Source organism: Carcharhinus amblyrhynchos, chromosome 6 (genome assembly GCF_965287045.1).
Source record: "Carcharhinus amblyrhynchos chromosome 6, sCarAmb.v2.hapA, whole genome shotgun sequence".
Classification (NCBI taxonomy): Eukaryota; Metazoa; Chordata; class Chondrichthyes; order Carcharhiniformes; family Carcharhinidae; genus Carcharhinus; species Carcharhinus amblyrhynchos.
The window spans coordinates 101,946,900-102,018,988 of NC_137329.1; the positions used below are offsets into that span (position 1 = coordinate 101,946,900).

The 72,089-nt window shown below is 42.7% G+C and overlaps 1 protein-coding gene across 1 annotated transcript; it reads left to right on the top strand.

Moving 5' to 3' along the window:
• The first annotated feature begins 13,229 nt into the window (after positions 1–13,229).
• On the top strand, positions 13,230–58,969 carry tes (testis derived transcript (3 LIM domains)). The gene is made up of 7 exons (XM_080191082.1): positions 13,230–13,377; positions 25,051–25,136; positions 30,782–31,034; positions 31,631–31,954; positions 50,589–50,804; positions 57,206–57,364; positions 58,373–58,969. Exons 1-7 carry the CDS (start codon positions 13,351–13,353, stop codon positions 58,562–58,564), a joined length of 1,257 nt encoding a protein of 418 aa, XP_080047208.1. The 5' UTR covers positions 13,230–13,350; the 3' UTR covers positions 58,565–58,969.
• Positions 58,970–72,089: the final 13,120 nt, after the last annotated feature.

The following is a 72,089-nucleotide window of genomic DNA, read 5'->3' on the forward strand; positions in this document are numbered from 1 at the left end:
TTATGTCACTTAATCATAACTTTACAATTACATTTGTATTTCTGTTAATAAGTCCACTAATTCCATGTATTCTATAATAGCACTCAGTCCAAGGAATACTTGGTAGAGATGAAATGTACCCTTTGTGGAAAGGAAGTTCATCCTACCTGAATATAAATGTTAGAGGTGGTTCCACTTTAAGCGCAGTCAGGGCATCGATTACTGAAGACACCCACAGTCTCCTTTCAAGTTAGCACTGCAGATTTGCAAGTGAGATTGCCATATAAATACTGCTAAATTCAGCTTCCTCTTTTTAACGCCAACAAAGTTTCCGACTGTCTGCGTCCTGAAAATAAAATCTTTTATATCAGTTTGAACTATTTTTAAGAGACTGTCTTTCATATTAATGTCTGTATAATTCTTTGTTAGATGTAACATATCAGAAACCAAACTCAATGACAGAGCATTCCAAAAAAAAAATTTTGTAATAGGGAATTTCTTTCAGAAATTTTTACGTTGTTTCCCCATACTACGACTGAGGCTGAATTTAAAGATTTTTAAAAATCATGTGAAATAAAGACATGATATTGTTATGAATCTAAATAACAAGTCCGAATTTTAAGTTCTGTTGAAAGTTTAATAAGTTTTAATAATGCTTGAAAATTGCCCAGTCATCTAGTCAGCTGACTCGCTACATCAACACGATGACACATGATCAAAAACAGGTCTTAACTATGGTAGAATATTATGATGAGACGTTACATTGTAACAAACCAAACTAACTTAAAGAGTGCTGAAAATAAATAAAACACTCAGAAAATGCCACAGGGCAGCTGTGCCCCTCATCACCTTTCGAATGTACGGGCCGGGATTTTACTGGCTCGCCCTGTCCATCAATGGGAGGAACGAGCCTGTAAAATTGCTCCCATTGAAGGGCGAGGAGCTGAATAATTTATTCAAATTTATTTAAATGAAGATTTGCAGCTGTTTAGTGAGCACGGCACTGAATCATCCAGGCTCACTTGCCTTTATGGCCTCATCAGGAAGGATTCTCTCCTGCAAGGAAAACACCGTGAACGTGGAACAGTCGTGTTGGCCTTGCCAGTGGAATCGGGGGCTTTGAGGCCCCCTGGGGTGGCCAAGGGTAAGGCAGTGCCTTGGGGCAGTGCCAGACTGGCAGTGTCACCATGGCATCTTGGCAGTGCCAACCTGGAACCTGGGCAATGCTCAGTGGAAACTTTGGCACTGCCCACTGGGGTGGGGCCTTGGGTGAGGTGCTAGGGCAGGGCCTGAAGTGGCATGGTCAGAAGGAGCAAGGCCTGAAGGGGCGAGGCCCGAAGTGGGGGTGGGGGTGGGGGTGTCACTGCGGACTCTGCAGATTGGATCAGATTGGGGGAGGGGCACACGCTGGGTGACAGGGGACAACAGGGTTGGCACGGGCTGGAAGTCCATGAATTGTGCAGCTCACGATCAGCTGCAGGCCCCCACAATTGCGGGGTGGGGGAGAGTTTGCTGAGGCTGCCTGCAGCAGCAGGGGCCTGACAGTTTGCTCTCTGTCTGTCAGATCCCTGCTGCTGCAATGGCGCATATGCAGCTTCAGAGGTCTGCACATGCACAGTAACTCCCTCAACAGGCTGGTTGGTAAATTAAGCTCAGCCCACTGCCTACAGCAGCTAGAAACAGTCTACACCATTTTTTCAATGAATAATTGTATTAGATTGGGCAAAAAAGCATGCCCAAAAAACAGATCAGGAACTTTCCCATTTTCATGCTAGCTGGACACTTAAAATCATTCTCATAAAGTTCCATCCATGGGGTGGCATTTTCTCAAAATGTTTTTGTTATAACAATGTGAAAACAGGTATCCTCCATGCCGGTCTTTTGGACGGGCTCCCCACTTCAATCTTCTGACACTCTGTCAATTTCTTTGACAGCCGGGAGCTTTGTGCCGGTACAGTGGGATGGAACCTAAGCATTCCGGTGAAGTTGGCTCCAGAGAATTCAGGCACTATTGCGCAGGGTGCCCTGACCTAACAATGAACTGGGAGACATTCTCTCACCCCTCCCACACCAACAGGCAACACAGGTATCAAGACATCAGCACCCTCCTTATGAGATCCTGGCTGGCCACTGAAATGCACCCCCCATCATGATCCCCTCCCTGACACATCCCAGCTCAGCACCCTCTTTCATGACCATCCCGTTGCATAGACCCCTGTCTTACGCAACCACTCCACTTGCGTAGGCCCCCCTTGCATAAACCCCTCTCATTGTGCATAGCCCCCATAATAGCCCCCCACCACCACTCAGACTGCACCTCCACTTCATTCCCACGCCATGGCACTTTCAGGGTGCCAACTGAGCAATGTCAGAGTGGCAGGTGGGCACTGCCTGGCCATGCCTCCGACCATGATGTGGATATGCTGGCGTTGGACTGGGGTAAACACAGTAAAAAGTCTGACAACACCAGGTTTCAGTCCAACCGATTTATTTGATCAAATAAATTGGTTGGACTGAAACCTGGTATTGTCAGACTTTTTACAATGCCTCTGACCACCCAAGGGCTTCACTGGCATCCGATCACCCTAGCATGGCCATAATGCCTATTCCCCACTACTGCAATACAGACATCACACCGGCGAGGCAGGAAGCATCTGGGAAGGGGGAAACAGCCATATTGAACCTGGTAAGTACTTTAAAATGTAGGCAATCTGATGTAAATCAGCTTTGCGCCCTTTCATTTGCCCAACACGAGTCAAATTTTTGGCTTTTCACACTATCTTCCTGGCTCGCCACACTGATAGATCAGCGAGCTCGTAGGATAGTGCCCATAAAGTTTCCCCGTATAGAAAACCTTCCGACAGAGATTCACCATAACTTTATGCATGTGAATCTTTGCTGTGTGATCATGATTAAGCAATAAGGTTTTAACTGCATTGAAATACTTTTTGTCAAAATTCAACCCACATGAATAGTCTTGGTCAGGCCTTTACTGAAATATTGATTCATAAACAAATTTTCACCACTGGAAAAGTGGAAAAACCAATTCATGATAACTTTCCCCTGGAGGAGTACTTCACGTTTTGCAATGTCCAAGTCATAGTTGCCATGTGAGGAAGCTCCAACCCACTGGTTCAAGCTACAATTGGTACATAGGTGAACTGCATTATTAACTAATGGGTGACACAGTGGTTAGCACTGCTGCCTCATAGCACCAAGGATGCCGGTTCGATTCCTGGCTTGGCTCACTGCCTGTGTGGAGTTTGCATGTACTGCCCGTGTCTGCGTGGGTTTCCTCAAGGTGCTCTTGCTTTCCTCCCACACTCCAAAGATGTGCATGTTAGGTGCATTGGCCATGCTAAATTGTCACTCAGTGTACCCGAACAGGTGCCGGATAAAAGCAAACTACAGGCGCAGGATAAAAGAAAATGCTGGAGTCTGAAACTGAAAAAGAAAATGCTGGAAAATCTCAGCAGGTCTGGCAGCATCTGTAAGGAGAGAAAAGAGCTGATGTTTCGAGTCCAGATGGCACCGGAGTGTGGCGACTGGGATGGCTCAGGGATTGGTGTGGGAGGAGTGGGTTTGAATTTATGGGGCATTGGCACCAGTATTGGGGCAGATGGGACCTGTTCAGATGGGATGGTCTTAGTCTGAACCGTGCCGGGACCAGAGTGCTGGCGAATTGTGTAACTAGGACTGTAGATAGGGCTTTAAACTAATTAGCGGGGGAAGGGTGCAGGGGTGGGAGAAATTACAAAATCTAAAGTAAAGGAGAGGGTACGGGCGCGGGAAAATGTTGAGGATGTCCCAATAATAAAAGGAGTAGAGGGCATGAGAGAGGTTAGTAGCGTTCCTTCAAATAAGGTCCAGATAAAGGCTGGTATAAAGACACTTTACCTGAATGCACAAAGCATTCGGAACAAAGTGAATGAACTGATGGCGCAGATCAGCACAAATGGATCTGATCTAGTGGCCATTACGGAAACGTGGTTGCAAGGTGACAGGGACTGGGAGCTGAATGTCCAGGGGTATCAAGTGTTTAGGAAGGATAGACGGGTGGAAAAAGGGGGTGGGGTAGCTCTGTTAATTAAGGATAATATCAGGGCGGTAGTAAGGGAAGATATAGGCTCCAAAGAGCAAAACGTGGAATCGTTGTGGGTGGAGATAAGGAGTAGTAAGGGGAGGAAGATGCTGGTGGGTGTGGTCTATAGGCCCCCAAATAATAACTTAGAGCTGGGGCGGGCTATAAACAAGCAAATAAATGATGCATGCAGAAACAGAACGGTGATAATTTTAGGGGATTTTAATCTGCATATTGATTGGATGACCCAAGTCGGACGCGATGGGTTTGAGGAAGAGTTCTTGGAATGCTGTCAGGATAGTTTCCTTGAACAGTATGTGACAGAACCTACGAGGGAGCGAGCTATCTTAGATCTGGTGTTGTGTAACGAGGCAGGTAGAATTAGGGATCTTCTTGTGAGGGATCCGCTTGGGACGAGTGATCATTGTATGGTTGAATTTTTGATGCAGATGGAGGATGCGAAAGTAGGGTCCCGAACCTGTGTCCTCTGTTTGAACAGCACTAAATATATAAAAGGACAGTAAAAGTTTTTACAAATATATAAAGAAGAGGAGGCTGGCTAGAGTGAGTGTTGGACCCTTAGAGGATGAGAGGGGGGATTTAGCAGTGGGAGATGAGGAAATGGCTGAGGCTTTAAATAAGTTTTTTGCCTCTGTCTTCACAGAGGAGGACACGAATAGTTTGCCGGATCTTAAAGGTAGAAAGGTGGTAGGAGTTGAGGGCCTGAATGCGATTACTGTCACTAGAGAGGTAGTGCTTGATAGACTAATGGGACCGAAGGTGGACAAGTCCCCAGGACCGGATGGAATGCATCCCAGGGTTCTGAAAGAAATGGCAGATGTGATAGTGGATGCCTTAGTAATTATTTACCAAAATTCGCTGGATTCCGGGGAAGTGCCAGAAGATTGGAAAACGGCTAATGTTACACCGCTGTTTAAAAAAGGTAGCAGACAAAAGGCAGGGAATTATAGGCTGGTTAGTTTAACATCCGTAGTTGGAAAAATGCTTGAATCCGTCATCAAAGAAGAAATAGCGAAGCACCTAGAAGAGAATGGTTTGATCGAGCAGACGCAGCACAGATTCGTTAAGGGGAAGTCGTGTTTGACGAATTTGTTGGATTTCTATGAGGATGTGACTAGTGCGGTAGACAGAGGGGAACTGGTGGATGTGGTGTTTTTAGATTTCCAAAAGGCGTTTGATGAGGTGCCTCATAAAAGGTTGCTACAGAAGGTTAGGGTGCACAGAGTTGGGGGTAAGGTGTTAGCGTGGATAGAGGATTGGCTGTCTAATAGGAAGCAGAGAGTTGGCATCAATGGGTGCTATTCTGGTTGGTGGTTGGTGACTGGTGGAGTGCCGCAGGGATTGGTGCTGGGGCCTCAACTGTTTACCATTTATATAGCTGATCTGGAGGAGGGGGCTAAGTGTAGGGTGACGAAATTTGCTGATAACACGAAGATGAGTGGAAAAGCAAATTGCGTGGAGAGTGTGGAAAGTCTGCAGAGGGTTCTGGATGGGCTGAGCGAGTGGGCGAGGGCCTGGAAGATAGAGTATAATGTTGGCAAGTGTGAGGTTATCCACTTTGGCAGAAAAAGCAGTAGGAGGGATTATTATTTAAAAGGCGAAAAGCTGCAGCATGCTACGGTGCAGAAGGACCTGGGGGACCTTGTGCATGAGCCGCAAAAACCCAGTCTGCAGGTGCAGCAGGTGATCAAAAAGGCGAATGGGATGTTGGCCTTTATAGCGTGGGGGATAGAATATAACAGTAGGGAAGTCTTGCTGCAACTGTACAGGGCACTGGTGAGGCCGCAGTTGGAGTACTGTGTGCAGTTTTGGTCACCGCACTTGCGGAAGGATATATTGGCCTTGGAGGGAGTGCAGAGGAGGTTCACTAGGCTGATACCGGACATGAGGGGGTTGGACTATGAAGAGAGACTAAATAAACTGGGTCTGTACTCGTTGGAGTTTAGAAGGATGAGGGGGGATCTTATAGAGACGTATAAGGTAACGAAGGGGATGGATAGGGTAGAGGTAGAGAGATTCTTCCCGCTTAGATAGGATAGCAGGACTAGAGGGCACAGCCTCAAGGGGTGGGGGGGGGCCATTTAGATCGGAGTTGAGGAGGAACGTCTTCACTCAAAGGGTGGTGAATCTCTGGAATTCTCTGCCTGTTGAAGTGGTGGAGGCTACCTCGCTAAATATATTTAAGTCACGGGTAGATAGGTTTTTGGTAGGCAAGGGAATTAAGGGTTATGGGGAGCAGGCGGGAAAGTGGAACTGATCCACTTCAGATCAGCCGTGATCTTATTGAATGGCGGGGCAGGCTTGAAGGGCTAGATGGCCTACTCCTGCTCCTACTTCTTATGTTCTTATGTTTCACAGTAACTTTGTTGCATTGTTAATGTAAGCCTACTTGTGACACTAATAAACAAACTTTAAAAACTTAAAAAATTAAGAGCATGGGATCGATTCTGAGCCTGCACTCTCTGTCAGTGGGAACGGAGCCATGTACTCACAATCCAGAAAGTGCAGTTCACGCTGGTGCATTTCCAAGTTCCAATCCTCCATGTCCCTCAGTGGTGGGGTGGGGTGAAACATACCGTGACACCCAGAAAGCTCACTTGAATACATAGTCATTAACAAGAACTCTCTCAGGGACATCCCACCAATGCCCCCCCACCCCCCACCTCCCCCCCACACCTCCCCCCACTCGATATCCAGTGGACGCAGCAATGCGCCAGCACCATTTACAACAGGTTTACCTGAACGTGAATCTGTTGTGGGGAGGTCTCCCTTGGGGGTGTAAAAGTGGATATAGCCCCCAGGGGAGAGGGACATGTCCACCCTGTGTCCACCCTTGACACAGGGTGGCACTGCCAGGTTGGCATCATGCCCAGGAGGCTAATGTCCCCTGGAATTTGGAGCTCTTGGATCCTCAAAGATTGCCCCGCCAGGATCAGACTCAGTCCTCCGGATGAGAGGCAGCATATGGGGCACTGACTGAGGGAAGATGGGTGAGAAGTTGAAGTTCTTTGAACAGAATCCCCTCTTTTGATGTGGCATGGCAACACAGTGGTTAGCTCTGCTGCCTCACAGCACCAGGGATCCGGGTTTGATTCCTGACTTGAGTCACTGTCTGTGTGAAGTCTGCACATTCTCCCCATATCTGCATGGGTTTCCTCCCACAGTCCAAAAGATGTGCTGGTTAGGTGCATTGGCCATGCTAAATTCTCCCTTAGTGTAACCGAACAGATGCTGGAGTGTGGTGATTAGAGGATTTCCACAGTAACTTCACTGCAGTGTTAATGCGAGCCTACATGTGACACTAATAAGTAAACGTTAAAAACTTGTTAAATTTAACTTTTACGTCTTCTTACTCCATCTCTCTCTGACTGCCTACATCTCTGATAGCAATGAGCAGGAATGCACTTTATTGCACATCAGTGGAGTAAATAAGGACCAAGGCTAGATTTTTCATCACCGCTGTTTAACTTGGTATCAGAGCAGGCAGGCTATTTGTGAGAGCCAACGTACACACAGTTGACAGCCCCGTTTGTTATTCCATAGAGGTAGTGACTTTTCCATGGACAGAGCACCTCTGTCCAGCTGAGCAGAGATTAGAACATCCTCTGAAGAGGACTTCCCACTACTATCTCTCCGTTTCCCCTGCCTGTTCTTGCTCATTTGAGATGTGTGAGGCACCAGGTGAAAACCCAAATACATTCCTACAGGTCCCACCAGGGCATGATTATCTGAAATTCTGCACAGTCTAAATGATTCCTATGACGGTGAGTGGTCACCCTGAGACGTTTGACTTTCTCCTGCACCACCACCACCTGTGAGATACTTGATGGGCCTATGGAAAATGAAAGATATGAATTGGAACTCTTGCATGGTAAGAAGGTATTAAATCAGGTAAGTTTACAGCGTCAAGTTAACATGAGTGAGTGTTGTACGCCAGGTGACTGTGATATTTAATTCAATCACCAGGTAGCTGGGAGTCCCCTATCAGGGCGGCCTTGTGGCACGATGGTTAGCACTGATGCCTCACAGTGCTAGGGATCCAGATTTGATTCCCAGCTTGGGTTGCTGTCTGTACAGAGTTTGCACATTCTCCCCGTGTCTGTGTGGGTTTTCCTCGGTTACTCTGGTTTCCTCACATTATCCGAAAGATGTGCTAGTTAATTGCAGTGGCCATGATAAATTCTCCCTCAGTGTACCCCAATAGCTGCTGAAGTGTGGCAACTAGGGGATTTTCACACTAACTTAACTGCGGTGTTAATGTAAGCCTACTTGTGACATTAATAAATAAACTTTTAAAACTTTAACCTCCATCACCAGTGGCCAGATAAGCTGGACTTGACTTATCTTCATTGCTGATCCCTCCACAGCTGTCACTATGAACGAAGAGTCACCTCTGGGTCTCTTATTCTCATTATACTGAGCCCACTTCCGCTGCAAGGAACAAAATAAGAGACTTATGAGTGAGAGAAATGGAACGTTTGGGTAGGTGAATGGACCAACATTTGTTTCATAGAATCCCTGCAGTGCAGAAGGAGGCCATTTGGCCCATCGAGCCTCACGACATTCCAGAACAGCACTCTACCTAGGCCCACTCCCCAAGACCCCGAACATCGAACATGTGCCAATCCACCTAACCTATATATACATCTTGGGACACCAAGAGGCAATTTACTGTAGTCAGTCCACCTATCCCACACATCTTTGGAATGTGAGGGGAAAGCGGCGCCCCCGGAGGAAACCCACACATATACAGGGAAAACATGCAAATTCCACGCAGACAGTTAGTCATCCTAGGCAGGAATTGAACCTTGTGAGACAGCAGTGCTAACCACTGTGCCACGTGCTGCTTGTTGAGGCATTATATTAAGATGAGTTTGAATGTCAGTAGTGGATGGTCAGATAGTGATGGCAGGAGAATGAATAAAGAAACTTTAGTTTCCGATGTGACCATGAGACATCCCAAAGCAATTTAGAGCTAGAAAGTATTTTTGAAATGGTGGGGGGGCAGTGGAATTTTGCTGTCCCGCTCCCCACAGGAATCATGGCAGGTATGACATGGACCATGCAAAGGTCCATTGATCTCGGGTGGGATTTTCCAACCTTGGGGCAAGCAAGGCCAGAAAATCCCGCCAGTAGTCACTATTGCAGTCGGGAATGTGTGCACAGCAAGCTCCCACAAGCTGCAGTGTGACAACCTGCTGAGTATTTCTAGAATTTTAAGTTTTTTTAAGTGTCTTGGTTAATTTTCAAAATCTGAGAGATACCCTCACTGCACTTTGGATCTCTGCCACTAAGGCAAGTGCCATCTTTGGGCACTTACAGCTCTGGAGCTCCTGTTACTTGCTCCAGTTTGGGTTGCCAATGTACACTGTGGTGCGTAGGCACACAATGTACTGACAATTGAACAACAAGGAACACTACAGACAGTTACCTGCAGATCCCACTAAAGAACACACCCGTCAACTCAACAGACTGATCGAGACCTTTGATCCAGACCTTCAAAGCATCCTCTGTGCTCTCATCCCACGTACTCACTGCGTTGGAGACCTCTACTGCCTCCCGAAGATACGCAAGGCAAACACACCCAGCCGTTGCATTGTATCGGGCAATGGGACCCTGTGCGAGAGCCTCTCCTGCTACATCGAGGACATCCTGAAACCCATTGTACAAAGAATCCCCAGCTTTTGACACAACACTACGGACTTCTTACGGAAACTCAGCACACATGGAGCAGTTGAACTAGGAGCACTCCTCGTCACAATGGATGTCTCGGCACTCTACACCAGCATCCCCCATGATACAAGTGCCTCAGTACTCAACGCCAACAACTGCCAATCTCCAGATGTAATTTTACAACTCATCTGCTTCATCCTGGATCACATTGGCTTCACCTTCAACAACCAGTTCTTCATCCAGACACACAGAGCCGCCATGAGGACTAAATTCGCACCTCAATATGCCAACATCTTCATGCACAGGTTCGAACAAGATCTCTTCACTGCACAGGACCTTCAACTGATGCTATACACTAGATACGTTGATGACATTTTCTTCCTTTGGACTCATGCTGAACAATCACTGAAACAGCTATATGATGACATTAACAAGTTCCATCCCACCATCAGACTCACCATGGACCATTCTCTGGGGGGGGGTTCTTTCGGGTACCATGGACCATTCTCCGGAATCGGTTGCATTCTTGGACGCACACATCTCCATCAAGGACGGTCACCTCAGTACTTCAGTGTACTGTACTGTGGGGTATAGAGTATAAGAGCTGCCGTCTAATGCTTCAGTTGTACAGAACGTTGGTTAGACCACATTTGGAGTACTGCGTCTAGTTCTGGTCTCCTTACTACCGGAAGGACGTGGAGACCCTGGAGAGGGTGCAGAGGAGGTTTACCAGGATGTTGCCTGGCATGGAAGGACTGAGTTACGAGGAAAGGTTGGAGAAACTGGGGCTCTTCTCCTTAGAAAGATAGAGATTAAGGGGGGATATGATAGAGGTGTATAAAATACTGAAGGGAATAGATAGAGTCAACAGTGGTAGGCTTTTCCCTAGATTGGGGACAATTACGAGGGGTCATGATCTAAGGGTGAGGGGGGAGAAGTATAATTTGGATACGAGAGGAAGGTTTTTCACGCAGAGGGTCGTGGGGGTATGGAACGCGCTATCGAGTAGGGTGGTGGAGGCAGGCACGTTGGACTTGTTTAAGGTTTACTTAGATAGACACATGAGCGTAACAAGGATGGAGGGTTATAGTAGAGGGTATTAAATAGGGTCAGAGCCTCGGGACGACACCGGAAATGTAGTATTACATGTTAATGTTTTGTCTTTTTATTCCACTGGCGTCGGTCCACCTTGTTGTCAAACGAGGGGCATGCACATGGTGGGTCGTGCGTGGGCTGCTCTTGGAGGTTCCGGGAGTGGCCTAGTACTTCGTGTCGTTGTGTGTGCTTAATCCTGGACCAGCAGTCGGGCACCGCAACAGCTTAGTGACTATCACTGCTAGCTGTGCAGATACATGGATTTGGGCCTGTGTCTGTGGGAGTTTGCGCATTCTCCCTGTGGTTGCGTGGGTTTCCTCCGGGCGCTCCGGTTTCCTCCCACACCCCAAAGATGTGCTCTTAGGCTGATTGGTGTACCAAATTGACACTATTCTCCCCTGAATCTGGCTACATTAGGGGTTCCACTCACATACACACAGGGCAGGGTAGGTGTAGGAAGATGCAGCGGCGCGGGCTCGTTGGGCCGAAGGGCCTGTTTCCCATGCTGGGTTGTTCTTTGCTCTTTGTTGTTCTTTGTACTGCAAGCCCACAGATAACCTCACAATGCTCCACTTCTCCAGCTTCCACCCTAAACACGTTAAAGAAGCCATCCCCTACGGATAAGGATCTGCTCAAATGAGGAGGATCGCAACAGAGACCTGCAGACACTGAAAGATGCCCTCATAAGAACAGAATATGGTGCTCAATTTGTCAATCGACAATTCTGACATGCCACAGCGAAAAACTGCACCAATCTCCTCAGAAGACAAACATAGGACACACTGGACAGAGTACCCTTCGTTGTCCAGTATTTCACCGGAGCAGAGAAGACATGACATCTTCTCCGGTGCCTTCAACATGTCATTGATGAAGACGAACATCTCGTCAAGACCATCCCCACACCCCCACTTCCTGCCTTCAAACAACCGCACAACCTCAAACAGACCACTGTCTGCTGCAAACTACCCAGCCTTCAGGAGAACAGTGACCACGACACCACACAACCCTGCCACAGCAACCTCTGCAAGACATGCTGGATCATCGATACAGATGCCAATATCTCACATGTGAACACCATCCATCAGGTACACGGTACAAACATTTGCAGCTTGGCCAATGTTGTCTACCTGATATGCTGCAGGAAAGGATGTCCCGAGGCATGATACATTGAGGAGACCATGCAGACGCTAAAACAGCAGATGAACGAACACCGCTTGACAATCACCAGGCAAGAGTGTTCTCTTCCTGTTGGGGAACACTTCAGCGGTCACGGGCATTCAGCCTCTGATCTTTGGGTAGGCATTCTCCAAGGCAGCCTTCACGACACACGACAACCCAAAGTTGCTGAGCAGAGACTGATAGCCAACTTCCGCACACGAGGACAGCCTCAACCGCGATCTTGTGTTCATGTCACACTACCTGTAACCCCACTACTTGCCTGGGCTTGCAAAATCTCACTAACTGTCCTGTCTGGAGACAATACACATCTCTTTAACCAGTGCTTAACCCTCTCTCCACTCACATTGTCTGTACCTTTAAGACTTGATTACCTGTAAAGATTTGCATTCCAATCATTATTTTGTAAATTGAGTTTGTGTCTTTATATGCCTTGTTTGTGAATAGAACTCCCACTCACCTAATGAGGGGGCAGCACTCCGAAAGCTAGTGGCTTGTGCTACCAAATAAATTTGTTGGACTTTAACCTGGTGTTGTGAGACTTCTTATTGTGTTTCCCCAGTCCAAGGCTGTCATCTCCACACACTGTGGTGTTGTCAGAGTTAAGGGAGCAACGGGGGCATGGAGCTCAACAATAATAAATTGGTGGGAGGCTGAGAACAGTGCTCAATTCTGATAGGCAAAAATGCAAGGAACTTTTTGAACAGTTGTTCTGCTTTGAAAGCAATATTGCAAGCACCAGGTTCAAAAAAAAGGCTTAACATTTTCTTTGGAGGTAATTAATACGCCCAAATAGAGAGTTACTTCAATATCAACCTTTATCTTGCTCACTCTGGATCAGAGGCTGGGCAGCACAAGTTTCATTTCTATAGCGCCTTTAACATAGTAAAACACCTCAAGAATCCTCGCAGGAGGAACATAAAAAGACATTGATAACCATTGGGCTCAAAAAGCAGAAGAATGAACACTTCCCCCTGCCTACGCATAAACACGAGCACTATCTTGTTGTATCAGGTAACCCAATGCGGTCAGATCAAAAAGTGGGTACATTTCTGTGTCTGCACACAAAGGGATTGGCGTTTTAACCATAGAACTCATTGGCCGGGGGGAAGGAGAATTTGTCGGAGGTTTATTGGCCCAATATTTGTCCGGGTCGGCTGCGATTGGCGAGAGTATTATATTGCTTGCCTTCCGATTTGTTCATGTTAACGATAGGGGAATGCAATGGGGCGGAAGTGCTTTGAAACATTTTCAGAGGAGTAAAGTCATTGATCGTGTTAATACTGTGAGCAGAGACCAGTTCCCCGGACAGCCAGGCTGGAGACATGGATTTAGAAAACAAAGTGAAAAAGGTAAGAGCTTTGAGCATTTTGAGTTCTCCCGTCAGTATATAAAAAGAAACGCCCTTGATTTTCTGTCTGCCTTATCTGATCAAGGAAGGGGCTGCACCCAGTTGATTGCTATGTATGACTTTACCTCTTTAATAAAACATGCACCTACCCTCGGTTAAAGATTCATATGCTCTCAACACTGACTAGAAAACATATATTGACAGAGGCTGCTGATTAATGGAATGGTGGTCAGGATGTTGGGGAAGACCTGCAGAACAATGAAAGGAATGTTGTAGCTTTAAGCCCATTTTTCTACACATGGTATGCAAGAGATATGTTGTAAAACGGAAGAAATGAATAGGCAACGGCAATTGGCCTCAACAGGACTGCATCCGCTTCTGGCTTGCTTTTTCTTGTTGATGACTAGCTTTTATTTTCTATTTACTAGTCACTCAGTTTTCTATTTGCCAATCACTTATTCCACCTTTTGAGTCTTGCTGGTTCGTGGTCCATCTCAGGATCTGAACATTTCAGCTGGGCTGATGTTTTAATGCTGCACCAAGGAGTGCTGCATTGTCAGAGGTGCAACAGCTCCAATGAGACATCAATGGTCAGCACTGCTGCCTCACAACGTCAGGGACACGGGTTCAATTCTGGTGACTGTGTGGAGTTTGCATGTTCTCCCTGTGTCTGTGTGGGTTTCCTCCCGAGTGTTCTGATTTCCTCTGAAAGTCCGAATACATGCCGGTTAGGTTGACTGGCTATGCTAAATTGCCCCTGCGCATCAGGAGGAGTAGTAGGGTAAATATGGGGGTTAAGGGGAAAGGGTCTGAGTGGGATTGTTTTTGGTGCAGATTCAATTGCCTAAATGGCAGCCTCCTGATTCTTAAAACAAACAGCACCTCAGGTGGAGATAGAACTTGGATTCCTGGCCACAGGATGTCCCAAAGCACTTGTATAGTCAATTACCAGTAAGCACTTTTGAAGTGTAGTCACAGTTGTAAAATGGGAACTATTGCAGTTAATCAGTGCGTAACACCAACTCATTGGCAGCATTTTGATACTGTTCAGATAAAGATGTTTGTTGAGGGAGAAGTATGAGTCAGGACACCAGGCAGAATTCCACTGCTCTTTATGTCCACCCAAACAGCCAGACAATGTCTCATTTGAAAATAACAGCATTTCCGACAGTGCTGCAGAGTGTTAGCTCTGACCCTCAGCTGGCACCTCCGGCAGGGTGTGAAGTTTCCTGACATTTCTAGCTGTGTCTTAGCCGATGTTTATCTGTCAAGCCGCACTAACAGAAGAGATTCGTTGATTGTTTATCTCATTGCTGTTATGTAGCAATGGGGAGATATCAAAATGAATTTGTTGGCAGTGCACAAAAACACAAAATAAAAGCAAGTTATTTTTCTGCCAAATAAATCAACTTCCTATCAGATAGTGAAGGAAATCATGTTATTAACTACTTTTGCTGATGGTTTGGAGAAAATGAGGGTAACAGGAAACATGAGAGTGGCACAATGATTAGCGCTGCTGCCTCACAGCGCCTTGGACCTAGGTTTGATTCCTGCTTGGGTCACTGTCAGTTCTCTCCATTTCTGCGCGTGAGTTTCTTCCCACAGTCTGAAAGACGTGCTGATTAGGTGCATTGGCCATGCGAAATTCTCCCTGAGTGTACCTGAACAGACACTGGAGTGTGCCGACTAGAGGATTTTCATAGTAGCTTTGCAGTGTGAAGGTAAGCCTACTTAAGATCAAGTGTAGTATCGACATGCTGTGCTTGGTTGAAGTCATTAAGTTACATTTTAGCTTCATTTGAAGTAATTTTTAAAAGCGGCACCTTGGCCTTTTGGCTAAGATGCAAATGAGATCAAGCCTTGGTGGAGGAGCTATGCCTACTCCAATCAGCTTGGATCACGTAGATCATGCCCAAGACAGGAGGGAGAGTCCTGTCTTGTCAGCTTGGATCAGGAATGTCTCAACTTGTTGAAACTCTGAAGTGGACTTGATTTGAATTGAAATAAAACACAAAGTCTGTTGGACTTGGAAAAAATTACCTATACTCAACTTTGGATATTTTGATAAGCTAAGATTCCAGTTTCCTGGATGCTGAGAATCTCTATTTTTAATGTAATATCAGAAAAATAAATTGGAGCATTTTAAAAAATAGTGCTTGGATCCATATTTCAGAGAAGTTATTTAAGTGTGAACACACTTGTAACTAATGTATATTATGATCAATTTTCTATGTAGCGCGTTGGGGTACTGTTATATTTCTTACAACCTCACCTTGAATGACTTCAAACATTCAGTAAAAGCAAAAAATGAAATTCTGCTTTATTCGTCTCAATTCTTTACATTTGTACCTTTGTTTCTGTTATAGAATCATAATGTACAGTGCACAGGGAGGCCTTTTGGCCCATTGAGCCTGCACTGACATCAATCCCACCTAGGTCCTATCCCCGTTACCCTCCGATATACTTACACTCCGAATTCCCCTGGTACTTATGGGTCAATTTAGCATGGCCAACCAATCTAACCTGCACATCTTTGGACTTTGGGAGGAAACCGGAACACCCAAAAGAAACCCCACATAGACAAGGGGAGAATGTGCAAACTCCGCACAGTAAACTGAGGCCGGAATTGAACCTGGGTCCCTGGTGCTGTATGACAGCTGTGCTTGCCACTGTGCCACCCTCATGCATGTGTCTTCAAAACATATGAAACTATCTTGGCTCTTGGGAGGTGTTTAAAGCATAATGAAGTGTCTCATTACCTCATGTTGTTGAATATAAAAGATAAGTGCATTACTAAATTTGGATATGAGAACATAAGTTCACCATTGCAGTTGTGTGGTTTGATAGATATGTAGCTACGGAAGCTCTTGCCAGCAAAGATAGAACTATCTTCCCTTCCCCTAAATAATAGCCTGATTTACTTGGAGGAACTAAGAGAAGAAACTGGAGTCGATGGATGCCATTTTGATAGCCCAAACAATGTGCTAATGTGTGTGCACCCACCTGCTGTGAAATACCTAGGTACCATCTCAGTGCAGCTAACATTCACCAGAAGTATGCAGAACAGCCAGATAGTGCTATCAGTTGGCATGCAAAGTTGACGTGGTACCATACTTGAAACACAATGCTCCAGCCAGTACTCTATCTTGACCTCTCACAGCTTGAACATGTTGTTGAACAATAGGCAGAACCTCTCTTCCAATGTTATTTAAAGGGATCATCATCTCCTTTTACAAGTTGGTTGCTGTTACTACAACTTTACATAAAGGTGTCATGGTGAGGGAGCCCAGAACTAGGGTCATAGTTTGAGAGTAAGGAGTAAACCTTTTTAGGGCAGAGGTGAGGAGAAATTTCTTCACCTAAAGGGTGGCGAGTGTGTGGAATTCACTACCACAGGAAATAGTTGAGGCCAAAACATTGTCTGATTTCAAAAAGAAATTAGATTTAGCTTTTGGATCCCCCCCGCCCTTCCAAGATATTGAATTTCAATTATCAAAATGAATGGCCTACTCCTGCTTCTAGTTTCTAAAAGTGCATGATGCATTCTGGAGTTCTGTAAAGCTGCCAAAACCACAAAGTTACACGGCAGCTACTGAGGGAGTTTTTGCTGTGCAAACTAGTTGTTCCATAACTCGGAATGAGCAGAGACCACACAGAACAGGATAAAGTACTAAAGAAAGAGGAAGAGGAGCAGTGTTTTCAGTAGGTTGCTGCATCCAACCAGGATGTTCAGGAGACAATTCTCCAACCTGATCCTCATCAGTGAACAATGCACAAGACATCCGCACTTCAGTAAGGATGCTGTCATTGAAACTTTCCGCCTGCCTCAGCCGTAACTGCGACCTCCAAGCAGGGCAAAGCGCACATTGCTACTCCTGTGACGATGGACTTGTAAGTATCAGACTTCTTTCAGGGACGCTGGATATATTTGCAACATCTCGGTTTGCCATTTCTTTTTGTGTAAGTGGGACCATTGAAGTTGTCTACAGAAGAGTCGAATGTCATTTTCTCATGTCAGGAATTAGCAGTTGGAGCCAGCACAAGCTTCAATAAAATTGCAGGCTTCCCCATGATGCCACTGATTATACTGCACCTGCAAAAATGTGTGTATGTCAAGTGTACTTTACATCAGAAAGACAAAAAGGAATCTCACTCCATCAATGTCCAGCTGGTGCACAACCACAGGCAGAAAATTAACTGGTATCCTGACAGCAGGCATGGTACCTTCATTCTGCTGTGCCAGCTACAGTTGAGCCATCACTTCAAACTGAGAGTGGGCCACTTAGTTATATGGGCATTCTGCTGACAGCACAGCCAATGGCTCCAGTGCATGATCCATTCACTTGCACATTCAATGAAGGCCATTCTGCGACAAAAATGTGATACAGCAAACCATTTGCTGAAACAATGCATCCACTAGTTGGGTTGCCGTGAAGAAGCCTTGCAGTACTCAACAAAGTGGGTATCAAAATTCCCAGGTGAGCTGCCGCATGCTGTACAAGTGTGCTGCCACAGTGGGACAGCCTTTCCCACCAAATATATAGCACACACCTGAGGAAAAGGATGGGAGGCACAACTGTTGACAGCCCATTTCCTGGCCATGCAGTCAGTGAACAGTTTATCTGACTACTACAACATTAACTGTAACTTCCATAAGTCTCTTACCTTCCCTTTTTCTCTTACTTTCCCTTCTCTCTCTCTCTCTAACTGTCACAGCAATCACTTAGCCACAATACAAAAATAGAAGTCCCCACAGTAGCTGTGGCATGCTGATGGTCGTCTGCCAACTTTCAGTGAGAGACTGTAATTGGCTTGCAGGATGATCTCAAAAGCTCTAGGCATCTGCACTATGAGTAGTTGCTAGCAGTTTGGACTGGCCAGGTGACGGGCAAACAGCAAGGATGTTGGTGGAGTGGCAGCTTAGGAGGATGAATGCTATCATTTAAGTATGACTGGCAGGTATACACTCCATGGAGGTACTGCTCTGCTCACCAGACAACTCCACCCCTACCCACCTCAGTGGTATCAGACCTAGTGATCTGTTAAATAGCAGATTATTAAATTGCTATGACAAACTGCAAGTCCTTTTGAACACTCTAATCCACAGTCATGCTGCCAGCTGCCTAAACTAAGGACAGCAAGGTGGCACAGTGTTAGCATTGCTGCCTCACAGCACCAGGGAGCCGGGTTCGATTCTGGCCTTGGGTCACTGCCTGTTTGGAGTTTGCACACTCTTCCCATGTCTGTGTGGGTTTCCTACGGGTGCTCTGGTTTCCCCTCAGTCCAAAGGTATGCAGGTTAGGTAGATTGGCCATGCTAAAATGCCCTTTATTGTCTGAGGATGTGAAGGATAGATGGATTATCCATGGTATATGTGTGGGGTTATGGGGCGAGGGCCTGGATAAGATACTCTGTCAGAGAGCTGGTGATGACTTGATGGGCTGAATGGCCACCTTCCACAATGTTGTAGTGATTCTAACTTACATGGCAGCAAACTACCCTCTGTCAGTATGAGCTTCCACTGCAGCACTTGCATGTTGAGTGGCTGCAGCTTGTCCTGTTTCGGAAGTTGTGAGCTTGGCAATCAGAGGCTGCATCATGGCTAGATCTGCACATTGAAAACTGAGTCAGTTACCACTTTCATGCTGGAAAGAACGTATACTACATTCCATAAAGTCGATGGGAAGGTGATTTTCTCCATGCTTTTTGACACTGGTAAAGTCTCATCAGCCTTTTTCTGGAGGCTGGCCCATTAATATCCTTTACAGTCCCCTAACTTTCAGTGAGAGAGAATGCAGTTAACCTGTGGGATGATTTGAATATCTCTGGTACTATCTTGGCGCAGTTGGAGTCCACTTGCAACCTCACCCTCCAGCATACAGGCACCTGCTTTGTCCTTGCCCCTTATCCTAGCTACAGTTCACTTATACCCAAGGGTCTCGCCAAAGGGGATTAGCTAGCTTCTAATCTATCCTCTCAAATTTGCAGTGTCGGTATCTGAGCTGGTGCCCGAGAATATGAAATTGTGCTGTGTCTCCATCATCTCTCTGTTGTGCTCTGTGTTCCTTCACTGCCGGCCAGGTTGTATCACTTGGATTTCTAAAAGGAATTGGGTACAAGGATGAGGTGGGGGAAGAAAGCTAATGTTCACACCACCTGCAGTTTTTAAATCAGATCGTAGGATGTGGGGAGGAGGATTAGTTATGAGGATGTCATCATCTTTGAGAGTTCCAGCTCACGGCCTTAATAATGGCCAACGTTGTCTCCCCTTTGGAATTAGGGCATGCAGGCACACTCTTCCCTTCTAGTTAGCTGCTGTTGCCTCTGGTTGCGACCTCCTTGTCTTGTTAGAGGGAAGTGTATCAATGTGTGTGCTGCAATCTGTTTGGGTGATGCATACAAATTTACAGCTTAGGGTTGCCTGCATTCAGAGATCACTATAATAACTTTGACAGACTGCTGCATTTCAATTAGCAGATAAAAGTTCATTGCAATGGGGAACTGGGAGGCAGTGGCGTTGTGGTATCGTCGCTAGACTAGTAATCCAGGGCAATGCTCTGGGGGACCTGGGTTCAAATCCCACCACAGCAGATAGTGAAATTTGAATTAAATTAAAATCTGGAATTGAAAGACTAATGATGAAGCCATAAAACCATCACCCATCCGGTTGACTAATGTCCTCTTAAGGAAGGAAATCTGCCATTCTTACCTGGTCTGGCCTATGTGTGATTCCAGACGCACAGCAATTCCCAATTGCCTCAGGGATGGGCAATTAATGCTGGCCCAGCCAGCAACGCCCACATCCCACAAATAAATAAAAATCCCTGCATCCTTTTCCAGGTAGTATCCAATTTAACCCTCATAAAATTTCCATTGTCCCGTGTTGGATGTTGAATATTCTTGAAACCTCACTTTAAAAATAGGGTTTTCTCATAACCGTTGTCACTAATTCTGACTTGTGTTGAACAAATGAATATCGATTCCATCTACACAGCAATCAAATTCCAGCAATGAACTGACATTTCGACCAGGATTCTCCCAAAACAAAACTAAGTGCCCAGCAGGCAGAAGCGGAAGTATTTCCTGTCCCTTTTTTTTTGGGAGGGGCGCATTGAGCAATACGCCTGAGCATGATGCACTCTGAAAAGCAGGGGACGGGGCCTATTCCCGCACAAGAGGCTGGCAGCATAGAACCACTGCGTACGCACCTATTTGTCAATGCAGAGACTGCTATATGTGCATTGCACACTGCCCACGCCCCCACCCTCCCATCATCAGCCTCCCGATTGCTGGCCTTCCCTGGAACACCTCTGATTGCTGGCCTTTTCTCTCCTCCCCCACCCTCCTCATAATTTCCATATGATCGACACAGAGCTGATTGCACTTTTTGAAAAAACCACTTGGGAGACTCGCGACCAGCTGGATGCCAGTTGCAAACCTTACAAATGGCCTTCAGCTGGTCTCTGTCCCCTGACCCACTGCAAAACTCAAGCAGCACAGCAGGCCAAGAGATTCCCGGCCAGCCTCCTTTTGGCTTTAAACTTGCACTCAAGATAAATGTTTCACGGAATTTCTAAGGGATTAAATTTGAAGATGAAAATCCTTTTTTAACGTGGCTGAAGGTCATAGAAATATTTTAATTTGTAACAATGTTGAAATATTCTGAATTTTACAGACGTGTGTTTAACTGAAAAGACAGGAGGAAAGAATTTGCATTTATCCAGTGCCTTTTGTAGCCTCGGGGTGCCCCAGCTAATAATTACTGAAGCACTGGGAGAAGGAATTTGTGCACAATGGGGTTTTAGAAATAGCATTGTGCTGACTCACCACTTAATGATTTTTGGTGGTGACATGCCCAGCACTAGTATGCCATTCTCAGAACTTCGGACTAATTTTACATTTTAAAATTCCACCCAAAATGACTGAATAAGGTGGTTAACTGATGTCTTTTGTGGATTAGAACCACTGCCTCATCTCAAGGGAGAGCAAAATGAGCATTCCAGATCTATGCAAGTCAAAGCTATTCCGTTACAGCAATCAAAAGGGCACTATCTAATTTAAGTGGGTCATTCTAAAACAAAAATACTGCCTCAAACCCTCAGAGGTGTCAAACCCACAACACAGGATGCGTGATTTGACATGATCCCCACCCTTATTTGGAAAGGGAGTTGAACTTGTCAAAGGTCATGTGGTGAGGCAGCTATGTTTTTTTTGTCTGCTTTGAAAAATCAGCTAAGGACTAAACGCGGGCAATTCCACCAAAGCCATCAGTCCATCAGTTCAGCCAGTCTGAATGAGGCTTCAAAACAAGCTGTGACACATCAGGCAGCGAAAGTTCATAACCTGTTCCTGTTGAGGTTCACCTGCGAACTAACATCCTAAATATTCAACTGTGAACCCTTCACTTTTAAAGACAGCCTGGAAACCATTCCAGAAACTACAATCTACCACAGGGCAGACCAGAGATGATAAATCAGAGATTGGGGAAAAGTATAATCTGTAAGTTTGCATGACTTCTACCTGTATCTATTCTGTGCTTGTGTGGATGTGAGAACAAGTATGTGTTTGGTGTTGCATTTAATTTTTGGGAAGTGCTTGGGAGAGTAAATCATGTTTATTTTTAAACTCACCAAAGCTTGCTACTGAATTAAGTTAAAGTTTAAAATTTTGACTTATTAGTCACAAGTAAGTCTTACTTTAACACTGCAATGCAGTTACTGTGAAATTCCCCTAGTTGCCACACTCTGGTGCATGTTCGGGTAAATGCACCTAACCAGCGTGTCTTTCAAACTATGGGAGGAAACCGGAGCACCCAGATGAAACCCATACAGACACGGGGAGAACATGCAAACTCCACATAGACAGTGACCCAAGCGGGAATCGAACCTGGGTCTCTGGCGCTGTGAGGCAGCAGTGCCAAGCACTGTGCCACCATGCTGCCCTATTATTCAATTGGAATACGCACTCCCAAGAGAAGACAAACCTCTTTCATACAAAGTACGTTGACTACAGCCAGTAAAAAAGCACATGTATTCTGTCCGTGGCAATGACATGAGTTTAAAATATAACTGATGATCAGAGCAACTTTCCCAGTGCCCTGCTGTTCTATTGATATTGCTATAGAATCTTTTACAACCACCAGACAGGATAGTTAGAGCTTCAGTTTAACTTTACAGCTGTAGTTTGACACTACTGCACTGGTGTGTCAGCCTAGAATGTGCACTGAAATCTTGCAGTGGAGTTTGAATCCACGATCTTGCATTGGGAGTGTGTGTGCTATCAGTGAGCCATGACTAACAACTAACAGTAGCAGTTCTGCTGTGATAGACAGCTGACTGTGGAAAATGCTGTACCTGATGGAGTTAATTTTTACTTTTATGGGCAATAATGAATCAATGTCCCACTTCACATCCTGCCTGCTTTTCTTCTCTTAAAGACAAATGCAGGCAAGGGTGGCATGATGGCACAGTAGTTAGCACTGCTGCCTCTCACTGCCAGGGAGCTGGGTTCAATTCTCAGCTTGAGTCACTGTGCGACATCTACGTGTACTCCCTGTGTCTGTGAGTTTCCTCCAGTTTTTCCCCCCACAGTCTGAAAGACGTGCTGGTTAGGTCGATTGGCCATGCTAAATTCTCCCTCAGTGTGTCCAAATGGTGCCAAAGTGTGGCGAATAGGGGATTTTCACGTAACTTCATTGCAGTGTTAATGTAAGCCTACCTGTGACATTAATAATAAATAAACTTTAAATGCATGTCAGCCATTCAGCAAAACCTAGTCCAGAGGGAAATTCCACCATAAGAGTGTACATCAAGGGCAGATGTGTCTTTGAAATGATTTAATGAATGAATGTGTCTTTTGGGCACATTCTTGTTTTGCAATGGCTGTTAGGACCTTTTAAGCTCAGCTTAGCAGAAGCTCTAATGCAGATTCTTTTTCTAAATGTAGCTGAACCACGATGTGAAGATTAAAATAATGATTCAGTAGGTTTTGTGCAAATCTTGGCCTTGGCATTTTATGAAGATATGTACAGAGCTCAAGACCAGACAGGATATTGGTAATTTGAGCAGGGCATAAAGTGGAGATGGTGTCAGCAGTGATGCTGTAACTACTCGCCTGAGATCAGTAGCTCCAGTCAGTACAAAATGTGCTGTAAACTCTTTAGTGTGATCATTTGACCTTAAGGGAGCCATAAGAATTTGGATTTGTCTGCTGCTATCGCTGAAGATCTGGGTTAGTTTTCAGTCTGTGCTTTCAATTTGAAACATGCCCAGATGGTTTTAATGATTAAGTTAGCTTTCCCCTCTTGTCTTCCACCCCCCCCCCTCAACCCTGACAATAGCAGTGATGCTGTTCTTGCAAAGAAAATTCATTGTCAAAATGGGGAATTATTTTGGCTGCATTCCAGTGTGTCTATGTCCAATGCTTACTTTAACTGATCAAACAATGACTTTTTTCCATTCTTTTCTTAAATGGGACATTTGTGGAAAAGGAGTAATAACCTGACCGATGGTCATGAGAAGCAAATGTTTTCATCCTGCATTGTATTCCTCTGACTCAAATTCAGCAGATTGCGTTGGTGGTTTTTGAGTTTTTATCTTGGCTTCAATTTAAAACAACCCTAAAAGGGAAAAATAAAATCCCTAACTGAATTGCAGAGACTTCCAGACTCATGTGCCTGACAGTTTAGTAAACTTCTCTTGTTTGTGCAATAAACTTCACTCTTATGGTCAGATGCCCAAAAATTTAGACATGTTTGCGAGATTTCATCCAAAACTAACCAACTGTGACAGATCAGTAAAAATAATCTGTCTATTGCTCTTAAAACAACAATCAATAAAACATCATATTTAATGAGGAATCATACTCTGGTGGATAAAGTTGGCAGTCTGTAAATCTGCAGCTTACATTTCCTTTCATAGAAGTTGTGACAAAGGGGAATACAAATCCTGATTTAATGGAGAATTGTTCATGTTTTACTCATTCACATTGACCAGAAACAAACTGGTCACTTATCGCATTGTGGGGCTCACAATTGACTACTGCATTAGAGCAGTAATTGTACACTATATAGTTCATGTCCAAAAGTCCTTTTGGGGTATTCCTTCTTCACAACATATTTATGGATGAAGGAGCCTGCTTGGTCCATTAATCCATATAAAATAACGTCATCATCTCTTAATACTGCAAACATTTCAGCATTTCTGCCTCCCTACATTCTGCCCACTTTTCAAAGTGTTTACCACTATTTGTAGCAAAGAAATCTTAATATCAGCCCTTTTTTTTTTACAGCTTTGAACCTCTTTTGCTATTTCATACAGGTTAATAAATGTAAAATTCTGGGTTTACCTTTTTCAGTGTTGTTTAATATCATCTTTGCCTCCAAGACAATCTCTTAGTGAAAAGCACAAGGGAAAAGCTTTCAACTTTTGACCGGGGCATAAAATAAGCATTTGTGGATCAGTAACCAGCTGTGCACCCTGATTATATTTCATTTTTCATTGAAGTCAATAAGATGGGCAACTTCTTCCCAATCAAAAATCTCGTTGACTTACTTCTATTTATCAAATTTATTCCTGATACTTGATTGTTTTATCTTACCCACCACGATAAAATGCTATACAATTTTTTTCTTTCATCGCTAACGTGTGTTTTTTTTTATTTCTGTCTCTCATAGATGACCCTGGGCCATGAGCAAGGAGCTGGGGCCCCATGTCTGAAATGCAAGGATAAATGTGAAGGGTTTGAACTCCACTTTTGGAGGTAGTGTATATTTAATGAATCATTAAAGTGCCCCTTTCCCTTCCTGTGCTGGGAGAAACTAATGCTTTTACAGTACTTTAAAATTTCAACACTCATTTCAGGCTTCATCTCCTTAAGTGAGGTTTAGGTAACTGCTTCTTTCAGTCCTTTAATCTACCTCAGAGAAAATGTTTGGTCTGTAAATTTTTTTGTAAGCTTTTGAAGAATTTATTTGGTAGCTTCATAAAAGGTATTCTTTTTAAAAGCTTTTTTTCCCTCCATTTATTTCACGAGGAGAACCTTTTAGTATTAAGATTGTTATGATATCTATAATAATCATCCATTTGTCTCAAGACGTAGTACTATTATACAATTGAAGTTAACTATCTATTTCTTCCTTTTAAAGGAGACTATAATCAAATCTTCACTCTATGCAGTGGATGTTGGTTGGATTTGGACAGGGAAATGGGACTAAATTATTACATTTTTCTCATGACAAAATGTAAGACCTTTTTGGGATAACAATGATAACTAGACACGTGGAGGTTTACAGCATGGAAACAGGCCTTTTGGCCCAACTTGTCCATGCCACCTTTTTTTAAAAAAATTCCTAGGCTAATCCCAATTGCCTACATCTGGCCCATATCCCTCTATACCCATCGTACCCATGTAACTATCTAAATGCTTTTTAAAAGATAAAATTGTACCTGCCTCTACTACTACCTCTGCAGCTTGTTCCAGACACTCACCACGTTCTGTGAAAAAATTGCCTCTCTGGACACTTTGTATCTCTCCCCTCTCACAAATCTATGCCCTCTAGTTTTTGACTCCCCTACCTTTGGGAAAAGATATTAATTATCTACTTTGTCTATGCCCCTCATTATTTTATAGACCTCTATAAGCTCACCCCTCAGCCTCCTACGCTCCAGAGGAAAAAGTCCCAGTCGATTCAGCCTCTCCATATAACTCAATCCATCAAGTCCCAGTAGCATCCTTGTAAATCCTTTTCTACACTCTTTCTTTCTAGTTTAATAATATCCTTTCTCTAATAGGGTGACCAGAATTGCGCACAGTATTCCAAGTGTGGCCTTACCAATGTCTTGTACAACTTCAACAAGACGTCGCAACTCTTGTATTCAGTGTTCTGACTGATGAAACCAAGCATGCCGAATGCTGCCTTCACCACTATGTTCATCTGTGACTTCACTTTCAAGGAGCTATGAACAGATACCCCTAGATCTCTTTGTTCTGTAACTCTCCCCAGTGCCCTACCATTAACTGAGTAAGTCCTGCCCTGGTTCAATCTACCAAAATGCATCACCTCGCATTTGTCTAAATTAACCTCCATCTGCCATTCGTCAGCCCACTGGCCCAATTGATCAAGATTCCATTGCAATTGGAGATAACTTTTTCCACTAGTAACTTTCTTCAGTAAAGGACATCATAATGGCTTGTACGTAGATTTAACTTGACTGTAAAATCCAGTGTGTCAGTCAGACCTCAGTTTTATAGTTATAATTTGGCTGGTACCTAAGTGCCTCAAGCATAACATGAATGCCAGACTTTGTACTGTAGTTTGTTATAAACCCAATGAAAATTTATTACCGGCAGTGTATTTAGTCTGAGGCCATTGTCTGAATTAGTCTGAACGTATAAAGTTCCCACAAGTTCCCTCTTTTAATTTGAATGTTTTCAAGATCACACATGCTACTATAAACTTTACAGCAAAAGCCGTTTATATTCTTGGTTGCTACAAGTGGTTGACAATAAAATGGATCACGGTTTCTTAACCAGTTGAATCTTAAGACCATTTGGAAGGAATAAGTCATGCTGAAATATTAGAATGGTGCAATATTATTCCCTACCCCTTCTCATTTAATAAAAATGTGAAATTTCTATCCTCTTTATCCAGGGCATTACCTTTGCAGTATTTTCTGAAGTTGGACATAACACCATGGTCGGAATTCTCCAGCTGTTCATGCCAACAGGATTCTCTGGTCCTGCCGGCAATGTACTCTCTGCCACGGATTTCCTGGCTGCACAGGGTAACTTCAATGGGAATTCCCATTGGCAGTGGCAGGGTCACTGTCTGTGTGGAGTCTGCACATTCTACCCATGTCTGCCTGGGCTTCCTCCGAGTGCTCCGGTTTCTTCCCACAGTCCAAAAGACACGCTGGTTAGGTGTATTGTCCATGCTAAATTTTCAATCAGTGTATTTTGATAGGTGCTGCAGTGTGGCAACTAGGCGATTTTTCACAGCAACTTAATTGCAATTTTAATGTAAGCCTACTTGTGACACTAATAAATTAACTTTAACAACTGGTTTCTCCTTCTACCAGTCCAAATGTTGAGTCTTCATTGATGCTAGCTGCCTCATATTAAAATACTATTTGGATTTGATTTTCTTTTTAGATAGTACTAATTATAGTCTTATTAAACCCACTTCCCTGTAGCAGTTCCTTCTGCTTCCATATATGCTAATTAGCTGTACTCAGAACTGGCAACCCAATACTGAAACCGAGTATGATTCAGAGAAGTAGTGTAGCAAACTGTATTTGGCCATCTTATTGATAATGTACCCATAAGTGGGAGACCACAGAGTTGAGTTGTCAATGAAGTGCGGAGTAGATTGGAAATCACTTCTGCGCGTATAAGAGGGGCTGAGTTAATGTGATAGCGTGTCTGCGCAGGATAAACGCATGGTTGTCTGTGCAAGATGCACACGGTTGTTTTAAACTCTTTCTTTCAGGCAGGAGTTTACTACTTAGCAGCATTCACGACTAGTGCATGTGGAATGAATGGAATTTGATGACTTGGTGCCACTGTTATCCAGATTAATGAGAGTGGCAATCATAATGCACCAAAAATGTGTTTATTAATCTGTTTGTTAAAATAAGGTCAAGCACAATTGTTTAGAACTTTATAATGTATAATAGAAATTGAAATCTGATTTCTAATGTGCTTCCATTACTGAAGTGAGACACTTTGTTGCATATTTAAAATATAAGCCTGTAAGTTGCAATTTTGGCTAAGATTAAGCCCAAGGTGGGACACAATGCCTAATCTTGCCAGTTTGGATCTTTCTTGCCTTTCTTGGAGCAGGCAAGGAATGGATCTGGGGTTGCCTGGTCCATTCTGAGCATTGGCTTCATAACTTAATTATCATAGAATCCCTATAGTGCAGAAGGAGGCCATTCGGCCCATCGAGTCTGCACCGAACATGATTCCATCCAGGCTTTATTCCTGTAACCCTTGGTTACCCTGTTTACATGTTTACCCTGTTAATCCTTTGACACTAGGAGGCAAGTTAGCATGGCCAATCCACCTAACCTGCACATCTTTGGACTGTGGGAGGAAACCCACGCTGACATGGGGAGAGTGTGCAGACTCCACACACTCAGAGACATGAGGCCAGAATTGAACTCTGAACTCTGAACCCAGGGTTAAATTCTGGCCTCGTGTCTCTGGTGCTGTGAGGCAACAGTCCCCAACTGCCGATTGTTTTACTCTATCCTCAAAAGGTGCAATTCACAAACACAAAGTTGCTTTTGAAATAAATTGGTTATTTATAACAATAAAAACCAAAAAGCTGGTAACGAAATGTGTTAAGATTAATGCAGACATTTTAAGTATTCTTACAGCTGCCTTAAACCAAATATAACCAACTTTACCAAAGTCCCCATCCCAAATGAAGAAATTAACAAGATTTTACGTAGTGTAACTTTTAATGCCAGTTAGAACCAATGAAAATTAAATATAAGTTAATCCAATGCAAACTAAATATGAACTAAGGTAAATTTTACTTCAAAATAGTCAATTTAACAAACAAATCTTACACAACCATAAGCACCCACATCACTTATTGCAGACATGTTGCACAACATGCAGTTCCAAAGTTCTGTAATTCTGTCTGCAGCACATTGGATCTCTCTCTTTCACGTTGATCAATTTGGCCTTCATACAATATTCACTGGCAGCCATATTACATCTGAGGTCTGTGGAAACAGTTGTCATTGCAAACTGCACACTCCTGCAGAATGTCTGCAGCAAGATTCGCAACAGTCTGGATGGCACAAGTTTGTAGTCATGATGTGGAGATGCCGGCGTTGGACTGGGGTAAACACACAGTAAGAAGTCTCACAACACCAGGTTAAAGTCTAACCAATTTATTTGATAGTAAACTCACAAGCTTTCGGGGTTTGCCCCTTTGTCAGGTGAATGGACAGTTCTGGCCTCAGACAGAGCATATAACAGCACACACAGTTTACAGATTACTGATTAGAATGTGAGCCTTAACAACTAACCTGCTATTCAAGTCTTAAAGATGCAGACAATGTGGATGGAAAGAGCATTAGGCATAGGTTAAAGAGATGTGTATTGTCTCCAGACCTATCTGTAACCCTCATGACTTGCCAGGGTTTGCAAAACCTCACTGTACTGTCTGGAGACAATACACATCTCTTTAACCTGTGCCTAATGTCTTTTCCACTCACATTGTCTGCATCTTTAAGACTTGAATAGCAGGTTAGTTGTAAAGACTCACATTCTAATCAGTAATCTGTAAACTGTGTGTGCTGTTATATGCTCTGTCTGAGGCCAGAACTCTCCATTCACCTGACGAAGGGGCAAACCCCAAAAGCTTGTGAGTTACTGTCAAATAAATTGGTTGGACTTTAACCTGGTGTTGTGAGACTTCTTACTGTGGCACAGATTCCCCAGATACTCCTTTTTTATCCATCCCTTCATAAAGCCACAGCAGTAAAATGGTCCAATTCTCAATCCCTGTTCCAACTCTGCCTTTGACTCTCTAAACTGTTCATCTGCATTACACACAGCTCCTTTTAAATATGTCTTCTCTTCTGCAGCTCTCCTTTGTGTCTGGCTACATGAACTTCATATGTTAACTTCCTTCCTATTGTTATTGCTACCAAGTCAAGGATCATGTGGGCCAATATTTCATACTATTGCCCAGAATTACAGTTGATCCCTTTACAATTGATGCAAACTCAAAATCCTTTTCAAACTTCTTAAAACTGGTTACAAATTTGCTTTATTCAACTGCTTCCAAGTCAGAGTTCAATACAACTTATCCTTATTCAAGCCTTCACACACTCTTTACTAATATTGGTACTTGCAATTCTTTCACCTTCTTTGTGTGACAATACTCAAGGTAATTTATAATGCAAATTAAATTTAATCATTTCTCCTACAGGAAACGTTCTTTTTAAAAGTATCAGTGCCTCTTACATCTATCTCTCATTTCATTTTATTTATGTTCTGTAATATCTACAGTGCTCTCATCTCATTGTGATTCTCATTTTACAGTAAGTTTCTCTTATTGAATTGTATTTTATTTGCCTTTACTTGCTTTAGACTTTTTTTTCTCCGTCTCAGTGCCATTTCTCAGCTGAAGGGACAGACGTCTGCTTGCACTACTAATTAATTAGCTACTAGGAAATACTTGAGTTTACCTAAACAACTGTCTGACAGCATGCGGAAGGTCCCCAACTCACTGTTTAAGAAAGTGCATGCCACTTTACTGTAACAGCTAAATCAGCAAGCATCTTTCACAAACTGTATGGATAAATCTGCATGTCTGGAGAAGTAATTTTAAAATAAATAGGACCAGCAATTCTGCCAAATTAACGTCAACCTTGAATTCACAGGAAGATCTGTCGGAACTGTAAGTGTGGCCAAGAAGAACACGACGTTCACTCTGGCAATGAAGAAGACAAGAAAGTGGGCAAACTCTTTGAGGATACAAAATACACGGGTCTCATTGCAAAACTTAAAGCTGATGGAGCCCCTGTTTACAAGCGCAACGTGGTGACACTCACTAACCCAGTAGCAGCCAAGAAGGATGTGTCTTTCAACACTGTCACTTATGAGTGGGCTCCACCAGTCCAAAATCAGGCTTTGGTAAGTGCACAATAAAGATGTGTAAATCTACCAGTTCTCAAAAAGTGCTATTGCAAATTAGATTTGTTCTAAGCCTACTATTCAATGAATAGGAAAATTTAGCCTTGCGAATTATTTCTTTAAAATATTTCAAATTGTTCATTTTTGGTTTACTGGTTAGTCACTATGCGTTTTTTTTTGGTACCACAGTAGTGACCGTACCGATAATTGTTTATATCTCAAAATTGAACGACACTTTATTGTGCAGGGAAAAAAAATTTACACTTTTTGGCAGACCATAATCATGTCCCTTTTGTTTTTCCAAGGAAGCCTGTATGATTTGGCTCTTTGCCATTCCAGAAGTTATTACAACAGCTGCAGACTTATCTTGTTGTTTTCTGTCGAGCTGGAAAATTATCATCTTATAAAAATGCTTATTGAAGGTTTAATGCAGTCAGTCCAAGGAGGGTGGCCATTTGGAAAACTGGTTTTCTCCTTGGACACCGCAGCTAGATGCTTTCTGCATTTCCTCCAGAGGCAAATAAGGGAAAGACTTATCTTGCCTGAGTCACAAACTTGGAAGGCTGTAATAATCCTGCTAATTTCTTCCTTTGAAGGCTGTGCGGTACATGGAGCTGCTACCAAAGGAGAAGCAGCCAGTAGCTGGCTCGGAGGGAGCTCAGTATCGAAAGAAGCAGTTGGCCAAGCAGTTGCCTGCTCATGATCAGGACCCTTCAAAGTGCCATGAGTTGTCTGTTAACGAGGTAAAGCAGATGGAGCAGTTTGTGAAAAAGTACAAGAACGAGGCCCTTGGTGTCGGTGACATCAAACTCCCAGATGAGGTGGCAGCGCAGTCTAAAGAACAAAGCAAAAATGATACAGGTGAAAGAAGTACAACAGCTGCTGTTGGATCAGTAGCTGGACAACCAGCTACCAAATACGTAAGTATTAAAGCTATGTCGGTAAGGTGGAATTTAACTTTTGAGCGTTAAACTTTTCGGACATTTGATATTTTAAAGCTGCAGAATTCAAAACGAATTGCAGTTTTAAATTTGTAATTCTGAGCAGCATTGTTAGTTCCTGATTAGTTGACTAGAATGAATGATTCTGGAGTGAATGCCTGTGCTTTATTAGATAATGAACCTGGACTAATTATATCTGCATTGCAATGATGTACATTTTCTGAATTAATGTGCTCTTACTCATTTTGAAAATATTAGTATATTTATGCTTGGAGCTTTGCAATTTTAAATGATTTATAATTATTTATTGATTTTAGTATTATTAATTGAGCTGCTTTAATCTTTTCCACAGAACAGGTTTGTAAACAATTTGCTTTGGGTTTTTTAGAAATGGCTTCTTTGTATCAGAGGATTGACAAAAAGATTTGGTTTAAAGCTGATAAGTTTATTTAGACTTCTTCCATTCAGCATTTCTTAATTACATTTATGAATGTTGCGCTTGGAGTCTAAGACAAAAAATATACTTTGATTCCCACCCCAGTGTAAGCATCCATATAATGATCTGTTTTAACATGTGATCAAACGAGCATGTATGTTTACTGTAGAGTACTCATACAGTGCAGAAAGGCCCTTCAGCCCATCAAGTCTGCACTGACAATAACTCCCACTAAAGACACTCTAATCCCATTTTCTTGCACTTTGTCAATCTCATCAGAATGAGGCATTGCAAATTGAGAGTTTATTTACCTTCATTTCAACCTGGAAATGAGACTGATGGTTGGCAGTCTACGAGCCACCAGTGACTGTTCATCAAGGTGATCTGTACTGCTGGTATCCAGTGATGTCCTAACTGAAGATTTAACAAATGTGAGATAATGATTTACCAGTTTTCCTTCCTTTTTGTTTTGCCACACCAAATTACAAACTTTGCATCTTGATACTGACTTTGACATCAGTTGGGGGGAAAAAAAAATGCTGGTGGGATGACCAGATGGAGCAACTTGAATTTAGGACTGAAAGGGTTAATTCTAGTAGCACTTTCTGTAGCTCTGGGATGGTCTGACGATGTGGGTATGCCGGCGTTGGACTGGCGTAAACACAGTAAAAAGTCTGACAACACCAGGTTTTAGTCCAACCTATTTATTTGATAATATACTCACTAGCTTTCGGGGTTACCCCCTTCGTCAGGTGAATTCACCTGACGAAGGGGGTAACCCCGAAAGCTAGTGAGTATATTATCAAATAAATAGGTTGGACCTGGTGTTGTCAGACTTTTTACATGGTCTGACGATACAGCAAGGTAATAAATAAAAGCAAGTTCTCAAATTATTCCTGCTCTCTCAAATAAGCAAGCTGGTACTGATCGTATTATGCAAAAAATAATGAATTTTACTCTAAACACTGAGGGCTGTACAACACTGGACATGTTGTTGTCCTGCTCTCCTCCCAACGAGGAATGTTGGGGCTGAAAAATATCTATTCCCTGCCAAAGGAGGAAAGTTCTTTAAGTGGGAAAGGAGATTATTTGCACATAAATATAACACATGCATTGGCCACTCACCTGAAGATTGTGAGGTTGGGTAACCATTAACCGGAATCCTAATCAATGCTTTATCAATTTTCACCTTAGCAAAGAGTTATGGCAAAAACGTTTTGAATGTTTTTGTTTGCTGTGCTGATAACATTGGGAGTACAGGCTTGCAGATACTGAACAAGATGAAGGGAGTTGAACAACTGTTATCATCCGACCGATGGCAATTGCCACGCAAACAAATCCTCATGGGAAAATTTACAAAAGTATCAAATCACTTGCAGTGAAGTCAGAAGCCACAAATTCCAGAAACACTTTTTTTTTGAAGGTTTTAACTGTTAAACCATTTATGAAGAGAAAAGAAACTTTAAATGTTGGTTCTACTTATACAGTAGTCTTTAAGAACATTCCCTAAAAAGATTTCCTCCTCGGTTTGACTCTCATATAAACATCACTTCAAGGCAATGATCTGTTATAGATATTTAATCTATAAAATCCAATAATGTTACCTCAAGGAAAACCCACTGTTGCTGTAGGGAAGGTTTGTCACATGGCTTCTAACTTCCTCCTGCTGTGGAAATGCAAGAAACTTTAAAACAAAATACTGTCCTCTGAAAAAGAGAGTTTTCTGTTAGCTGGATACTGCCTCCCTTTGTCTCTTTTGCAGTTCATTTTCCAAACACAGAGCAGCAGACCAGGGGGTCTCACATGGCTACTCCCAATATAAGAACATAAGAACATAAGAAATAGGAGCAGGAGTAGGCCATCTAGCCCTTCGAGCCTGCCCCGCCATTCAATAAGATCATGGCTGATCTGTTGTGGCTCAGTTCCACTTTCCCGCCCTCTCCCCATAACCCTTAATCCCCTCTCTTATCAAGAACCCATCAACCCGCTTCTTAAAAATATTTAGCGAGGCAGCCTCCACCACTTCAACGGGCAGAGAATTCCAGAGATTCACCACCCTTTGAGTGAAGAAGTTCCTCCTCAACTCCGTTCTAAACCGCCTCCCCTTTATCTTGAGGCTGTGCCCCCTAGTCCTACTGTCTTTTTTGAGCGGGAAGAGTCTCTCCACCTCTATCCTATCCATCCCATTCATCATCTTATACGTCTCAATGAGATCTTATATCAATGAGATCAATATAGCTCTTGTATCTTTCGTCTTTTTCTCTGTCATCTCCATTCTGTTGTCCTGATCGTTTTTTTTTGGGGACATAGTTTTAGGGTAATGGTCAGGAGATTGGAAGAGGATTTGAGGAATAACATTTTTTTACTCGGTTGGGTTAATGGGGATCTGGAATACACAGCCTGGAAAGGTAGTGAAGGCTAGAAACCTTGCAACCTTTAAAATATATTTGGATGAGCACTTGAAATATCATAACATTCGAGGATATGGGGCGAATCCAGGAAAGTGGGATTGCATGCCTTGTGGTGGTTATTGTCAGTGCAGACTCAATAGGACTTTTTTATGTGCTGTATGACTTATCTCTCAATGCAAACTTCTACCCACTGTTTATTGTAGAAACTTCAACTTAGCTGTATTTCCTTCAAGTGATACCTTTCACACCGATACCCCTATGATGCCCTAGACCTTGAGGACTAACTGTTTTTCGTTTTATTAATCAAGTCATGCAGACAGACAAACCTGCTTCAAAGGATAACATGACACTGTGGCACAGTGGCACTGTTATCTCATAGTGCTAGGGATCTGGGTTCGATTCCTGGCTTGGATCACTGTCTGTGTGGAGTGCACATTTCTTCCCATACCTGTATGGGTTTCCTTCCACAGATCAAAGATGTGCGGGTTGGTTGGATTGGCCGTGCTAAATTGACCCTAGTGTTAGGGGACTAACTAGGGTAAATGCATGGGGTTATGGGGATACAGCCTGGGGTGGGAATGAGGTCAGTGCAGACTCGATGTACCAAATGAATGCCTTCTGCACTGTAGGATTCTGATTCTACCCAAAAACATTTAAAATAATCCTATCTTCACACAATATTCTACGTTGACTGGGTCAATAGTTGTTGAATGGGGCAATTGAGTGATTGATCAGAGGACTCTGGAGGGGCAACTGCAGGAAAGGAGGGCACAATAGGCATTGGGGAGCAGTCAAACAAGGTGACAGCAATGGGCAGCAGAATCAAAGTCTGGGGACCATGATGTGGGGTGGGGGGGGGTGGTGCGGAAGGGAAGGGTGAAAGGGTGATCAGGTGTTATAACCTGGGGAGAGAAAGATCAGGCTCCAGAGCTCTGACATAATGGAGCAGGTGCAGCTTCAGGCACTGCAGGCAAATGCTAAAGAAGCCTCAGGCCATAAGACATGTCAAGCAGCCTCAGGTAAATGGGCTCTGTTCAGGTCTGGAGGCATTTGGAGAATGAACATAGCAACATGGGAGGGAGGGAGATATGCTTGGGGTGGTGATCTGAAGGGGTGAACGTATGTTCAGGTAAGTTGCTTGCATTTTTTTTTAGTGCAGATGATCCCCAGATTTGGTTTCTCTGAATGCAGCTAGATGGCGCCATCCACCACAAGGCAAAACCCTCTTGGCGAGAGATTTCAATTGGGCACTAGAATCTTTAGTTGAATTTTCAAAGAGCCTATTTCTTGTGTTATGTCTGAAGGATGTCCCTTGTGTGCTCTTATCCAATATGGCAAGCAGCAGTTTTCAATCGGTTGCGTGTGTACACTTCCTGCCCACTATTTTGGGGACTTGGGAGGTGTTGTGTGCCTGCGTACCATTGTAAAGCGATTAAAAAAGGAAAGATAGATTCTGAAACTAAACTAGCACAAAATATAAAAACTGATAGTGAAAGTTTTTACAAATATATAAAAAGGAAAAGAGTGGCTAAAGTAAATGTTGGACCCTTGGAAGTCGAGAAGAGGGATTTAATAATGGGAAATAAGGAAATGACCAAGGCTTTAAACAAGTTTTTTTTGTGTTGGTTTTCACAGTAGAGGACACAAATAGCTTACGGAAAATTGACGGTTGTGGGACTGTGGGGGGCGAGGACCTTTAAAACAGTGACTATTACTAAAGAGGTAGTGCTTGGTAGGCTAATGGGACTAAAGGTAGACAATCCCTGGCCCCGGATGGAATGCATCCCAAGGTACTGAAAGAAATGGCAGAAGTAATGGCTGATGCGTTAATTGTAATTTATCAAAATTCGTTGGACTCTGGGGAGGTGCCAGCTGATTGGAAAACAACTAATGTGACGCCACTGTTTAAGACAAAAGGCTAGTGACCTACAGGCCAGTTAGCTCAACGTCCATAGTTGGGAAAATGCTAGAATCCATCATTAAAGAAGAAATAGCAGGACACCTGGAAAAGAATGGTTCAATCAAGCAGACGCAGCACGGATTCATGAAGGGTCAGTGGTGTTTGACGAATTTACTGGATTTTTATGAAGATGTATTGAGTACGGTTGACAGATGGGAACCAGTGGATGTGATGTTTTTAGATTTCCAGAAAGCATTCAATAAGGTGCCTCACAAAAGATTGCTGCACAAGATTAAGGTACACGGACTTGGGGGTAAAGTGTTAGCGTGGACTGAGGATTGGCTATCTAACAGGAAGCAGAGAGTTGGAATAAATGGATGCTTTTCTGGTTGGCAGTTGGTGACTCGTGGTATGCCGCAGGGATCGGTGCTGGGGCCTCAACTGTTTACCATATACTTTGACAGTCTGGAGGAGGGGACCAAGTAACAAAGCTTGCTGATGACACAAAGATGAGTGAGAAAGTGAATTGCGTAGAGGATGCGGAAAGTCCGCAGAGGGATTTGGATAGGCTAAGTGAGTGGGCGAGGATCTGGCAGATGGAGTACAACGTTGGCAAGTGTGAGGTTATCCACTTTGGAAGGAATAATAGTAAAATGGACTATTATTTAAATAGTGAAAAATTACAACATGCTACTGTGCAGAGGGACCTGGGGGTCCTTGTGCATGAATTGAAAAAAGTCAGTTTGCAGGTGCAGCAGGTGATTGAGAAGGCGAATGGAATGTTGGCTTTTATCGCGAAGGGGATGAAGTATAAAAGCAGGGAGGTCTTGCTGCAATTGTACAGGGTACAGGGCACTGGTGAGGCCGCAACTATAGAGTACTGTGTGCAATTTTGGTCCCCTTATTTGCGAAAGGATATATTGGCCTTGGAGGGAGTGCAGAGAAGGTTCACCAGGTTGATACCAGAGATGAGGGGGTTAGCTTATGAGGAGAGATTGAGTAGATTGGGTCTGTACTTGTTGGAGTTTAGAAGGCTGAGGGGGGGATCTTATAGAGACATATAAGATAATGAAGGGGCTAGATAGGGTACAGGCAGAGAGATTATTTCCACTTAGAAAGGAAACAAGAATTAGAGGGCACAGACTAAAAATCTGGAGTCAATTTAGAACAGAGTTGAGGAGGAACTTCTTCTCTCAGAGGGTAGTGAATCTTTGGAATTCTCTGCCCATTGAAGCAGTGGAGGCTACCTTGTTAAGTGTGTTTAAGTCACAAGTAGATAGATTTCTGATCAATAAGGGAATTAAGGGTTATGGGGAGCAGGCGGGTAAGTGGAACTGAACCACTATCAGATCAGCCATGATCTTATTGAATGGTGGGGCAGGCTCGAGGGGCTAGATGGCCTACTCCTCCTATTATTTAGTTCTTATGTTATTTATAATACAAATGTGCTCAGCAGAGCATAGCTAGGTCAATGAGGGGTTGGAAAAGAACATCTTTTCCAACCCTTCATCAGAGAGATATGATGTATGGTAAAAGACTAGTAGAATAATCTAGAAAGAACTGACCTGCAAGGGAGCAGAGCCGTGCATGTCAGTAACTGGGGTATATGTAGTTACAGACTACCAATAAAATATCCACGTTTAAATACACAAGTCTCAAGATCTCATCAATGAGAAACCAAGTGAATCCATAACCCAACATGGCAATCAATGGTGACGGGAAAGGTGACATTTAAACAGTAAACGCAGCACAGAATCCCAAGATATGAAAAACTAAAAGCAGCTGAAGCCTGACCAGAAAGATAAGCACCCAAGAAGCTTCGCCACAGACTTGGAAATTAAGAAATCCAACGAGTGAATGGAGATCCATTGCAAGACCAGAAGTAGCACAGACTGAAGAAACCTGGTCAGATCACAAGGCAAGTGAGCAAAATTATATATTTTTTTAAAAAAGCAGCTGTATTTGCACTGTAGAAAAGGCAACCGTCCCTGGAGCTTAGCAGATCACAGTGGCAGAATGGGTCTACAGCTGGCACCATAACACACACTGACTTTGCTGCACTGAAGGGAATTTTAAAGAAAACCAGCAGAGTCGAGCAAAGCTTCAAAGAAAGAAGAATGGCTGCAGTTTTTAAAGTTTGAGATTTTTTTTTCTTTTAAGTTCCATAGTCGCTGGGAAATGTACAGAAAACCAACAACTTTTTAAAAATTTGTTCATGGGATGTGGATATTGCTGTCTGGGTCAGTAGGAATGAGCAATAAATGCTACATTGCTGTGGGTCTGGAGTCACATATAGGCCAGCCCAGGTAAAGATGTCAAATTGCCTGCCCTGTGGGACATTAATGAATCAGGTGGAGTTTTACGACAATTGACAATCATTAAATTTTAAATCCCAGATTTTTTTTTAATTGAATTCAAATTTCACCATCTGCCATGGCGGGGTTGGAACCCAGGTCTCCAGAGCAATACCTTGTGTTTCTGGATTACCAGTCCAGCGACAATACCACTACACCATTGTCTCCCAGATACAAGACAGCCTGGGAATGATAAATTGGTTACTTCACAGATAGCCTTAAAGGGGCAATGACATTTTAACACTGCAACGACCACACAAAAAAAAACCTTGGGTAGAAAATCAGAAGAGCCAGACCCATTTTGGGTAAGGAAATGGCTATACCGGCCCCTGGAGTGGTATTCTTGGAGAACAGGACTTTCAATATACAGGAAAACTGCAGGATTTAATCATGAGTACAAGTTGACAATTTTATACTGGAGTTGGGTTACCTTTGCAGGTGAAGCGCGCCCCCACACACACACACACACACACACACACACACACACACACACACACACACACACACACACACACACACACACACACACACAGCCAATGTACCGATCAATAGTTGACTTTTAGTGAGAAATTTAAAAGATGTTGACCGATATTTTGAACTCCCAAGTTGTGGATAGTGCAGATCCTGAGAAGAAGGTCTGGCACAGTCCCAATACAACAAAAGACTCCGGAGAGAGAGATTCCAATGTGATTACTAATTGAATAACTGAAATGGAACAGTTTGTGACCAATGTTGCATCTGGTGCCATGGAAACGCATCCATGCTGAGTAAAATTCTTCACATTCTGGAAAGTCACCAATGTTTCTCCAGTTATTCTGAGGACAGAGGGAGACGGGAAGAAAACATTTCCGCTCTGTAGTTGGCTTCTCAATGGATTTTGGCACTTAGTAGCTGAGGCAATGATTTGAGCTCTTTCACCATTACTGCCTCAGCAGTGAAATATTTCCACGTTTTGGGCAACGCTTTTTCCCCCATCTACTCGAGTGACCCAAAATGCGATCTTGATCTGAAATATCAAACGCAAAATGCCATCTTGATTTTTTAAAGGAATTGAAACTTGTACCAGGAAAAGTCAGCCAGCAGATCTTTCAGACCTTGGCAATTAAATCACCTTCCAGTGCTCAGTAAAGCAGCTTTGTGGCACTTTGGAGAGTGTTTCAAATACAGAGCAAAGCATAGATTGCCGACACTACTTTAAAATGCTACTGGGCTTTCATAGTTCACTTGTTCGACTAGGATTTGAGTCACGGTAGGAGACTTCCTTCTGTCAAGGTTCCATCAGCATTCTATCAATTTCTCCCAGAAATTCTCTGAGGACTTCATCTATAGACAGTGAGTTGTGCTACTTCATTGAAGAGTCATAGAATCAAATCCCTACAGTGCAGAAGGAGGCCATTTGGCCCATTGAGTCTTCAATAGAGCATCTGACCTGAGGTATTAACCCCACTAATCTACGCTTCCTGGAACACCTAAGGGGCAACTTAGCATGGCCAAGCCATCTACATTGGATATTCCACAGGAGTCACCAGGAAAAAAAAAAGGTACTCATGACTAAGCACTCCTTTATTAGTTCTGAAAGAGGAGATGAGGCCAGGTAGAGAGGGACAGGAGAATTGAGATGGGATCCTCTTCTTTTTCCCCCTGCCCCACTCAGCCCCTGCTCCAACAGGATCACCAATACCATACGATAGATCTCTGCACCTGCTTCCTCTGTCCCTGAGACATCTGGAAATGGTGTATGAAGGCTGCATATATGCTGCATGAAAACTACTGGTAAACAGCACGTGGGTAGTAAAGCTGCAGCGAACTGTTTTAGTGCCTCTCAGAACATTGATACCATGGTAATTAGCACCGATGTGTTAACTAAAACCTACTTTTCAAACAGTTGTCTGTTTTCACTTTTGGCCTTTCTTTCAAAGTGCCACACTTTAGATAAAATAATGAAAATTGATCAAGTTGCCACGAGTTAGATGGATTGGCCATGCACAATTGTTTCTTAGTGTCCCAAGATGTGTGGGTTAGATAGGTTAACCACGGTATATGTGCAAGATTGCAGGGAGAAGGCCTGGTTAAAAACACTGTCAGCGAGTGGGTGCAGGCTCAATGGGCCAAATAGCCTTTTCTAAACTGTAGGGATTCTGTGAATTTTAGAGAGGGTCAGTCAACAACCTCCACCTTTTATCTGGCTACCCCTCAGCAATAATGTGGGCAACCTTAATGAGTTGATATTGGGACTTCTTGCCTCTCGAAGTCCTGCCTTCGGCAGCTCTGTAATCCCAGGCTAGTCCAGGAATTTTGGTTGGGTCACTTTTTTTAAGACCCGAGTGAAGGATAGTGGGAGTGGGGGAGGGTTTGTGAGGGTGGAAGGGGAGGTACAATGGAGGACTATAATCTTGTTAGCAGGGATGATCCTGCCTGCCTTTAGTCTGCGCAGTGAAACTTGCCGAGCCACTCTGCTTTCTCCCACCTCCTTCCGGATGCTCATGTTATCGTGTCAAAAGCGGGATGAGCTCTTAACGTGGCCATTTATTTGCCACTTAAGGGCCTCAAGAGGCCTAACAGAAGGGGATGGACTATCCAGCATTTTAGCTGCCCCCGCCCCCCCCCCCCCCACCCCTTAATGTAGCAAAGAGGTCAGTCAGTAGATGGGAAGGCCATGAACTGACCACCTGCTTTTATTTAGTATGTGCCCCCATCCCCACCTTCAAATACGCCAACATGGACTTTAATATTCACAAAAATGTGTTTCCTGTGGAATGACAATTTGATCTGATTTATTATTGTCACATCTATTAGTATAGAGTGAAAAGTATTGTTGCTTGTGCACTGTACAGATAAGGCATGCTATAAATTAAGCAAAAGGAGTGAGTGCAGAATGTAGTGTTACAATCATAGGGTGTAAAGAAAGATCAACTTAATGCGAGGTAGGTCCATCCAAAAGTCTGATGGCAGCAGGGAAGAAGTTGTTCTTGAATCAGTTGGTAAGTGACTTCAGAATCTTTTTCCCAGCTGAAGAAGGTGGAAGAGAGAATGTATGGGGTCCTTGATTATGCTGACTGCTTTTCCAAGGTAGCAGAGGAAGTGTAGACAAAGTTAGTGGATGGAAGTGTGGTTTGAGTGATGGACTAGGCTTCATTCATGACCTTTTGTAGTTTCTTGTGGTCTTGGACAGAGCAAGAGCCGTACCAAGCTGTGCCTTTTCGAAAAGACAAAAATTGGAATCTCAACGAAATGTACTGATTTTACGGAATGGAAAATGGGAGAGAGCCATATGAGATTGGACACAGGCTGTACCACCACTAATCTGCAGAAGAATAGTTGCTGCTGCCAAAAACGAGGGCTTTCCAGTAAATGCAAATGCTTATAGAAAGGATTAGATGTCTTTAAGGTGCCCGACTCCCTTGACTGCATATTTTATTTGACAAATTTATCAGGCCAAAGCAGTCAATGTTGTTCAACAAAACACCCCTCCCCTCCCCTCAATCCAAGCCAGCCAATAAGAAAAATGAAAACCCCTTCCAGTGGAGCTGGGGATCGCAGTTACTGAAATGGCCCAGACGTTATTTTCTAAGCCAAAGAAACTGCCTCAAAAATCTTAGCGCCGTTACGGCAAAAAAAAATTATCTTGCAAAAAAAACCAAGGCAAAAGCAATATCTATATCGTGCATTACCATGTGTCCCAGAAACATGCCAAAAGCTGCTTCACGCAATGAGTTATTGTGCAGCGGAGCCAATGCGAAACGTGGATGCCATTTTGTAAAAGGTTTCATAAACAGCAATGAGACAACAAAGCAGATCTGCTTTTGGTGGTGTGAGTGGAAGGACATTTTAGTTAGGAAACATAGCGAACTGCCAGATCTTCCTTTAGATCATATTTTAAGCTAGAAAAGGAAGGAAGATAAAATTAAATTGGGTTACTCATACACACTTCGGGCATAACCCGGACCAGGCACGGATGGCATAGTGGTTAGCACTGCTGCCTCACGGTGCCAGGGACCTGGGTTTGATTCCCAGCTTAGGTCACTGAGTGGAGTTTTCACTTTCTGCGTGTCTGTGTGGGTTTCCTCCGGATGCTCCGGTTCTTTCCACAATCCAAAGATGTGCGGGATAGATTGGCCATGCCTTAGTGTTAGGGGGCCTAGCTCGGGTAAATTCATGGGGTTATAGAGAATAGGGCCTGGGTGTGATTTGTTGTCGGTGCAGGCTCGATGGGCAGAATGGCCTCATTCTGCACTGTAGGGAGTTTATGATTCTATGATGGTAGAAGACAAAAATGGATGTTTAAGCAACTTGTGATTGTTGTCCTAAAGAGGGAATTTCTCCCTTGTCACATTAGAAGTAGGTAATAAAATACAATGGGGGAGAAATATGTTCATACAACGCCGCTCTTGGCAGCGTTTTACGGATTGTGCTGTTTCTCCAGGGGCAAGGCAGTTCACAGGCCTCTTCTTGCGTGGTGTTTTTCAATGAAATCAGTGAAGCAGCATTTACTTGAACAAATCTTTTCCACTGTTATTTCCTGCATGTAGCGAGGGAGAGATTTAGCTTTTTGTGGCAGTACAACATGTGTAATAGAGAACCAATGGCTTGTTTTATGTCTCCCTCAATCCAATCTTGACATTAAATAGAAATAAAAATCGGCAGAGATTTTTAAAATAAGCCGTCAATTCACTTTCATTTGTTTTACTTATAACCTACGCGTTCACACTTGTCCCCATTGAGCTAATAAGTTGTTGGTATAAGAAATAAAATATTAAAAAAATAAAAATTATAATGTGGAGAAGTTGATGAGCAAAAGTCGGTGATTTTTTTTAATATTGATTTGACAAGTCAGAGTTTGCATGCTTTTGTCATTGATTCTGTTTCCTCCGACAATAAGTATTTGACACCATGAAATTGCTTTTGAATGTGATTCTCTAAAAGTATGTCTTAAATCTTCTCTTTTTTGCTAAATATTTAGCAAAATCTAAAGGGACAATCTATGTTGCTTTCACGAGATTGCACTTGGCAGGAGGAACATGGGAATTGGGAGCAGAAGTAGGCAAATCCAGTCCTTTTTGAGCCTGCTCTACCATTCAATCAGACGATGGCTGATATCTCCGTGGGCTCAAATCCACCTCCCCACCTTTTTTTTCCACTCTTTTTCCTTCTGTCTCCCAACCCCTCTCCCCCACCAACATCCCTCTCCCTTTTTTAATTGGAAGTATATCTAGCTCCCTCTTGAAACTAGTCAATGTTTTAGACTCCACCGTGCAATGGGGCAGCTTGTTCCACCGTCCTCTGTGAGAAGTAGTTCCTCCTCATCTGAGGAGGGGACGAGCAGAGAAGGAAACAAATTCCTCAATGTCAGGTTTGTTCCGAACAACTATCATTATTTAGAGGGAAAGAATAATGAGCAAGAAATAATAGGTGTGAGTTCTTCCACCCTCCGACTAAGTCCCAGGACAGAGCAGGAATGAAGAATGTATTTCCCATTGCGGAGGTAGGAAGACGTGCCAAATCTTCCAGCTCCGAGCTCACTAATTATGCATGGCGGTGAGGAAGGGGTGTTTGCACCTTATTCCGAGGCAAGGCATGTCTGATGCTATGCAGTCTGTCGTGCTATCTGTACACCCATCATCACTGACCCACTATTGAGATAAAAGGCAGGCCTCCTGAGTATTGAAGATCAGTCTCCTGGAGCAGACTGAGGCTGGGAGATGGATCCGGTTTCCAGCGTCAGTATCCTCCCAGGATACTGACTTGGGAGCTCCACCTACAGATGCTTCCCCGACCCACTGCTATGGTGTTCGGGGTCCTGGATGACTGGCGGCCTCCATCCTGAACCCTGGAAGCAGCCCCAGGTATTGTTTGGGTGAGTCCTGACTTCTGCACGCCTGATGTTCCAGACGGGTTTTGTACCAGCGGCTTTCCTGCCAGCACCACAGATGCACCACACCACCATCGGGTATGGGTGGCCAGATCTCCTCCTCCATCCCGTTTAGTGGGATGCGAAATGAGTTTCCCGCCAGCCTCTCATGGGTTTCCCAACCTGCCTTGGTGGGGACCAGCCAAAGATCCCACAGGAAATTCCTACCAGCATAAAACCAAATTTTTGGGCCTTCTGCCAAATTCTTCCCCCACCCACTGATGAATGAGTTGGGGGGGGGGGGAGTGGGTGGTGCTGGTTTGGGAGACTCGTCTTGTATGTTCAAAAAGTTAACCCTAATTAAAAAACTCCTGAAATAAATAAAATCCAGCAGCTAACAAGGTCAAATGAAGCAGATACTTATTGTGCATTTAGCTTAATACCTTCTATTCCCTGTCCCATTGGTAGAGCAGAAACACCTAGACCTTTACCTTGGAATTCAGGAATTCTCTCTTTGTTAAGTCAGTTATATCATCCACGCACGCACGCATAAACTCTTTGGAGTTCTGATTTGGTATGAATCCAGTGAAGCATTTCTGAGATGTTGAAGCATCCAGGAGTGTTGCCAGATGCATGAACTGTTCTCAACATGCCCATTTTTAGCAGGGCCTGAAATACCATTTGTGTCACAGTGATTGTGTAATACTGTCCGTTAACCCAGTAAAGTGGGAAGCAGAGAAAATCCAACACAACTCTCAAAGCACATTCTCACATTGCTCTGTTCAACAGTTTTTAAGTCGGACGACAGAAATGCTTTTTGACAATCAGGTCATTGTGTAACCAGAAAGAAATGACTGGCGTTATACAAGAGCCTTTCATGATTCAAGAATATCCCTCCCAAGCATTTTTGCATCCATTGAAGCGCTCTTATAGAATAAGGGCCGGGTTTCGCCTTCATGAAGACTCTTTAAAAATAGCGAACAGGGCTTGCATGCTGAATTCCTGCTCCAGTTCCAACTGATCCAGTTTTTGCCAGTGGGGAAAAGGTGCGAATCATAGGAGGACAACCCAAACTCAGGAAGGCCACTTGGACTTAATTCAGATAAACCCTATTTTGGCTCTGAAACACAGTCACAAATTTATGCAGAGGTGTAAATACAATTGAAGGGTGGATGAGACCTGCTTAAGTGTCATCTGCTCTTGAGCATGCAAAAAACAGTTTGAAGCTGTCTGTCAGAGTTTTAAAAACATCTTCTGCTGGACTGCTTTGATTGACAGGCCATTTGGTGTAGGTTAGAAAAAGTTGTTTGTGCAGTTAAGATAGCGACCTTTGACATTTCTCGGGACTGTTGTTGTCATTACTAACACTTGGCTAAATTTCCAAAGCTACGGTTGGCTCAGCAGAGTGTATTGGGTATGCAATTTGACAGTTGAAAGAAGATATTAAAGGATAGTCTGTTGACGTTTGGGTCTGAATATGTTTGTTTGCATTTATAAGACAAGGCATTTGAAGAAATTTAAAAAGCTTTCAAATGGATTTCACAGATGCCCCTTTTCAACATCTGGCACCCCAAAAAATGGTCCCTTTCCCATCCCCACCTAGAGATTACCTCCCCTTTCCACCACCAGACCTTCCACACTAATCTGGCTCTGGGCCTTACAACTTGGGGACTGAAAGCGAAATATCTGCAAGTATTTTAGCCTGGTAGTCAGTAAATCCATGATTTTTTTCCTTCCAGTTGCATGAGGTTATGCAACGCATATGAAAGTTTTTGCAGAATTGTACAGGGGTATTCCTCTATTGTCCTTAAGTATCTGACTTGTCTACAGCGGGGTAAAGCTGAGGACTGTATCACAACACAACAAAAGTAAGTGCAAAGCTCATGGAATTGAGTACAAATAGAACATTTCACAGTAACTTCAATTGCAGTGGCCTACTTGTGATGCCAATAAATAAACTTAATACATTTAATGGAAAGATAAGGCCTTAACAAAGCAAAATGGTTAAAATATTTGTTTCTTTCCTATTCATAAGCAAAAATAGAGCTGTAAAGGGGAAAAAGAAGCCTTGTCTCTCAGTATCTTTCTTGCAGAATTATATGAAGTGTGGTTTTTCACCTGCTGCCAATTCAGCAGCACCTTCAGTCATCGCACACTGCTTAGACATCAAAGTCCTGATTCTTGCGCAGTTACAAGCAATAGCCAGCAGAGGGGGGGCTTTACTTTTGTTTTAACAATGTAGAAACCAAAAGGCCCAAAACTATTTTCTATCCACACCCATTATTATCTTAGCCAGAAGCCGTTTAAATTAATTTTCAGCCATTTGGCATGGTTTGCAGCATCATTGTCTCAACAACATGTTGGTCAAATCTGACAAAAAAACTAACTATTTTAAATATCCACTGACGGATCCTTTAGTCACATCTTGAGTGTTGCATGTAAAAGTTGTATTGTGATTTGGTTCAATCTTTAGAAGCTGAGCATTCCATCAAACAGGAACTGCTTACCCTGGGATTTGGATTTGGATTTGGATTGCGTTGTTTCCATTATTTTCTCTGCAGTTTAGCCCTTCAACATGGGAAAACAAATTTAGAATGAGCATGCGAGAGAGAACTTCCAAAATTAGCCAAACGCACGGTTCCCATAACAGCTAGAATAGCCCTTTTCATTTTTCTTCCTGAATAGTTTTGGCAGGGTCTCGCACAGATACCTATTTTCTCCACTTAATGAAGGGTCCAGATTTGTTGCCGCCTCTTGCAGAATTATCAAACCCCTACAGTGCAGGAACAAGCCATTTGGCCCATCTGCACCAACATCGATCCTGCACAGGCCCTATCCACGTAACCCTTACTAATATACCTTGCTAATCCCCCCCGCCCCCCCCCCCCCCCCCCCCCCCCACTAAGGGGCAATTGAGCCTGGCCAATCCACCTAACCCACACACCTTCTGGACTGTGGGAGGAAACTGGAGCACCTGGAGGAAACCCATGCAGACATGGGGAGAATGTGCAAACTCCACACAGTCACCCCAAGGCCAGAATTGAACCGGTGTCTCTGGCACTGTGAGGCAGCAATGCTAACCACTGTGCCACCATCTTTTAAAACGCATTTGAATTCACGCTGCGGTGGATTTAGAATTGTAATATCGTATAGTTATGTGAGGATTCCGAAAGCAGCTAAGTTTTTTTTTGTTTTGACTAATTTTGTCCCTGCTCCCACTTAGTCTCGCAGTTGTCGATGTGTTGATTAAGGTTATTCCCCAGTAGGGCACTACAATGACCAATTTTCCAATTTGAGTCTCGGCGGTGAAAGAGACAGTCAGGCAGTTGTTCCCTAAGAGAACAAATCAATTGATTCTAAAGCCCACATACTTTTCTAGGATGAGTGACTGGATATAGATACAGAGCAGGACCTCTGACCTTGAACGGTCATTAATTTTAACGAGGCCTCAACAGGTTGTATAGTTTTGAGTGCTGCTGCTGCTGACTTTTTTTTTTAACTAAAATCTTTCACTCGTCGACCTATAACCACATGTTTCTAAGATTTTACTACCATAAGGGAATTTCAAATTGAGATGTTTTAGTGGGATTTATTACATATCATGTTACATTTTCATGTTTAAGTTGCTTCCTCCCTATAAATTCAACCGATAAAAGATCTTGCTTCCTAGCAAAAATGGAACATTTAATGACGCACACTCACTGCGTACCCCTCCCCCCCTGCCCCCATCTTCATCCACCCTTATATATAGCGTTAAATGAGGCACAACCTCAGGCTAAAGGGATGATTCTTTAAAACAGAGATGAGGAGGAATTTCTTCAGCCAGAGAGTGATGAATCTATGGAACTCTTTGCCGCAGAAGGCTGTGGAGGCCAGGTCATTGCGTGTCTTCAAGACAGAGATTGATAGGTTCTTGATTGATAAGGGGATCAGGGGTTATGGGGAAAAGGCAGGAGAATGGGCATGAGAAAAATACCAGGTTACGTAAATTGCCCTTAGTGTCAGGGTAAATATGAGGTTACGGGAGTAAGGCCTGGGAGAGATGATTGTTGGTGCAGACAAAATGGCCTGAGTGGCCTCTTTTTGCAACGTAGGGTTTGTATTATTCTATGGTCTGGCCTACATGTGACTCTAGACCCACAATATTATCCCCCCAGTCTTTAACTCTTCGTGAAGATCAAGATGTGAAATCAGTTTGGGCAGAGATAAGAGATGAGGGAAAAAATTCACTGGGAGTATTGGGGGGCATCCGAGAAAGGTGCATCAATAATCTTGAGCAACTTTAACCTTCAGATGGGCAAATCAAATTGGAAAAGGTTGCATTTAGGATTACTTCATAATGTATGGTCTTTTGGTAGTGTAGAACTTGAGTTTTTCAGAAACATGGGCCGGTATTTTACAACCTTGCTCAGGCAAGTCTTGTAAAATCCCACCCAAGGTTAACAAAGAATTCTGTTCTGTGAACCACACCTAGAATTAGGGCAAGCGAAGCAGTCAAATTCTGGCCATGCTGTTGAAATTTTTCACCTTGCACTCATCAGGTCAGATCCACAAGAATACCAATTGCATGAAAGGAGCATGCTGATTGGCTGGCAAGTGGACTTTGCTTTGTAGGGGTGTTGCCGTGGAGAATTCACCAGGGATTAGTTAACTGCAAAGTTTTTGTATAAATTAATTAACTCCCTCATTTTGAATTTATTTACCAAAGCATTGCGACAATAGTAGAAAATCAGGTGACAAAAGGGAAGAAGGAACTTGAAACAACCTTCACAAGAAAAAGTACGAGACGTATTAATGGGATTAAAGGCCATTGAAAAATATGAAGTTAGCTCCTTTTGATAGGAAGAATAGAAAAACAAAATATTAAACGGAGTGTTACAGAAAAAACTGACACTATTCATGACACAAAGTTGACATGCAGATATAGCAAGTAATTAGGAAGGCAAATGGGATGCTGACCTTCAATACAAAGTGGGTGGAGTATTAAAGTAGGGAAAACTTGTTACAAGTGTACAGGTTGTTGGTGAGATGGCATGTAGAATACTGTGAGCAGTTTTGATTTCCTTACTTGGAGGTTATAATGACATTTTAAAAGCATATTCACTTGACTGATTCCAAAATGATTGTCACTGGGGGAAATGTTAAGCAGGTCGGGCCAGTGCAGATTGGAAATGTAGCAGAGTGAGAGGTGATCTTACTGAAGTGTACAAGATCCTGAGGAGACGTGGTAGAGTCAATGATAGGGGATGTTTTCCTGGAGTGGGAATCTAGAGAACTGTGGAAATAATTCAAAATTTGGGTGCATTTGTTTAAATTAGAAAGGAGAAAGAATTTCTTTTCTTGGGGGTGTTGATTATTTGGAATTCTCTACCCCAAAGAGCTGTGGAGGTCGAATCATTGAATATATTCAAGGCTGAGAAAGACAGATTCTTGAATTATTGGGGAACAGGCAGAAAAGTGGGAGTTGAAGCCCAGATCAGATGAGCTTTGATCTGGTTAAATGGCAGAGCAGGCTCAAGGGACTATTTGCCTCATTGCTGCTCCTATTTTCACGTTCTTAGCTGGATGCCTTAACTTTGTTTCTATAACCGTGTAACGTATTTTCAGCCATTTAAGCATCGTCTGATGATTCATTTGCTGAATTGAGTTTTGTTCTTGTTTTAGGCATGCTTCCGTTGTAAGTTGAACATGAAGGAGGGTGACCCGGCGGTATACGCAGAGCGGGCTGGTTACGACAAGCTGTGGCACCCCTCTTGTTTTGTCTGCTGCGTCTGCAGTGAGCTGCTGGTGGATATGATCTATTTCTGGAAGAAGGGCAAACTCTACTGTGGTCGTCACTACTGTGACACCGAGAAGCCACGTTGTGCTGGCTGTGATGAGGTAGGAACAAAATCTATTAACTTATCAAAACTCCAGAACATGTACAATTCCAGCTTTATTTAAACATGTGTGCACTGAAGCATGGGGAGGCCAAGTATACAGACGAAATCTACTCTGGGACAGTTTTAACTAGTGTAGCATTATTTAAATAAGTATATAATTTCTGAATGCCTGTTTAAGCCTGTTTAAACCTGCAAAACCTGACCGCAATTTGTTGCATCTTGGGATTTGGCGGCTGTAAAATCCCAAGTGCCAACTTGAATTTTAGCCACCATCTTACTCTAATCCTGACCTTCAGAAGAACGCAAAGCATAAGACCACAAGCTTTGACCAAGAGTCATCTGGACTTGGAAATGTCAGCTCTTTTCTCTCCTTACAGATGCTGTCAGACCTGCTGAAATTTTCCAGCATTTTCTCTTTTGGTCAGAAGAGCACAGGATTTAGTAACAGAATAAGGCCGTTCAGCCCATCAAGTATGCTGTGCCCTTCAATCATGGCCAATATGTTTCTCGACCCCATTCTCCCACCTTTTCCCCATTACCTTTTGATCCTCTTGCCAATCAAGAATCTATCTATCTGACTTGGGTAACATCTAATAATCAAGCGATGATTTACAAATTTTGTAGAAATATCACTAAACGACTGCTGAAAATCTCAAAATACATTTCAGTGAAACCAATGTTATGCCGTTGCCCCAATAATCTTTTTATATCATTGAAACACATTTCCATTAACCATATAAAGACTAATATCCAGTACTGGCTGGCAGTTGTTGGAAACGCTCTGCAGGCCTGTGAAGAGATAAACAGTAAAATGTTCCCATTGTGCCATGTCATTTGCCAAATCATTTTTCCAGTGTATGTGTATGCACATAAATTTCTCTTGTGTGATTGACATGCTAAATTGTCCCTCAGTGTACCTGAACAGGTGCTGGAGTGTAGCAACTAGGGGATTTTCGCAGTAACTTCATTGCAGTGTTAATGTAAGCCTACTTGTGACAGTACTGATTAACCTTTAAACTTGCCCAACAAAAGAAACCTGGTGCATTTTGTGATCTTGCATAGATATTGTTGCTTTGTGACAAAGACCATTTTGCCCAAGTTTCCTTTTTCAACTAGAGTTTGATTTTATATTACCAGATGTTGAGCATGTGGCATTATCCAAAGGACAAGCAGAAACCTTTGTAATGGTTTCACTTACCAGAATGACCTTAGCCCCTGTAATAACCTCTAGACTTTTTAAAAAAATAGAAGAAATGCTCAAATTGCAGCCTAGCTGTCAATAGCAGAATGGAATTATTAGAAGTAAGCAGTATTAAGAGACTATACACTATTTTCAAAGAATCTGTAACCTAACTCTCTCTCCCATGTTAGAAAAGCAACAAAAGGCACAGTGCTTTGCTCCCTCTTCTAGACCCAAAAGATAGCCTGTGCTGGAATCTGTAGATGGAGTAATAACACAAACAGTTCTGCAGGGTAGAACTGAGTGTGCTGCTGCCAGTATAGCCCCCAGGTCCTTGGGATTTGAAGTTGAAAACTAGAATATAGAAAATCAAAAAGTTGCTTTCCTTAACTAAATCAACCAGTGTCTGCAAAGACACCCAAAATACTTCCTTAACCTCTATATTTTTAATAATTAATGGCACATGGGTGTTGTGGCTGGCCAGCATTTATTCCCCATCCTAGTTTCCCAAGGGCAGTTCAGAGTCATAGAAATCATAGAATTCATAGAAACCTTACAGTGCAGAAGGAGGCCATTCAGTCCATTTGAGTCTGCACCAACAACAATGCTACCCCCATATCCCATATTTACCCACTAATCCTTCCTAACCTACACATCTCATGACTCTAAGGGGCAATTTCTTTTTCGTGTGCATGGCCAATCGACCTAACCCGCACATCTTTGGACTGTGGGAGGAAACCCACGCAGACACAAGGAGAATGTGCAAACTCCACACAGACTGTTACCCAAGCTGGCAATTGAACCCGGGTCCCTGGAGCTGTGAAGCAGCAGTGCTAACCACTGTGCCACCGTGCCACCCAATCACATTGCTGTGGCTCTGGAGTCACACGTAGGCCAGACCAGGTGAGGATGGCAGATTTCCCTCCCTAAAAGACAGTAATGAACCAGATGGGTTTTTCTGACAATCGGCAATGGGTCATCAATAGGTTCTTGATTCCAAATGGTTTTGTTTTTGTTGAATTTAAATTTCACTATCTGCTGTGGCAGGATTTGAACCCAGTTTCCCAAAACATTGGCTAGGTTTCTGAATTAATAGTCTAGTGATAATACCACTAAGCCGTCTCTGGGAATGTGAAACCACAGTCCAGTTATATGTGTTGAAAATGCTTCAGTAATTTAGTAGTGCGCACAGTTCATGTGAAGCAACTCCCACTTGCTTCAGATTTAAATGTACTTTTAAAAAGTGGTGTTTTGTATATCAAGTGGAAAGTCAGTTATTGGGAACCAAATTCAGAGGAATGAACATCATCTCAATTCCTCAGCGAAAAGTGTAAACTTTCTGATGTAAAATTTCTCCATTTATATAAATTCTGTATTTTCTTTTGAAAATCCTTTTGGTTGCCATTTTGAGCTCTTCCCTAAACAGAGGACTTGGAATAAGGTTTGTAGGGTAATTACCTTGTTTTTAAGACGTACAAATGATAATTGAACTTTATGTATAGAATCCTACAGTGCAGAAGAAGCCCATCAAGCCTGCACTGACCACAATCCCACCCTGGCCCTATCCCCATAATCCCATGCATTTTCCCTAGCTAGTCCCCCTGACACTAAGGGTCATGGCCGATCCACCTAACCTGCACATTTTAAATATTTTCTTTTTATCAAATGCTTGAGACTTTTTTTTAATCAGGTATGTGTGCTTTTACGAAAGGCCTCAGGGTAGAACTGATTGAGATTCCCAGAGTTGTCACGGCCTGCTGGTAAAATTATCAGGCTGTGGCCTACAACGCCCAACATGTATGTGTCTCAGGGTCTCAAAAGAAAGCATCTCCAGGATTCCTACGCTTTTTGTATCAATGGAAAACTAATCTCAGCGACAATCTGCAGGGCAACCATTTTTATAAGCAGTTTTATTCAGTTGTCGCCTTGTTCAAAGTGTAGAACAGCAAAAGCCAGGTTAAGCTGTGAACACATTAACTTTTTTTCTGAGGTAACCCTGAAATGAAAAGTAGTGTACATTTATATTAGTTCATCCTGCGCAATTAGAGTGACTGTTAGAGAGAAGAAGCATTTTCTATTTTCTCATATTGTATTCTAAGTGGCTTTAATAGTCTACTCTTTTTATGTTTACATTGAGAGTTGAAGACAATTATTGTTCATATGCAAAGTAGCAAGCTGCAGAAAGAATTCAATGTTCCAACTTGGCAGAAGGCTTAGAATATAGATCCTGAATTAAACATGAGTATTGAAATATAACATTTTGTAACATTTAATATTTGGTAAAGAAGAAAATACACAAGTGGGCTTCATTTTACATTTTCTGACACTAAAATAAAAAGACTGCAACTTAGAGAGGTCCCTCCTATTGTACAAAGATAATTTATTTACACTACTGTGGTTCACTGCACCTGCAATGGGTCATGAGAAACAATGGCTTGTCTATTGGGGATTTCCTTCTTTCTAAATTCTAACCTCTCCATACTTCAAAATGGCTATCCACTTCCGCTTGCAGTAGAGTAACTTCTGAATTACCATGAAAACCCCAATAAGAGTTCAACTTCTGCTTTGTAATGCTGACTTCCTGTAACCTCTCAGATTTACCAGTGAATCTCGAGATATCTGACTCCCAGTGCACACCTCAGAGTGTAGGTTGGTCTGCGACGCATGTTCTGTCCATATGTCAGCTGGAGGCAATGGCCTAGAGGTATTATCCCCAGACTATGAATTCAGAAACTCAGCTAATATTCTGGGGACCTGGGTTCGAATTCTGCCACAGCAAGTGGTGGAATTCTAATTCAATTTTTTTAAAAAAACCTGGAATTAAGAATCTATTGATGACAGTGAAACAATTGTTGATTGTTAGAAAAAACCATCTTGTTCACTAATGTCCTTTTTAGGGAAGGAAATCTGCCATCCTTACCTTGCTTGGCCTACATATCACCCCAGAGCCACTGCAATGTGGTTGACTCTCAACTGTCCTCAAGCAGCTAGGGATGGGCAATTAGTGCTGGTTAGCCAGCAACACCATCCCCCACAAATGAATTTTTTAAAAACTGCCCAAAGTCTTCAAAGTATGTTGTTGACATATTGATTTCCATTTTATCATGTAAAATCTTCAAATCATTGCCCAGAACTTATAACTGTTACAATGCATGGAATTTTGCAACGCAGCAGAGATGTTGCAAAGAAATAATCACATGTTGTATTAGTATGATAGTTTGGAAAGGTCTTGAGACACACTATCTGTAAAAAATTTTTTGCACTCTTTCTCTTATTTCCATGGGCCATGTATCTCCCGTGGTTGCAAGCACATGCAGGGGAACCTATTCTAAAGCAAAACAGCCACTGGGGGACACAGACAAACAGGCACTCAGACTCACTCATTAAGTTATTGCTTTGCAGAGGTGTGGAGCCAAAAAGATGGAACTGGATACATTTAAAGTGAAGATCAAGTCTGCAATGAGCTCTTGTAGCACACACCCCTCCTCTTCATTCTTACTTAAAAACAGAAAATGCTGGAAAATCTCAGCAGGTCTGACAGCATCTGTGGAGAGAGCACAGAGCTAATGTTTCAAGTCTTAATGACTCTTTGTCAGAACACTGAAGTGCTCTGATGAGGTTAGTTGGGGTATGGGCATAACATGCATCAAAGTCCACCTACGGTCTAAGGTGAGCACTAAAAGTTAGAATAACTTGGGTTTTACTAGTAAGTCTGAAATATTACAGGAAATCTGCATTGCAAGTCCCTCAGACTTGAAGCATTAACTCTGTTCCATGGTACTACCTGGCCATCTCATTCACCACTTGGGGCTGTACTTACCTGTGTGACTCTGGTGTGGTCATCATGGCTGGTTTGCATTCTTGAAAACTAATAATGAATTGCGCTGGTGTGACACTCTGCTGGCTGGTTGGGGGGAGGGGGTGGGGAGTACCAGCATTAAGCCCACTGCTGATATTTAATATGTTATAAACTTGCGTCTCTTTTGGGTGTGAACCTGATCATGTCTTCAGGGAGACTGGAAAGATCAGATTCAGAAATCAGAGGCACAAATCCTGCTTCTAGCCTCTTGTGAGAATCGGTGGCCATTATGGGATTGTGGCCATGGCCAGCGCCATTATATTTTGTAACTGTTTGAAGATACAGAAAAATTGTGACATTGATATTCTGTGTTTAACTCCACACCTGTCATTGTGACTCCTCCCACTATTGCCCTTTTACAATTTTTGATTCTCTAGACTTCTTCCCAACCACCCCCCTGCCCCTTTTTAAATCACCTCAGAAATATCTATTTAGAGGTACAGCTTTCAAAGGCTTAATGTTTGGTTCTAGAATATATAATCTGACATACAAAAGCTTATTCATTCCTTATGAAAATTATGTTCTTAGGATTGTTTCCATTTTCATTGCAGAGTGGATGATGTGCATTAAGCAAATTCCTTTTGAACATTACATATTCTGGCACTTTGCAGTGCATCTATCTTTTGTGATTTTTAATACCTTAGACAGATGTTTTATTCACTCATGGGATGTGGTCATTGCTGGCTGAGTCAGCGATTTATTATCCATCCCTAATTGCCCTTTGAACTAGGCCATTTCAGGGGGCATTTAAGAGTTAACCACAATGCTGTGGCCCTGGAATTGCATGTTGACCAGACTAAGTAAGAACCCAGATTTCCATCCCTAAAGGACATTAGTGAAACAGATGGGTTATTACAACAATGGTTTTATGGTCATCATTAGACTTTTAATTCCAATTTTTTTTTATTATTGACTTCAAATTTCACCAAATGCCGCAGTGGAATTTGAACCTGGGTCCCAGAGCATTACTCGGGGACTAATGGATTATTAGCCGGAGCGAGGCAACTTCTTGAAAACTGTGTCCAGCATACCTTTTTAATTTTATTTTTTACACTTGTTCAATGTTCCTAAAACTTCACTCTAACTCTTTTAAAAACTCTATCAGTACTTTAATTCAATCGCTTAATCTATCTCTACATGTTAGCTATGACTGTAACACTAAATTCTGCACTCTCTCATTTCCTTCTCTATGAACAGTATGCTCTATTTGTATAGCATGCAAGAAACAATATGTTTCACTGTATGCTATTATATGTGACAATAATAAATCCATTCCACTATGCCACTGCCTCCCTTGCATATTGTGAATGTAGAATTATGTGCATTTATTCTCTTAATGCTTGTTTCTCTCATTCCCTAGTTGATTTTCAGCAATGAATATACCCAAGCTGAAGGCCAGAATTGGCACTTGAAGCATTTCTGCTGTTTCGAATGTGACTGTGTCCTTGCTGGAGAAATTTACGTGATGGTGAATGACAAGCCTGTCTGCAAACCTTGCTATGTGAAGCTTCATGCTGCGGTAATGTACCTTGCCAGAATATTTGAATTTATAACAGGGAGATTATAAAGCTACAAATGATCGTATTGAAGATTGATTCCACCCTTAAGCTTTACTTATTCTTCCAGACTTGAGGGATTTTCAATGTAACCTTTACCAATGATGCAGCTGCCATAGCTGTTTGTGCACAGGTATTTTTTAGTCCTTCGAGTTTTGTAAATGTACTTCTCTTTGCAGTTTCAAATCAATTTAGCCAAAAACATATCTAATGTGCACAAACAGTGATGCCAAAGTTCTTGATTTTAAAATTTTCCAGTTGGCTAATTATCTGTAGTAAAGCATAGAAAGTGGCCATTCAGCCATTCGAGCCCCTACTAATTCCTCGAACATTTCCTCATAATTTTGCAATTGTTTCTCCTTTGAGTATTAATTCAATTCTCTTTTAAAATCTACGGTTGAATCAATTTGCAGTACCTTATCGGGCTGTAATCAATAATTGTGTAAAAAAAGTTTTCCCTGATTATTTACCCAGTCACTTTATTCTTGTACCACATCAAGTTTATTCAACAGGTTTACCATCTATCTAAAAATTATTTTTGGATACAACCATTTAATTCTGTAAAGGTAGAAGTGAAATTGTAGTAATTGAGATTGGTTTACAACTCTGTTCACTTGCAGACCCAAGATATCAACCCACTTTTTCTGTGATCTTATTCACTTTAATAATTCTAAATTTTTGAGTGACTCTGCTCCCAGTTGGAATTGCTTCTAACACAACCACTTTTGGGAGAACCTTGGGAGTGTCACTTTCTGGCATAGCTTAGAAGCTGCTTCTCGTGAGCTGAGGAGGTCAGAGAAAGATGCCCAAGGTTAGAACATGAGCAAACTGACAGCAGCGGGCAAGTCAGAATGCAGTCAGGAACATAAATATCTAAATCTTGCACATTGCTACGCAATACATTTTGATAAATGCTAATGTCAACGCTGTACCGCTGAATTTTCTTTCTCTGCATCAATGTCTAATTGTAGGTGTGCCAGTGTTGTCATAACGTCATTGATCCTGAGGCCCAGCGTGTTACATATGGGAACTACAACTGGCATGCCTCGCCTGACTGCTTCCTGTGCTCCTGTTGCAGCAAGTGCCTGATAGGTCAGAAGTTCATGCCACTGGAAGGAATGCTCTTCTGCTCCGTGGAGTGCAAGAAGAAGCTGATGTCTTAAAGAAGTGGCGGGATTAATGGCAACAAGTTTAAATGCTGGTTACAGTGCTCCTTTTCTTCCAATCTAGCTTCTATTGCTAGGGTATTATAAATTGAGGAATTGCTGTTTTATCACAAAATATAAGCATTTGTTAATGATGAGACGTGACATTGAAAGGGTACTACGTTGCATGATCATGCCTAAGGAATCTATAATGCATTATGATGAAATCACCTCTTTTATTAATAATTCAGTGTACATTTCATGAGAAGCAGCTGTATGTTTAGAAGATCAAAGCTGGAAATCTCATAATAAAAATGCATTCTCTTTTGATACCTAGAAAAATATCTGTCCAGCTGAGACTGGAGCTTATATGTACTTTCTTGGGCTCAAAATAAAATTTGACTTGATCTGTTTTTCACTAAATGTTTGGTATTTCAGGCTTATGTTTCTCTGTTGGACATCTTGTTGTAACTAAAGCGCAAAGGCCTAGGAATTCAAATCGCCCCTTTGAAAACCTGTGTGCTGCACGTATCTTTTAATGCTGGCAACTCCTCATCATGACTCTAGTAACAGCCAATGCTATTGGCTGCCTGCCTGTTTCAGGAAACCTGTGGGGAGTTCAAAGATCAGACTTCACTGGCAAAATTGTAGTGAGACATCTTCCCATGATGGAAATTACCATCCCAGCAAATCTACAGGAATGGCATGGGGGTGGCTGAAGGGAGAGAGAGCATGACGAAAAGAATGAATTAATTCCAGCTGCTATCCTGTGTTGCCTGTGCTATTTATGACTCTGGGAAAATCCTGAGGGAATTCTCATTTTAGTGAATTATTTTCCCTCTGAAAATTTATTGATGTCTCTTTGGGTATTTGTGCTTGCTCTGATCTTCTACATTGAGAGTCTGATGAACTTCCATTTCTCGACTGCTCTTCACTCAACCACTCGAAAGCGCACAGGAGAAATCAATGCATCAGGTATTCCTTAAATTGGTGCAGTGCAGCCTTGCATCAGTGCTGTTGAGCAATAATAATTGGTAAACAATACTCCAAGGGCAGAGAGATATAATCATCCAAGACAAGTTAGAATTCATAATGCATTTCGGAACACAAAAGGTAGAAGTAGTGAGTAGGCCACCAGGCCCTTCAAGCCTGTCCTGCCATTCAATATGATCATGGCTGATCTATGCCGGTCTCAACTCCTCCTCTGTGCCATTTTCCTCATAGCCCTCTATTCTGCAATCTGTCAAATATTTATCTACCTCCTCTTCAAATAATGATTCATCCTCCACTACCATTTGGGATGGAGAATTCCGGAAATTCACTTTGCTCTACAAGAAATTTCTGCACACCTCAGTTTTAAATGAGCGGCCCTTTGTTTTGTAGCTGTGTCCCCTTGTTCTAGACTCTCTCCAGTGTAAACATCTCCCCATCTACCCTGTCAAGCCCCCTCAGGATCTTGTGTGCTTGAATAAGGTCACCTCCTCAATCTTCTAATCTCCAAGGAATACAGACCCAGACTATTTAGTTCCTCATGAGAGGACACCTCTCTCATTTCTAAGAATTAGTTTGTGAATTTCCTTGGGAGGAATCCAAATGTTATATCCATTTCAGATAAGTGGACCAAAACTGTATGCAGTATTCCAAGTGAGCCTCATCGACAGCCTTGACAATTGCAACACAACCTCCCTATTTTTAAACTCAAAGGCCAAAATGCTGTTTGCCTTAACTACTTGTTGGACCTGCCTGCTTGCAACTTGTGATTCATGCACTAAAACACCTAGGTCCTTCTGTACTCATCTGCAATCTCTCTTCATTTGGATAATAATCTGCCTTTTGATTTCTCCTACCAAAGTGCATGACCTGACACTTGCCCACATTTAACTCCAATGCCAGGTTTTCACCCAGTCATCCAATCTATCTACATCCCATTGCAGAATTGCAATATCCTCATCACAACATGCCCTTCCATCTTTGTATCATCAGCAACTTTGGAAACCTTGCATTTTGTTCCCTCCTCCATGCCATTAATGCAAATAGTGACCAACTGGGGGCCAAGAAGTGATCCCTATGATGCTCCACTAGTTACAACTTTCCATTTGAAAAGGATCCATTTATTCCAAGTGGTGTTCTGCCCAAATGTAAATGCAACACCCATTTAATGTAGCAGTGAGGTTACTTACTTTACATACACATTGGTTACTACTCCTGCCATTTTGTAAAGCAACAGGACAAACAAGTCAAATGCTGACCAAGGGAACCAGTCCAATTAGTTCTTGATTAATTGGTACTGTGAAAGTTGTGTACCTTTTATTACTTAACCTCCAAATGTCTTCAATTTCTGAAGAATGACTTTGGCTCTTGTATTTTCTCTGAGATCAATGTAACATAAATATAATAGGTGGGACTCTCCTAAAAAAAGTGTCGAAGTCGCATAAAAACTGGAGTAAATCCCGTTGGCTTTTTCAGAGGAACTTTCAAAATGAATCTTCCACACTCTGTGCATTGGCGGGTATATCATTAAAAATCTGGGGGTAGGGCCTATTTGCGCTGGTGAGGCCAGCAGCATAGCACTGAGCGGGCCACTGCACGTGCGCCAATCTGTCAGTGCTGAGATCAGCATATGCACAGTAGCACCACACTGCTGCCCTCCCAATCACTGTCCAGCTTGACCACTGGCCAGCCCCGTAACCGTGCATTGCTGCCTCTCCCCCCACCCCTGCAGAGCAGCACAACGGGCTGGGAGAATCACTCCCAACTAAGATCAATAGATGAATAAAATGAAAATTTGTGATCAGGTGTTCTAACCTCTCTATTCATTTCTTTCACACACTATTCCTCATGATTTTTAATATTGGCCCAAATTTTATCATGTTTCACTTTTAAGTTGCTTTTCAATTGGGTCTATTTATCCACAGAATTCTGTTCTTTTGAGACACAATTTATCATAACAATATATCTGCTTTGTTCTCAATCTGTTTAACAATTATTCACTGACGATCTATAATTTCCTTTGCTAGCGTTTTCTGTCTCATTCCATTTGTGTTAATTTCACTGAAAATAACTAATACCAGTCTAATACACTTAAGTATTCATTATTCCTTCCACTATTTATATAACAAGTAAAAAAAAACTTATTGAATTTTAGTCATGACAGATACCCAGTACATTTCTATACACAATGGATATACTGTAATCTACTAGGCTTGTGCCTGTAATATATGGGGTTAATGCTCTGGATGCGTTATCACTGTTCCAGAGATAGTAACAATCAGAATTTCCTACATGAGAAACAATGCAACTTACATTAGCAAATTTATCACTCCAATGTGTCGATCTGTTATTTATTGCCATACTGAAAACTATTGAAGTGAAATGCAAGGGATGGAATTAAAGACAAAATTTGAACATGAAATGCTTTTAATCCTGTTGTTAGGAATCCTGCTGCTCCGAGGGTATCCCAAAATCCAGAAGGGTAACCAGGAATGCCACTTGTTAAGTATATATTTTGCAATTTAATATATTGTGAGGAAAACACGCAAGAAAGGCCAGAATACAAAACTCGATTAACTACAGTAATGGCCACACACACTCACTTTTGTGAATGAAACCCGTTCTATTTCAAGCTGCGTTTGTAAACCCTGAGAATGTCCCTTTACCTAAAACAACATCCCATGATATTTAACTTTGCAAGCCAAATAGTTACCACACACGATTTGTATCTTTATGTTAGGACGCTCTTCTTCTGGTTCAGTGTAGACTCTTTGAAGTTTCAACTTAGACGCCTGCTGCAGAAGAGCTTCAGTTAGGCGTGGCTATGATCCTAACTGCTCCTCAGCTGTATTCCTCTCACTTCTACATGGAAATATAGAAGATAGGAGCAGGAAGCAGCCATTCCAGCCTGCACCACCATTCGTTACGATCATGGCTGATCATCCAACTCAATAGCCTAATCCTGCTGTCTCCCCATAACCTTTGATCCCATTCGCGCCAAGTGCTATATCCAGCTGCCTCTTGACTACGTACAATGATTTGGCATCAACTACTTCCTGTGGTCATGAATTCCATAGGTTCACAACTCTTTGGGTGAAGAAATGTCTCTTCATCTCTGTCATAAATAGTTTACCCCGAATCTTCCAACTGTAACCCCTCGTCCTGGAACACCCTCCCTGCATCCACTCTGTCTAATCCTGTGAGAATTTTGTAAGTCTCTGAGATTCCCCCTCATTCCACTGAATTCAATCCTAATCTAGTCAATCTCTCCTCAGACATCAGATCTGAAGCAACGTAGAAATACCACTAAATATCAGTTTACTGCTAAGCTAATTTGCATATCAAAAAGCCTTTCAGAGCAGCTAAACCCTTAACATTTCCCTTTTACCCATTTTTTAGATCTTTATTACATCCATGCTTCTTGACATTGTAACAATAGCAGCTGTGGGTTTCGTTGAGTTCTTGTGTACCAGATTAAAATTGGATCATGTACTTCTGCTATGCATTTCTCAATGAGTTCAGCACATACTGATTTCTTTCCCATGTAGTATGATTTGATTTATTCCTCAGTTCCATATCAATGAGTACCTGAAGCAGCACACAAGTTCCTGTTGCCAGTTCTTGAATTAGATTTTTTTAACCCTTTTTTTCATAGGGCTTGAATGTCGCTCAAGCCATGTGGGATGGCATGGTGCACAGTCGTCAGCACTGCTGCCTCACAGCGCCAGGGACCTGGGTTCAATTCAGGGCTTGGGTCACTGCCTGTGCTGAGTCTGCACATTCTCCCCATATCTGCGTGGGTTTCCTCAGAGTGCTCCGGTTTCCTCCCACAATCTGAAAGACGTGCTGCTGAAGTGTATTAGCCACGCTAAATTCTCCCTCAGTGTACAGGCACTGGACTGTGGCAACTAGGGGATTTTGCAAATCCCCCGTAGTATCAATAAGTGGCAATGAGTGACCATCCGCACTTCTGACCCCCACCCCCTCAAACACACACACACACAATGAAGCCAGGTATGTAGAGTATGACCTCACCATTATCTTATGTCAGAGAAAATGGGCAGTGCTGGGAAAGTGGAAAGGATCCTGGGATCAGGTTCCTCCCACCATTTTTAAATGGCTTGGAGTCAGCCCAACTCTACAAAAATCAAGACCGTATTCTTTACAGATAAACAGACCAACAAACAGGAATGAGAACAGTCTGTCCACCCACCTTCAGTAGTGAAGTAACTAATATATAGATCTAGTATCATTCTGATGTTTGATTATTTCATGAACAAACTCTATTTTAAAGTTCATGTTCCATGTTTATAAAAGACTAAGCTCATTCCTTATTCCGAGTACAAAATATTTTGGCAGGTCTCTGGAAAAGTTTAAAAGGTAATAAAATTCAGTGGAAGAATGCATTGGTGCCATACAGGGCTGTAAAACTAATAAATGCCAGTGCACTATAGTGTGGTATGTAACAGGCCATTATGAGGGACGATCAAGAGTTTAATTAAATACCATTAAGTCTGCTTAAGATGTGTGGTGGAAGCAATTTGTTCTGAACCCAAATTATAAGCCAGTAGTTACCTTGTTATTCAGTGACAGTTTGAGTGGAGGTGTTTGGTGAAATATTTTTTCTAATGGTCCTTGAATATTCTATACTGTTAGAGCATCATTTAACACTGAATATTTGACAAGACAGATGTATTATTTAGCATTTGAACTTGAACCCTTGAAGCCTTCTGGTCATATTTTATCTATACTGGATGCATCAATATACAGTTAAAATAACTTCTGCAGCATTGAAAATGCACATTTGAAGTCCCTGTATTTGGGACAGCATGGTGGCACGGTGGTTAGCACTGCTGTGCACAATACTGGGGACCTGGGTTCAATTCTCAGCCTGGGGTCTGTGTGGAGTTTGCCTGTTGTCCTCATGTCTGCATCGGTTTTCTCCCACAATCCAAAGATGCGTGGGTTAGATGGATTGGCCAGGCTAAATTGCACATTAGTGTCCCAGGACCTGTAGGTTAGAGGGATTTGTGGGGTAAGGGTTTGGGTGAGAAGATCTGTTGGAGAGTGGGTGCAGACTTGATTGACTGCACTGTAGGAAATCTAATTAGGCCTTAAACACTAAGCCTTTCCTGAGGTCAAATTTTGCATCTTGGCTGGTTTATGTTGGAAGCAATAGAAGATTATTAGAAGAGGTGGGGGAGAGGGGAGGGGGTATGGCAGAGAGGGAACGGGAGAATGGTGTTGTGGGAGAGAGGGGGGTGTTTCAGAAGGAGGCGGGTGGAAGAGGAGAGGGAGGTGTGTGGCAGAGAATGGGGTGGGGGTTGGGGACCCACCCTCAGGATTGATCTATTTCACCTGCCAAATCAGATAATGATAAGATAAATGAGACAACCTACGTTAACAAAAAAAGCTGGAAAATAATGAATCTTCCAAGAATAGCTAATGTTCTGCTTTCCCAAAAGAATGTTAATGTTTATAGACCCAATGTGCAGGTTTGGAGGACATTCTGTTTTAATGCCAAGCAACATAAATCACAAATGGGATTTCTTCTCAGAAGTGCATTTCTTTAAGTTGAAACTGGTAACTGCAGATTTAGTTCCAGCCAACAAATAGCTCATTTAATGTTGATTCCAGCTCTGCTCTTCTGAAATTCCCCTCCTACCCATTAAAACATTAGTGTTCTGAGAATGCAAGAAGGAATGTTTGCACTTTCTAAACATTTAAGTCAACTGTGAGTAATTTTTTAAAGTGTTCAATAGATCCGTTAAACCTTCCCATAGCCAAATTCAACACTGCATTCGACTTACACCAAGGAGCAGGAAACCACCTTCTTGATGGAGCGCTGCCTGCTTCACTCCAAAAGCAGGTTGAATTTTTATCCAGATCTATCTGCAGTTTTAGTATTGCTGTGTGGCAGAGATTACAGGGCAAAAACACCCCCTTATATCTGAAAAAGGTAGCGGCTAGATCCAGAAGATGAAATAAATTGCTGCAGCTGTTTCTGTTACTTTAAAATAACATTGGTGACTCTACACCTTTTGAGGTCAAGCTGAGGAGGTTCTGCCGACATGTACCATTTGCAGTGAGGATCGTGTTGTTTGTGCCTTACCGTCAGCTGGGGATCAGGGCTTCATCCTTGAAGGAGAGGAGCTGATATTATTTGTAAGGAAGACAGAGTTTTGAAGGACATTGTGACTGAGTTTATTGTCAATGTGCTGAGTGGATTGTGGATCTACTTCGTAAGACCTGTCTTGGTTGTACCTTCCATTCAATGTGCAATTTATTGTTGATAGCTGACCGCAATTTGCCTGTTAATTAATGTTTGACTTATGTTGATTCTTGATGTTAGAGTATAGGAGGTAATCTAAAATAATATTTAGCGTTTGCTTTGTTTGACTGTTGTATAGTAAAAGTTCTTCTGTTTTATGCAGTGGAATTTCATGGCTTCAATCATTTAGTAAAGAACTGGGATTTTGGATTTTTGACTGAAAAGCTTCAGGGGGTCAATAAGTGAATTATTCACACAAACAAACCTGGTGTCTGTACTGGTCTTGTAATCACAGCATTTAACCAGCTGATTCAGTTGAGTTCCTGATTAATGGTAAACACCCAGAAATGTTGTTGGTGGGGAAACCAACAATGGTAATCCCACTGAATGTCAAGGAGAAGTAGTTAGACTCTCTCTTGTTGAAGATGGATGAATTGAAAGCAAAGATAGAAATAATTGAGTACGATATGATACTCATTACAGAGACATAAATGCAAAGTCACCACAGTTAAAACCTGAATACCTGAAAGTATTTGACATTTCAGAGGGAGAAGAAAGGAAAAAGAGGTACGGTAAATCTGTTAATAAAGGAGGAGATCAGTACAGAAGTGAGAAATGATCTTGATTCAAAGGATCAAAATGCAGAATTGGTTTGGGTGGAGTTAAGGAATAGCAAAGGAAGGAAATCACAGGCATGAGCGATAAATAGCCCCCCTTGCAAAGGCAACACCGCAGGACAAAATATAAATCAAGAAATAATGGTGTTTGTAAGACACTGACTGCAACAATCAATGGAGATTATACTTTTCATATAGATTGGAAGAATCAAATTGCAAAGACAGCCTGCAGACCGAGTTCATTGAGAACGGAAATTAATGGCCCTGCCAAAGTGTGTGTGGGGTCATAAAATGCAATAATCCTTTCAAAGTGTGTTGACTTTGGCGGGACGGGAAAAATCCTACTGGAGCGAGGGGCTTTAAAATTCTGCTCAGGGTGCATTTGAGACAATTTCTTTGAACAATATATTCTGGAACAAACCAGTGAACAGACTACTTTAGACCTACTAATATGTAATGAGATGAAATAAGCAAATGACCTCATGATAAAAGGTCCTCTAGGTGAGAGTGACCATAACATGGTAAAATTACACATTCAGTTTGAAAGTGAGAACTTGGGTCTGAAACTAGTGTTTTAAACATAAATAAGGACAATTACAAATGTATGAAGACAGACCTGGCTAAAGTCATCTGGGAAAATAGGTTAGAAGACAAGATAGTCACAGACATTTAAGGAGATATTTCATAACTCTCAGCAAAAATATATTCCATTGAGAATGAAGGACAATGAGAAGGATAGACCATCCTTGACTACCTAAGGAAGTTAAAGTTGATATCAAATTGATAGAAAAAATATATAATGCTATAAATATGATGTGAGAAAATATTCTTTCAAACAATGAGTGATTCAGATCTGTATTGCAGTGCCTGGAAGTGTGATGGAGTCAGGCTCAATTGAAGCACTCAGAAGGGCATTAGATGATTATTTGAATAGAAACAATGTACAGGGGGACGTGGAAAAGGCATGGGAATGAATGGCATTCCCATGAGGAATGGGTGAATAGTTTGAGAATTTGGAATAATGAGACAATGAGAGGGAGCTTGAAAGGTAGATGCTGAGAGAATGTTTCCTCTTGTGGGGGAATCTAGAATGAGGGGGTACAGGTTAAAAGTGTGGCTCTCTCCAATTGAAGATGGAGCTAAGGAGGAATTTCTTCTTTCAGAGGCATTAATCTTTAGCATTGTCTCCCACAGAGAGCAGTCGAGGCTGGATCATTGAATATGTTCAGGGGTGACATTGGCAGACTTTTGATTGACAAGGTAATTACAGATTATGGAGGACAGGAACGTGGGTTAAGACTACAATATGATCAGCTATGAGCTTATTGAATGGCAGAGCAGGCTTGATAGGTGGAGTGGCCTATTCCTGCTCCTATTTCTTATGATCTTGTGATTATCTAGCATTTGTATAACATGAATGTTTCATGCATGCTGACTTTAAATTTGTGTTGAAGAATAATCCAACCATTTCTCTCCATTCTATTAAATTACGAGCACACAAGAAATAGGAGCAAGGAATGTATTTTTCAGTGATCACAGACAGTGCTGCTATACATCAAGTATTGGCATCCCTTACTATGAGGAATGAGAAGAATGAAATATTAACACTGGAGAAGATATAGCACAGATTGAGCAGAATGTTGCCAGGGCTTAAAAGAATTGTTAGGAGGACAGGTTGCTTAAATCTGACTTGCACTCCCTTGAATTTTGAAAGTTTAAGAATGATCTAATGGGTGTGATTAAAATGAAAAGTGGATTTGATAGAATAAATACAATGGGAATGCAGAATAAGAACATAAGAACATAAGAAATAGGAGCAGGAGTAGGCCATCTAGCCCTTCGAGCCTGCCCCGCCATTCAATAAGATCATGGCTGACCTGAAGTGGCTCAGTTCCACATTCCCGCTTTCTCCCCATAACCCTTAATCCCCTTGCCTATCAAAAACCTATCTACCCGCGTCTTAAATACATTTAGCAAGGCAGCCTCCACCACTTCAACGGGCAGAGAATTCCAGAGATTCACCACCCTTTGAGTGAAGAAGTTCCTCCTCAACTCCGTTCTCAACTGCCCCGCCCTTATTTTGAGGCTGTGCCCTCTAGTCCTACTGTCTTTTCTGAGCGGGAAGAGCCTCTCCACCTCTACCCTATCCATCCCATTCATCATCTTGTATGTCTCAATGAGATCTCCCCTCATCCTTCTAAACTCTAACGAGTACAAGCCTAGTTTATTCAACCTCTCCTCATAGCTCAACCCCCTCAACTCTGGTGTCAGCCTAGTGAACCTCTTCTGCACTCCCTCCAAAGCCAAAATATCCTTGTGCAAGTGCAGCGACCAAAACTGCACACAGTACTCCAGCTGCAGCCTCACCAGTGCTCTGTACAGTTGCAGCAAGACCTCCCTACTTTTATATTCAATCCCCCTTGCTATGAAGGCCAGCATCCCATTTGCCTTCCTGACCACCTGCTGCACCTGCAGGCTGGGTTTTTGCGACTCATGCACAAGGACCCCGAGGTCCCTCTGCACCGTAGCATGCTGCAGCTTTTCGCCATGTAAGTACTAGTCCTTCCGACCATTATTCCTACCAAAGTGGACAACCTCACACTTGCCAACATTAAATTCCATTTGCCAGTTTCTCGCCCAATCGCCCAGCCTATCTAAATCCCTCTGCAGACTTTCCACACCCTCCGCACAATTTGCCGTTCCACCAATCTTTGTGTCATCAGCAAATTTTGACACCCTACACTCGGTTCCCTCCTCCAGATCATCTATATAAATGGTAAATAGCTGAGGCCCCAGCACCGATCCCTGGGGCACTCCACTAGTCACCAACCGCCAATCCGAATAGCACCCATTGACACCCACTCTCTGCCTCCTATTTGATAGCCAATCCCCTATCCACGCTAACACCCTACCCCCAACTCCATGCCCCCTAACCTTCTGTAACAACCTCTTGTGCGGCACCTTATCAAACGCCTTCTGAAAATCAAGAAAGACCACATCCACCGGTTCCCCTCCATCCACCGCGTTAGACACATCCTCATAGAATTCCAATAAATTCATCAGACACGACTTCCCCTTAACGAAACTGTGCTGCGTCTGCTCTATCAAACAATTCTGCTCAAGATGCCTCGCTATTTTCTCCTTAATTACGGATTCAAGCATTTTACCTACAACAGACGTTAAACTAACCGGCCTATAATTCCCTGCCTTTTGCCTACTATCCTTTTTAAACAACGGCGTAACATTAACCGTTTTCCAATCTTCCGGCACTTCCCTGGAATCCAGCGAGGTTTAGAATATAATCATCAAGGCATCCACTGTCACCTCCGCCATTTCTTTCAGAACCCTTGGATGCATTCCATCCGGTCCTGGGGACTTGTCCACCGTCAGTCCCTCTAGTCTGTCGAGCACTGCCTCTCTAGTAACAATAATGTCATTCAGGCCCTCCACTCCTACCGTCTTTCCATCGTTAACACCCGGAAAGCTATTCAGGTCCTCCTCCGAAGACCAAAGCAAAAAAGTTATTCAAGGCCTCAGCCATTTCCTCATCCCCCACCACTAAATCCCCCCTCTCATCCTCTAAGGGTCCAACATTCACCCTAACCAGCCTCCTCCTTTTTATATATTTATAAAAACTCTTACTATCCTTTTTTATATTCAGCGCTAGCCTAGCTTCAAAGTTTATCCTTCCTTTCTTTATCAACTCCTTCGTCATTCTTTGTTGATATTTAAACCCCTCCCAATCCTCTTCTCGCCCACTACTCTTCGCCACTCTAAACGCATCAGCTTTTAATTTAATACTCTCCTTTACCTCCTTTGTTATCCACGGCTGATTATCTCTCCTCCTACGATCCTTTTTAACCATCAGAATAAATTTTTGCTGAGCACCAAGAAAGATCTCCTTAAAGATCCTCCACTGTTCCTCAGCAGACCTACCTTCCAATCTGCTCCCCCAATCAACATTTGCCAATTCCTCTCACATCCTATCGTACTCCCCTCTGTTCAAACAAAGGACACAGGTCTGGGAACCCACTTTCTCCTCCTCCATCTGCACCAGAAACTCCACCATACAATGATCACTCTTCCCAAGAGGATCCTTCACCACAAGGTCCCTAATTCTACCTGCCTCATTACATAACACCAGATCTAAGATAGCTCGCTCCCTCGTTGGCTCCAACACACACTGTTCAAGGAAACTATCCCGGCAGCATTCCAAGAACTCTTCCTCAAGCCCACCGCGTCCAACATGGGTCGACCAATCAATATGTAGATTGAAATCCCCCATAATTATTGCCATTCCATTCCTGCACGCCGCATTTATTTGTGCGTTAATAGCCCGCCCCACCTCCAGATCACTATATGGGGGCCTATAGACGACACCCACCAGCGTCTTCCTCCCCTTGCTGTTCTTAATCTCCACCCACAACGATTCCACATTCTGCTCTTTGGCTCCTATATCTTCCCTTACTACCGCCCTGATATTATCCTTAATTAACAGAGCTACCCCCCCCCACCATTTTTCCTCCTGCCTATCCTTCCTAAACACTTGATACCCCTGGACATTCAGCTCCCAGTCCCTGTCACCTTGCAACCACGTCTCTGTAATGGCCACCAAATCATATCTATTTGTGCTGATCTGCGCCACCAGCTCATTCACTTTATTCCGAATGCTTCGTGCATTCAGATAAAGAATACGGGGAAACAATCTTAAATTAAAACTAGGTCATTCTGTAGTGTAATAATTTACACTCAGCCAAAGTAGAAATGTGGCGATCTCTCCCACAAATGGCTGTGGATGTAAAGTCAACTGAAAATCTCAAAAACTAGGATCAACAGATTTTTATTAACGAGGGGGTAAAGAATACGTATCAAAGGCAGGTAAGTAGAATTGAGATACAGATCAGCCAAAAACTAATTCAATGTTTAGATCAACAGCCGGGGAATTGTATTTTGACCCAGCGACAGTGAAGAAATGGCAACATATTTCCAATCCAGGATAGTGAGTAGTTTGGAAAGGAAATTCCAGCTGGTGGTGTTCCCATGTGTCTGCTGCCTTTGTCCTTTTAAACTGTAGCAGTCATAGGTTTGCAAGATCCTGTCTAAGGGGCCTTGGTGAGTTACTACAGTGCATCTTGTAGCTGACACACACTGTAGCCTTTGTCTGTCAGTGGTGGAGGGAGCGAATATTTGTGGAAGGGTTGCCAATCAAGTGGGCAGCTCTATCCTAGATGTTTTCAAGCTTGTTGAGTATTTCTGGAACTGCACTCATCCAGGCAATATTCCAGGGAGAGTATTCTATCACATTCCTAACTTGTGCCTTGTAAATTGTGGACAGGCTTTGGGAGTGAGGAGGTGAGTTATCACCAGAGGGATCCTAGCCTCTGACCTGCTTTTGTAGCCATCATATTCATATGGGTAGTCCAGTTCAATCTCTGGCCAATGGTAAGCCCCCAGTGTGTTGATAGTGGGGACTCAGTCATGGTAATGCCATTGAATGTCAAGGGGTGATGGTTGGATTGTCTCTTGTTGGAGCTGGTCATTGCCTGGCATTTGTTTGGCACAAGTGTTACTTGCCACTTGTCAGCCCAAGCCTGCATATTGTTCATTTGGACGTAGACTGCTTCAGTATCAGAGGAGTCGCAAATGGTGCTGAACATTGTGCAAT

What these genes read in the sequence shown, in the direction of transcription:
- tes (XM_080191082.1), top strand. Translation starts at nt 13,351, where the DNA reads ATGGATTTAGAAAACAAAGTGAAAAAG. An exon ending in TAGAAAACAAAGTGAAAAAG is followed by an intron (nt 13,378 to 25,050) that starts GTAAGAGCTTTG and finishes TGTCTCTCATAG; the next exon opens with ATGACCCTGGGCCATGAGCA. An exon ending in CAGTCCAAAATCAGGCTTTG is followed by an intron (nt 31,035 to 31,630) that starts GTAAGTGCACAA and finishes CTTCCTTTGAAG; the next exon opens with GCTGTGCGGTACATGGAGCT.